Source organism: Nicotiana tabacum, chromosome 24 (assembly GCF_000715075.1).
Source record: "Nicotiana tabacum cultivar K326 chromosome 24, ASM71507v2, whole genome shotgun sequence".
In the NCBI taxonomy this organism is placed as follows: domain Eukaryota; kingdom Viridiplantae; phylum Streptophyta; class Magnoliopsida; order Solanales; family Solanaceae; genus Nicotiana; species Nicotiana tabacum.
Window position 1 is genome coordinate 72,460,061 of NC_134103.1, and position 68,346 is coordinate 72,528,406.

The 68,346-nt window shown below is 39.4% G+C and overlaps 3 protein-coding genes across 9 annotated transcripts; 1 reads left to right on the forward strand and 2 right to left on the reverse strand.

Annotated features, from left to right (window-relative positions):
* Positions 1 to 39,934: 39,934 nt before the first annotated feature.
* LOC142178216 (putative mitochondrial protein AtMg00240) lies at positions 39,935 to 40,402 on the reverse strand. Its single transcript, XM_075247541.1, has one exon. It carries the CDS (start codon positions 40,400 to 40,402, stop codon positions 39,935 to 39,937), a length of 468 nt encoding a protein of 155 aa, XP_075103642.1.
* Positions 40,403 to 44,141: 3,739 nt separating this feature from the next.
* Positions 44,142 to 44,864, reverse strand: LOC142178217 (uncharacterized). Its single transcript, XM_075247542.1, has 2 exons — positions 44,607 to 44,864; positions 44,142 to 44,429 (listed from the first exon to the last, which is right to left on the reverse strand). Exons 1-2 carry the CDS (start codon positions 44,862 to 44,864, stop codon positions 44,142 to 44,144), a joined length of 546 nt encoding a protein of 181 aa, XP_075103643.1.
* Positions 44,865 to 64,254: 19,390 nt separating this feature from the next.
* Positions 64,255 to 67,477, forward strand: LOC107788995 (reticulon-like protein B11). Of its 7 annotated transcripts, none has more exons than XR_001648743.2 (7): positions 64,261 to 64,490; positions 64,751 to 64,931; positions 65,279 to 65,420; positions 65,505 to 65,574; positions 65,655 to 65,938; positions 66,982 to 67,033; positions 67,180 to 67,477. XR_001648743.2 is itself a non-coding variant. In XM_016610751.2 (6 exons), the coding sequence occupies exons 1-5, from the start codon at positions 64,439 to 64,441 to the stop codon at positions 65,822 to 65,824; spliced, it is 615 nt and encodes a 204-aa protein (XP_016466237.1). In that variant the 5' UTR covers positions 64,261 to 64,438; the 3' UTR covers positions 65,825 to 65,827; positions 66,982 to 67,477. The 7 variants fall into 7 exon arrangements, 3 of the variants coding, with proteins under 3 accessions (XP_016466238.1, XP_016466237.1, XP_016466236.1); XR_001648744.2 differs by having other exon boundaries at positions 65,655 to 65,827; XR_001648742.2 differs by having other exon boundaries at positions 65,655 to 67,033.
* The last annotated feature ends 869 nt before the right edge of the window (positions 67,478 to 68,346 follow it).

Genomic DNA, 68,346 nt, shown 5'->3' on the forward strand with positions numbered 1-68,346 from the left:
GGATGTGTATGGGTTATGTCGCGCTCTAATTTGATGTTTCAGCGTCGTTTTCTTGGGTATAAAAGATAGTATATTGAGTAAACAACCTTTGATTTGTGATTTGATTGAATCATTAGATCCGTATAGTAAGTACTAAGTCATAGCAACAAGAATCATAGAATTCTGATGCCGTATAAGAGAGTTATGCACATTTTCCTATCGGGAAAGATTGTTGGTGCTCAAGTATCTTACCAGCCTGTAGATTCTTGTATGCTCAAGTATGCCCATTTGTTCACAATTGCGAAGCCTATAGATTTTTGACTTGGTTCGTAATTGCGAAGCCTGTAGATATTTGCCTTGGTTCGCAATTGCGAGGTTCCGCAAATGCGAACCCTGTGTCGCAAATGCGACATTTGCACCTGGTAAAAGGGCTGGGATACGGGATTTTGGAGACATTCTCTCATTTTTGGAACCTTAGGATCGGTAGGATGCGATTTTAAAGAGGGATTTTCATCTACTATCTTTGGGTAAGCAATTTTGTTCAATTTTCAACTATTTTACATGGATTATATACAGATTTTAACATGGAATTGGTGGAAATTGTGAGATTTTTGAAGAAAAACCTAGAAATCATACTTTTGGATTTTGAACACGAAATTGGATATGGAATTAGAAATAAATTATATATTTGAGTTCGGGATGTTGTGGGTAAAGTTTATCTTTGAAAGTTTTCGGAATCCGGGCACGTGGGCCCGAGGGTTGACTTTTCGAGCGGAGTTGATAATTGTTATAAATTGATTAATTATAAGCATTAGAGTATATTTTGATTGATTTACACATTGTTTGACTAGTTTCGGATCGTTTGGCTTTGAGTCGTGGTGTTAAAGAGGTATTGGAACCGGTTATGGAACTTTGGAGCGAGGTAAGCCTCATGTCTAACCCTGCGAGAGGGAATTTACCCCGTAGGTGTTATATTCTTATGTTCTACATGTTGTGGGAGGTATGCACGTATGAGGTGACGAGTGTCCATGCGTATGCTAGGATTCCTTATTTATCCGGGTAGACTTAGGCTTACGCCATGCTTTAATTGTACTATTTGAGTTATCATTGCCTTCTTAATTCCTTTATTTTGCGTTACGACTTGAGACTAGGCTTGCGTAGAGTGATAGACTCGCTATTGTAAGAGATTTGACGAGTTGCTCGATTAGCTGCGAAATAATTGTGCTTCCCTTACGAATTTCTCTCGCGTTGTGCGCTTTCATCGAAAAGCTTCTTTAAATTTCATAAATCACACGTATATTCGTGAGTGGGGTCAAGGACCCGTTAAAGCTTCTTATTCTTATGGGATCGGATTGTTCTCCTCGGCAGGATTATGTACCACACTCTTATGGGATCGGATCGTTCGCCTCGGTAGGATTATGTACCACACTCTTATGGGATCGGGTCGTTCGCCTCGGCAGGATTACGTACCAAACTCTTATGGGATCGGATCGTTTGCCTCGGTAGTATCATATTCTTATGGGATTGGGTTGTTCGCCTCGGCAGCATTAAATTATAATGGGATCAGGTCGTTCGCCTTGGCATTTCTATAAATACTCTTATGGGATCGAGTCGTTCGCCTCGGCAGCTTCATGAAACACTCTTATGGGATCGGGTCGTTTGCCTCGGCAGCGTCGTGTGTAATATTTGATAAGAAGCCATCTTGTCCTTGAGTTTTCCTGATTTGAGTTGTGACGACCTACCTGGTGGGAACCATTTTACATATATACTCTGGTTGAGGAGGTGACCGATAATTGAGAGCTTGAGTTTACTGTTCAAGGGGAGGATTGTACCACGTACCTATATTTGTTTATACAGTTTATTTACCCTGCCTCATATTTGCTTTCTTCCCACTGTATTTGATTTATTTTACCACTAGTAAGTGTTGATGTCGACCCCTCGTCACTACTTCTCCGGGATTAGGCTAAATACTTACTAGGTACGCGTTGATTTACGTACTCATGCTACACTTGCTGCACTTATTGTGCATGTATATATATATGTCTCGTGGATCTTTGGGGCGCAAAGGAGCATCTATTGCGGGGACTTCATGGTTAGCTGTATTCCATCTTACGACCCGCAACATACGGAGTCTCCATCTTAATTAGTTACATTATCCTCTCTATTTTGTACTCCAGACAGATGTTGTATTGTTATTGTATATTCTAGATCTGCTCATGCACTTGTGACACCGGGTTTTGAGGGGTTCCTAGTGGATGTTCATTATTGTAGTTCATGTTAATATTATCATTTCACCTTGTAATTTATATTTTATACGGGATTTGGTAAAGAAAATAATAGGTTTCTACGAGTACCAGATTTCACTCTATTTATTTAATGGGATTTATGATTTTAAAAATAATGAAATGAGTAATTAAGTTGATAATTAACTGTTGATTTGCCTGACAGCGACGTTGGGTGCCATCATGGTCTATAGTGGATTTTAGCTCGTGATACCTAGGTTCTTCACAAATCTCACAATTTTTCCATGTTTAATCTACCTAAAATCCGCATAATTAACTTGACAATGGGTGGGAGTTACTTACCTTAGGATATTGATGAGAATCCACCCTCAAATGTGCTCTCAAAAATCGCCCAAGACCAAATGAAATATGAGGGAAAAGGGCCTAAGTCTCAGATTAAACTGCCCAGCGACTTCCGCACCTGCGGCCACTTGATTGCATCTGCGGAATCGCAGGTGCGATCAAAAGGTCTCACGTGTGATCCCTCACTACCTTCAGCTTCCTCACTTCTGCGGACTTCTTCCGCTTCTGCGGATTCCTTCCGATTCTGCGACCCACAGCCGGCCAACCCAAGTCCGCATCTGCGGAGCCTCGATCGCTTCTGCGGTCACGCAGATGCGGAAAAATCCTCGCACCTGCGACCACCCAGATCCAGCCTCCAATATTCTTCTGTGACCACTGGGCCGCTTCTGCGAGTTCGCACCTGCGGCCCTTTCCACGCAGGTGCGATTGCACCACATCTGAAGCACCAGCAGATCCCCAATGCCCAATTCCAAGTCCAATTCCAATCCTTTTTGCATCTGGGGCCCCCAGGACCCCATCCAATTACACTCACACATCCAACAACATAATACAGACCCGCTCGCGCAATCGAAACACCAAAATAACATCTAGAATTACGAATCGGACGCCACAACGCATGAATTCAACATGAAACTCAAAACTTATAAAAACACTTCCACGCGTCTGATTCCGATCAAATCAACTCGGAATAACGCCAAACTTTGTGTGCAAGTCATAAATCACCATATGAACTATCCCAAGCTCGGAATCCCAAGCGGACCTCGATAACACCATAACCTACTCTAAACCAAACTTAAAGAACTTGAAAAACCTTTAATGTACCAATTTCCAATATTAAGCGTCGAAATGCTCACGGTTCATACGAAACCTGATCCGAACACACGCCCAAGTCCAAAATCATCATATGAATCTATTGGAACTGTCAAATCCCAGTTCCGAGATCGTGTACTCAAAAACATTGTCTCAAGTCAAACTTAACCATTATAGGCTACTATTGAGGAACTAAGTATTCTGATATTAACCCGAACCAACCATTCCCCCAGGTCATAAAATAGTAAAAATACATACGAGAAGTCTTAATTTGGAGAACAGGGATCTAGAAAGCAAAACAACATGTCGGGTCGTTACAGAAATATTTTAAGAAAAATTAAATTAATTTTTTTTATGTTTCTGACTGAAATGGTCGAAAACTTCCGACTACGTTTTTCCTTCAAAATTTAGCATTTTTCTAGTAGTGTGTGATTTCATCCTGTTTTTCATCAGGATTCAACTTCGTCGGAGTTTCGTGGTTTGAGTGATTTTCCAGCGAAAACTCAATGTTTCTTTGTGTTGCTTCTGTTTTGCGGTGTGGCTTGGTTTTGAATCCCTTTGGTGTTGATTGGAGATTGAGTTTTATGATTTCGTCGGAGTCGGGGTTTCCTCGATTTCTCTCTAAGCTAGGATTTCCTCGATTTTCATTGCTTCATTGGAGTTTTCTAATATATCAAGGCCTTAGTTCTTAGGTTGCGAAGAATGATAGTATTTGCATTTCTTTTTTGCATATGTTGTGTTGTGATTTCAGGGTAAAGTGTTTGTTGGTGAATTAATTGTTGTAATCATGACTAGTTCTACTTCATCCTTTGTGTACACTCCTGACCCTGCATCTCCTCTATTTCTTTTGTTATCTGATGTTTTTGGTGTGTCTCCGGTTCCTGTGCCATTTTCGGGGAGTGGTTTGGAGGTTAGAAATGCAGTATGATAGTGTTGTTGTTTGCTAGGAACGAAATTACTTTTGTTGGTGGTTCGTGTCCCAAACCTATGGTAACTTCCCCTGATTATAAAAAATGGGACTGTTGTAATAATATGGTAATATCATGTTTAACAAGCTCGTTATCACCAAATACAGCTGAAAGTGTCCAATACTCCGAGAAAGCCAAAAGCATATGAAAACAATTGAATAATAGATATAGTAGTGTAAATGGGACGAGTGAGTTTGGAGGTAATGTGCAGTAGTGATGCAAATTCTTATAATTGTGTTGCTAAAGAGGGTCTCCAGAAGGAGAAAGAGGAGGACAAAGTCCATCAGTTCCTCATGGGATTGAATGAGGTTTATGTTGGTGTGAAAAGCAATCTGTTGATGATGCAACATCTACCATCCCTTGATAATGTATATAATATTCCTCTTCAAGATGAAAAGCAAAGACAAGTCAATCAACCTCCTCAATTTACCTCTGAAGCAGCCTCCTTCAATGTGAATTCTCTTAACAAACCTAATCAACCCCAACTGAATATGCAATTCCAGGGGCAACAGAGACAATTCACTCAAAGAGTAAACTTTGATAATCAGTCCAGGGCCTCTAATCGCTTCTGCAAGTATTTCAAGAAGCATGGACACTTAAATGATAAGTGTTACAAGCTTCATGGCTTTCCTACTAACTTCAAGTTTACTAAGGGCAGAAAGGCAACTGCTAATATGGTGACAGACTCTGACTTCTCTTCTTCTGAATGAACTTCTTCCAATCAAACCTCTATTGTGCATGGTACTGATCAGGCTTCTGTGGTGCCTAGACTGACAAAACATCAATATTCTCAACTACTTTCCTTATTGCAGTAATCTCATATCTCTGATCCTGAACCTCAACTCAATATCATGAGTTCTTCCAACTTTGCTTGTACACTATTGCCTAAGAATGTAGTGTATAGTTTTAATTCTACTTTGCTAAACCAATCTGATTCCTTAACCTGGATAATTGACTCTGGTGCTTCTGACCATATAACTTCTAATAAAGAATATCTGATTAATATCACACCCTTGCATATTCCTTTCCTAGTGTCTCTCCCAAATGGATATAAAATGAAATTTACCTGAACGGGTTCTTTATTTTGACTGATTCTATAGTTCTTCAAAATATCCTTTATCTACCTTCTTTTAAGCACAATCTTATCTCTGTACACAAACTCACAAATCAGTTTGATTGAATAGTTCAGTTTACCAGACTTTCATGTCTCATATAGGGTCCTTCTCTGAAGAAGCCTCCAGAGCCATGCTTTTTCAATCCAAAGTGCCAATCAGATTGTGGGGAGAGTCTTTCCTCACAGCCACATACATCATTAACAGACTTTCCTCTAGGTTACTACAAAATAAATCACCTTATGATTTGTTATTTGGCAAAAACCTAGTTATTCACACTTGAGGACTTTTGGCTGCCTCTACTTTGCTACTGTTCCAATTTCTCAAAGAGACAAACTGAAGTCTAGAGCCACTCCATGTGTATTTCTTTGCTATCCTTTTGCAAAGAAAGAATATAAATTGTATAACCTCCCGTCCAAGAAGTGTTTTATCTCTAGAGATGTCATTTTTCATGAACAACTTTTTCCTTTCTCTTCAGATTTTTCCCTACTAGTTGTGTTAGGGTCCCTATTGTCAACCACTTCATCTTCTATTCCAGCTTATTGTCATGAACCTATTCTTCCTCTTGCTACTACCACCCATTCTCTTACACCTTTAGCTTCTTTGCCTTCTGTCGCTCTATCTTTTTCTAATGTTACTGACAACTACCTTTCACCTTCTGATGCTTCACCTTCTCCCAATATTACTGATACTTTTTTTGATTCTATTCTTTCTACCTCTTCTCCTGCCACTGTCAATCCTGCCACCTCTATTTTACCACTTAGAAAATCTGATAGGACATGCACTCATCCCTCTTATCTAAAGGATTACATCTACAAACTGCGTATTTCTCTTTCTTATTCTTCTGTCCAACCTGTAGAGTTTGAACCATATACTTATTCTCAGGCAGCCCCTATTCCATCTTGGCAGGATACTAAGAAAAAAGAGTTTGAAGCTCTAGAAGCTAATAACACTTGGGACATTGTTAAACTACCCTTAGGTAAAAAGTTTATTGGTTGCAACTGGGTCTATTAAATTAAATACAAAGCTAATGGTGAAGTATAAAGATACAAGGCTAGGCCTTTTATTAGAGTGGACACACGGGTTGAGGGGGTGGATTTCAATGAGACATTTTCCCCTGTAGTGAAAATGCCTATTGTCAAGTGTTTGACTGTTGTTGCTATTAAGAAAAATTGGCCCTTGTTTCAACTTGATGTTAACAATGCTTTTCTTCATGGTGACTTGGAAGATGAGGTCTATATGAAATTACCTCCCGGGCTTTCCTTTTTCATCTTCTTCTTCTGTCCCTTTGGATTGCAAATTGAAGAAATCTTTTTATGGGCTTAGACAAACTTCAAGGCAATGGTATGCCAAGTTGTCTCAAGCCCTTTATTCTAGAGGTTTTCACTATTCACTCAATGATTACTCTCTCTTTATCAAAGATTCTCCTAGTCATTTTGGTCATTCTGGATGTTTATGTTGATGACATCATCCTCACTGGTGTTGATTTGCATGAGATTTCAGCTTTAAAACAGTTTCTAGATTCTGAATTTAAGATCAAAGTCTTGGGATTTCTACACTATTTTTTGGATATTGAGGTCAATGTGTTACTTGATGGTGTTATCTCGAATCAGAAGAAGTTCACTTTTGATTTACTCAAAGAATATGCTTTCTTGGATGTTCATTCTATTGTTAGCCCATTGGAATTGAATCATAAACTTAAAGCTGATGTTGGGGATCTCTTACCTAATCCTGAGAATTACAGAAGCCTTCTGGGGAAGTTATTATTTTTTGAATCACACCTTGATATTTGCTTTAGTGTTCAGCATATGAGCCAATTTATGCAGGCTCTCCGGCTTCCTCGCATGATTGCTGCTCTTCGTTTGCTTAGGTATATCAAGGGTACTCCTGAACTTCGTCTCTTTTACTCTAACTCTGCTGATTTTTCTATCAACGCTTACTCTGACAGTGATTGGGCAGCTTGCCTCAACACTCGTAAATCTGTTTCTGACTTTTCAATCTTCTTGGGTGATAGTCTTGTTGGCTGGAAGTCGAAGAAACAACCTATGATTTCTCTTTCTATAGCTGAAGCTGAGTATAGAGCTATTAGTAAGGTTGTTGCTGAATTGGTTTGGCTATCCAGATTATTGCATGATCTTACTATATCTGTTTCATTTCCTATCTCTGTCTTCTGTGACAATATGGCAGCTATTCACATTGCTAAAAGTCATGTGTTTCATGAGCGCACTAAACATATTAAAGTGGATTGTCATTTCATCAGGAGCAAATTAAAAGAAGGATTCATCTAGCTGTCGCATGTTTCCACTCCTGACCAGTTGGCAGATATGTTCACCAAACCACTTCTTGGTGTACTCCATCATTCCTTTCTTGGCAAGTTGAAGGTTATTTCCCCTCCAACTTGAAGGGGGTGTTGGGCCACCAGTTTGCACCAGTTCAAGCCCAAAGCAGCACACTTGAGTTAGCCCGACTATTTATTTTGTAATTAGCCTTTTGTACTAGTTATCCATTCTTTATTAATATAATATAGAGGTTATTCATTTGGTAGTTAGCCAATTTTACATTGTAAGAACAAAGTATAAATAGAAGGGGACCCAACTATTAATAGTTAGCCGGTTATTTTCCAATTCTCTCTCTGTAATGACCCAATCGGTCATTTTGACTTTTAGAACCCCGTTCAATTAAATAAAACCCACCGGATGTACTTTTACTAATTTATGACTTATGGGGATGGTTGGTTCGGGATTTGAAAGTGTTTGGGTTAAAAACGGAACACTTAGTTCTTTAAATTGGCTTTAAAATGCCAAGTTTGACTTCGGTCAATATTTTTAGAAATCGACCCCGAAATTGGGATTTGATGGTTCCAATAGGTTCGTATGATAATTTTGGACTTGGGCGTATGTTCGGATCGGGGTTTGGACAACCCGGGAGCGTTTCAGCGCTTAATAGTAAAAATTAACTATTTGAAGGTTTAATATTCTTTAAATTTGGTTTGGAGTAGGTTTTGGAGTAATTGAGGTCCGTTTGGAATTCTGAGTCTGGGAATAGCTTCGTATAGTGATTTAAGACTTGCACGCAAAATTTGGTATAATTCTGGGTAGTATAAGTATGATTCGGCGCATTCGGAGGAAGTTAGAAACTTGAAGATCATATTTTGATCCAATTCGATTTTGGGGTGCGATTCTTAGTTTCGTTGTTGATTTACGTATTTTGAGAGTTCAAGCAAGTCCGTGTTATGTTTTCAGACTTGTTGGTGCATTTGAACAGGGTCCCGGGGGGCTCGGGTGAGTTTTGAACCACCCGGAGCTAAGTTGGAAAAACCAAACATTTCCAGTTCTGGTTTCCTTCTTCGCGAATGCGGAAGGACCCTCGCGTTCGCGAAGAAGGAAAATGGGATTTGGGCTATTGCCCTTCGCATTCGCGTGGAGGGTGATGCGTTCGCGAAGCTCGGGAGTTCTGGCCTACGCGTTCACGATGGTAGACTCGCGTTCGCGAAAGAGGAATGGGACCGGCGTGGATGTTTCCCTACGCGTTCGCGAGCGAGATCACGCGTTCGCGAAGGGCAGGCCAGTAAGCCTTCGCGTTCGCGAGACCCTTGCAGCGTTCGCGAAGGGTAATTTTAAGGTTGTGGAATTATGCCTTCGTGAACGCGAGTCACTGACCGTGTTCGCGAAGAAGGGATTCATTGTACCAGACAGAATGTCTTAAACACGGGCTTTCACCATTTTTAACCTCATTTCTTCCATTTTTGGGCGATTTTGAAGCTTTTGGAGAGGGGATTTCAACTAGCAATTTGGAGGTAAGTTAATTCTACACACTTTGAGTTAAATACATAGATTATGGGTAGATTATAACTTGTAAATCTTGGAAATCAAGGGTTAGAGGAAAAACCTAGATTTGTATAAAAATGAGATTTTAACCACGAAAATGGTTATGGAATTGGATGGAAAATATATATTTGAGTTCTTGAGATTATGGGTAATGATTTCCTCCGAAAATTTCCGAAATCCGGGCAAATGGGCCCAGGATAAATCTTAGGAATTTTACCATTTTGGGTTGGGTAATTAATTTAATAGCCTAAATTTGAATTATTGATCATGTATTAATTATTTTGTATATCAATTGGATAGTTTCGAATTTTTCGGCATCGAATTGAGAATTTAATGCGACGTGGTGATCGAAAAATGGACTTTGAGACAAGGTAAATCTCTTGTCTAATCTTGTGAGGGAGAAATTACCCCATAGGTGATTAAACTAATAATTGTTGCTAATTGTGGGGGGCTACGTACGCACGAGGTGACGAGAGTCCGTACATAGCTACTATCTATGCTAAAGTCCAGGTGATTTAGGACTCAAAGCATGAATTATGTGTGTAAATTGTATCCTTTATTTAATTAAATTATTTGAAATATATTGTGAATTGTTAGGGAAAGATAGTAAACGATGAAAATCTTATATACTTAATTTTCTTCTTAAATTAATTAATTGTTAAAAGAAATTATTCATCCTCTCGAATTAATCTATAATAAATACACGATACCTTGGTATTTCAATTGCAGTTTGTGAATTTAATTAATAGATTGGAAATTGTTGCGTTTGAAGGAATTTAATTATTTCTGCTGGTTAAATAAAATTGTTGTTAACTCTGTAAATCATGTTGATTTAAATATTTCTATTTTTATTTTATTTATTATTATTGACCCTTAGTGAGTGTCAAAGTCGGCCATCTCATCTTTACTTCTTCGAGATTAGGCTTGATACTTACTGGGTACACGTTGTTTACGTACTCATGCTACACTTGCTGCACTTTTTATGCAGGACCTGAGACATGTGCTATCGTTGGACCTATTGGCGCGCACCCGCATTATCCGGAGGCTTAGTGGTAAGCTGCTTTCTGAGCCGTTCTGCAGCAACTAGTGCCTCTTCTAGAATTTTATTCTGTCTATTTCATTTCAGACGGTCTTTATAATTTTTGTATAATCTACTAGATGCCCATACACTTGTGACACCAGGTCTTGGCACACACACTAGTAGAATGTTTGTATTTAAATTTTGTTCTTGGTTATTTTAATTTACTAAATCTTTTCATATTGTCTAAATTCTTGCAAGTAAGAAGAGTTTAATTACTCGGTTAATTTTTAAAGAATTGAATATGGGTTTAAATTACTAGTTGGCTTGCCTAGCTGTTGTGTTAGGCGCCATCATGACCTATAGGTAAAATTGGGTCGTGACAACATAGTATCAGAGCACTAGGTTCACGTAAGTTTCACAAGTGATGAGCAGGCCTAATAGAGTCTTGCAGATCGGTATGGAGACCTCTGTGCTTATCTTCGAGAGGCTATAGGGTGTTAGGAAACTACCTTTCTTCATCTTCCATCGTGCAATTGATGTAGTACTAAATATCTTTCTCTCATTCTCTCACAGATGGTGAAAATGCGCTCTAATAAGGTTCAAGACCAGGGAAGAGCTACCCCCCCCCCCCAAGTTGCTAGAGGCCGAGGGAGGGCTCCAGCTCGTGGTAGGGGGCGAGGATGTCCCAGGACTATTCCAGTTATGCCGCCAGTGGGTCCAGCAGAGAATCCCATTACTGAGGGACAAGGTGAGGTGCCTGTGGCAGAGCCAGCTCCGGTGGATTTCACATCTGTACCGGGATTTCAGGATGTCATGGGTCGTATGTTGCGGTTCATGGACACTATAACTCAGGCTGGTTTATTTTCGGCAGACCCAGCCACATCTCAGGCAGGCGGGGGAGCACAGACCCCTACCATACAGGCTCATGGGCAGGTAGCTAATGTATATCAGACCCAGGGTGCACTACCCATGGGTGGAGCCCAGCCAGTGGCAGAAGCTACACCTGAGCCCAGGCCAGCTGCAGCCGCTGATCTGCAGAAACTATTGGACAGATGGACTAGACTACATCCTCCTGTCTTTGGGGGTGAGCGACATGAGGATCCCCAGGATTTTATTGATCGGTGCAGAGACAGACTGGATACAACATGAGGATATTAGAGTCCCATGGGGTTGACTTTGCTACTTTTCAACTAGAGGGCAGAGCCCGTAGATAGTGGAAATCTTATCTTCTTGGTAGACTGGTAGATTCTCCTCCCATGACTTAGGACAGGTTCACCCGTATCTTCCTGGACAGGTATATTCCACCCTCCCAGAGGGAAGAGTTGCGATTTCAGTTTGAGCAGCTCCAGCGGGGTCAGATGTCAGTGACCGATGATAAGGCGAGGTTCTCTGAGCTATCTCGCCATGCACTTATGATACTCCCTACTGAGGCGGAGAGAGTGCGGAGGTTTGTTGCGGGTTTACATACTGGCAATCAGGCTACTATGGCTCGAGAGGTTGAGATGGATACTTCTTATGAGCTAGTCGTGGAGATAGCCCGGAGGATTGAGGGTGTGTGTCAGCATAGCCGAGAGCAGGTTATGAGAGATAAGCGGTTTAGGTATTCTGGAGAGTTCAGAGGTGCTCCGTCTGGGGGCAGAGGTTAGTTCGTGAGAGGGCAGTCCAGCAGGCCCCCATATCCAGCACCACCGCCTCCTCGGGGTCCTCCAGTATGACCTTATTTTAGTGCTATACCAGAGAGTTCTTATCGCCCACCAGCTATTCAGGGTTCTTCCGGTGGGTATTCAAGTTCCCACGGTCAGACTTCTAGTCAGCAGCCCATCGCACCGAGAATTTGTTATGAGTGCGGGGATCCCAGTCACATATGGAGATTTTGCCCCAGGCTTTGGGGTAGACCAGTGCCGCAGGGTCAGCAGCCTATGATTACTGCACCAGTTGCTCCACCAGTCGCTTGACCACCAAGAGGTGGAGGACAGGTGGGTAAGGGATGTCCTAGAGGTGGAGATCAGCCAGTTGGCGCTCAGGCTCGGTTCTATGCTTTTCTGGCCAGACCAGATGCAGAGACATCAGATGTCGTGATTACAGATATTATTTCTGTTTGTGTCAAAGATGCCTCCGTATTATTTGATCCAGGATCTATATATTCCTATGTGTCATCTCTATTTGCTCATTTCCTGGGTGTTTCCCGTGAGTCCTTGAGTACTCCCATTTGTGTGTCCACTCATGTTGGTGATTCTGTTATTGTGAATCAGATCTACCGGTCCTGTATTATTACATTTTGTGGTTATGAAACTAGAGCAGATCTCCTATTGCTTGAGATGACTGATTTTGAAATTATCCTGGGCATGGACTGGTTATCTCCATATCATGCCATCCTAGATTGCCATGCCAAGACTGTTACCTTGGCTATTCCAGAATTACCTAGGTTGGAGTGGAAGGGTTCGTCTGTTAGTGCATCTAATCGGGTTATTTCTTTTATGAAGGCTCAACACATGGTTAAGAAGGGTTGTTTAGCTTATCTAGCCTATGTTCGAGATACTACTGCAGAGACTCCGACTATTGATTCAGTGCCTATAGTTCGGGAGTTCTCCGATGTATTTCCTTCAGATCTTCCAGGTATGCCACCTGATCGTGATATTGATTTTTGTATTGATTTGGCTCCAGATACCCAGCCTATATCTATCCCACCGTATCGCATGGCTCTGAAAGAATTGAAATATTTGAAAGAACAGCTTGAGGAATTACTATCCAAAGGGTTCGTTAGACCGAATGTATCACTTAGGGGTGCATCGGTGTTATTTGTGAAGAAGAAGGATGGGACGATGCGAATGTGTATTAATTATCGCCAATTTAACAAAGTCACTATTAAGAACAAGTACCCGTTGCCACGTATTGATGATCTATTTGACCAGTTACAGGGTGCTAGGGTGTTCTCTAAGATCGACTTGAGGTCGGGGTATCATCAGTTGAAGATTCAGGATTCGGGATTCGGATGTTCCGAAGATTGCTTTACAGACTAGATATGGTCATTATGAGTTTCTGGTGATGTCCTTCGGTTTGACTAACGCTCCAACAGCATTTATGGATTTGATGAACAGGGTATTCAGGCCATATACTGATTCGTTTGTCATTGTCTTCATTGATGATATTTTGATTTACTCGCGCAATAAGGAAGAGCACGAGCAGCATATGAGAGTGGTGCTTCAGACGTTGCAGGAACAAAAGCTATATGCTAAGTTCTCTAAATGTGAGTTCTGGCTAGAGTCTGTAGCATTTTGGGGGCATATTTTATCGGGCGAGGGCATTAAGGTTGATCCCAAAAGATTGAGGCAGTTCAGAATTGGCATTGTCCCACTTCGGCGACTGAGATTGGGAGTTTTCTAGGTTTAGCAGGTTAGTATCGTCGGTTCGTGGAAGGTTTTTCATCTATTACAGCACCTTTGACCAAATTAACCCAGAAGGGTACTCCGTTCCGATGGTCCGATGATTATGAGATGAGCTTTCAGAAGCTCAAGACAGCATTGACTACAACACTAGTGTTAGTGTTTCCTTCTTGTTCGGGAATGTATACAGTATATTATGACGCTTCACGCGTTGGCTTGGGTTGTGTATTGATGCAGGAAGGGCAAGTTATTGCATATACTTCACGTCAGCTGAAGCCCCACAAGAAGAATTATCCGGTGCATGATTTGGAGTTAGCTGCGATTGTTCATGCTCTTAAGATTTGGAGGCATTACCTTTATGGGGTGTCTTGTGAGGTTTACACTGATCATTGCAGTTTGCAGCATTTGTTCAAGCAGAGGGACCTAAATTTGAGGTTGCGCAGATGGCAGGAGTTACTGAAAGATTATGATATCATTATCCTATATCATCCGGGCAAAGCAAATATGGTTACAGATGCCTTGAGTAGAAAGGCGGAGAGTATGGGTAGTTTGGCTTTTATTTCAGCAGAGGAGAGGCCATTAGCTTTGGATATTCAGTCCTTGGCCAACAGACTTGTGCGGCTGGATATTTCAGAGCCCAGCCGAGTTCTTGCATGTGTTGTAGCTCAGTCTTCACTATTTGAACAGATCAGGGCTCGCCAGTATGATGATCCACACTTATTGGCTCTTCTAGAAACGATACTACGTGGTGGTGCCAAGGAGGGTACTATAGGCGGAGATGGTGTTCTACGACTCCAGGATCGACTATGTGTTCCTAATATGGATGGACTGAGGAAAAAGGTCCTATAAGAGGCACACAGTTTTCAGTATTCTATTTATCCAGGTGCTACGAAGATGTATCACGACTTGAGGCAGCATTATTGGTGGCGACGAATGAAAAAGGACATAGTTGAGTATGTAGCTAGGTGTCTAAATTGCCAGGAAGTTAAATAAGAGCACCAAAGGCCATGTGGCCTACTTCAGCAGATGACTATACCAGGGTGAAAATGGGAACGCATCATGATGGACTTTGTAATTGGGTTGCCGCGGACCTTGTGGAAGTTTGATGTAGTTTGGGTCATTATCGACCGGTTGACCAAGTCGGCACACTTTATTCCGGTTATGACTATGTATACTTCATAGAGGTTGGCCCAGATTTATATTTAGGAGATAGTTCGGTTACACGGTGTGCCAATTTCTATCATATCAGATAGAGGCCCTCAATTTACTTCACATTTATGGAGAGCAGTACAGAGTGAATTGGGGACCCATGTAGAGCTCAGCACAGCCTTTCATCCGTAGACCGATGGGCAATCAGAGCGGACAATTTAGATTTTGGAGGATATGCTCAGGGCATGTGTGATTGACTTTGGAGGCCAGTGGGATCGTTTCTTCCCTTTGGCCGAGTTTTCTTATAATAATAGTTACCAATTCAGCATCGAGATGGCTCCATTTGAGGCTTTATATGGTCGGTGATGTCGTTCGCCCATCAGATGGTTTGAGCCCGGTGAGTCTAAGTTATATGGTATTGATTTGGTGAAATATGCCTTGGAAAAGGTAAAGTTGATTCAGGAGCGACTTCGTACAGCACAATCCAGACAGAAGAGTTACGCGGATCAGAAAGTGTGTGATTTATCATTTATGGTGGGTAAAAAAGTTCTCTATAAAGTTTCGCCGATAAAGGGAATCATGAGATTTGGGAAAAAAGGCAAGTTGAGCCCAAGGTTTATAGGCCCATTTGAGGTGTTGAGACGAGTTGGGGAGTTTGCTTACGAGCTTGCTTTGCCTCCCAGTCTATCGGGAGTACATCCGATTTTCCATGTATCTATGCTCCGGAAGTATCATGCCGACCTGTCATATGTGTTAGACTTCAGCACAATTCAGCTAGATAATAGCTTGGGTTATGAAGAGGAGCCAGTTGCCATTGTTGATAAACAGGTTCGCCAATTGAGGTCCAAGAAGATTTCTACAGTAAAAGTCTAGTGGAGGGGCCAACCAGTTGAGGAAGCAACTTGGGAAGCCGAGGAGGACATGCGGAGCAAAATATCCACACTTATTTAGCACTCCACATATTATTCTAAACCCGTTCGAGGACGAACGTTTATTTAAGAGGTGGAGAATGTAATGACCCAACCGGTTATTTTGACTTTTAGAACTCCATTCCCTTAAATAAAACTCACCGAATGTTCTTTTACTGATTTATAATTTGCGGGGATGGTTGGCTCGGAATTTGGAAGTGTTCGGGTTGAAAACGAAATACTTAGTTCTTTAAATTAGCTTTAAAATGCCAAGTTTGACTTCTGTCAACATTTTTAGAAAACGACCCCGGAATCTGAATTTGACGGTTCCAATAGGTTCGTATGATGATTGTGGACTTGGGCATATGTTCGGATCGGTTTTTGGACAACCCGGGAGCATTTCGACGCTTAATAGTAAAAATCAACTATTTGAAGGTTTAATGTTCTTTAAATTTGGTTTGGAGCAGGTTTTGGAGTAATTGAGGTCCGTTTGGAATTCCGAGACTGGGAATAGCTCCGAATAGTTATTTAATACTTGCACGCAAAATTTGGTGTCATTCCGGGTAGTATAAGTATGATTCGACGCGTTAAGAGAAAGCTAGAAACTTGAAGTTCATATTTTGATCCAATTCGGTTTTGGGGTGCGATTCTTAGTTTCGTTGTTGATTTGTGTATTTTGAGAGTTCGAGCAAGTCCATGTTATATTTTTAGACTTGGTGGTGCATTTGAACAGGGTCCCGGGGGGCTCGGGTGAGTTTTGAACCACCCGGAGCTAAGCTGGAAAAACCAGAAATTTCCAGTTCTGGTTTCCTTCTTTGCGAACGCGGAAGGACCCTCGCGTTCACGAAGAAGGAAAATGGGAGCTAGGCTATTGCCCTTCGCTTTCGCGTGGAGGGTGATGCATTTGCGAAGCCCAGGAGTTTTGGCCTACGCGTTCGCGATGGTAGACTCGCGTTCGCGAAAGAGAAATGGGACCGGCGTGGATTTTTCCCTACGCGTGCGCGAGCGAGATCACACGTTCGCGAAGGGTAGGCCAGTAAGCCTTCGCGTTCGCGAAACCCCTGTCGTGTTCGTGAAGGGTAATTTAAAGGTTGTGAAATTTTGCCTTCGCAAACGCGAGGCACTGACTGCGTTCGCGAAGAATGGATTCACTGTACCGGACAGAATGTCTTAAAACGGGATTTCACCATTTTTAACCCCATTTCTTCCATTTTTGGGCGTTTTGGAGCTTTTTGAGAGGGGATTTCAACTAGCAATTTGGAGGTAAGTTAATTCTACACACTTTGAGTTAAATACATAGACTATGGGTAGATTATAACTTGTAAATCTTGAAAATCAAGGGTTAGAGGAAAAATCTAGATTTGTATAAAAATGCGATTTTAACCACGAAAATGGTTATGGAATTGGATGGAAAATATATATTTGAGTTTTTGAGATTATGGGTAACGATTTTCTCCAAACATTTTCGGAATCCGGGCACGTGGGCCCGGGGTGAATTTTAGGAATTTTACCATTTTGGGTTGGGTAATTAATTTAATAACCTAAATTCGAATTATTGATCATATATTAATTATTTTGTATATCATTTGGATAGTTTCGGATTTTTCTGCATCAAATTGAGAATTTAACGTGACGTGGTGATCGGAAAGTGGACTTTGAGACAAGGTAAGTCTCTTGACTAATCTTGTGAGGGAGAAATTACCCCATAGGTGATTAAACTAATAATTATTGCTAATTGTGGGGGCTACGTATGCACGAGGTGACGAGAGTCCGTACGTAGCTACTATTTATGCTAAAGTCTGGGTAGTTTAGGACTCAAAGCATGAATTATGTGCATAAATTATATCCTTTATTTAATTAAATTATTTGAAATATATTATGAATTGTTAGGGAAAGATAATAAAAGATGAAAATCTTATATACTTAATTTTCTGCTTAATTAATTAATTGTTAAAAGAAATGGTTCATCCTCTCGAATTAATCTATAATAAATATACTCTCCTTCCGGAGGTACTTAAGAAAATGTCTTCCTTCTTGTGGAGCGGGCCGAATGCCTCGGCAGTATAGATGCATCTATGGATCACGCCGCACGTCCCTCGGTAGTGTATACGACACTCTGGATCGGGCCGTACGACCTCGGCAGAAATCGTACCTAATAATAATAATAAATACACGATACCTTGGTATTTCAATTGCAGTTTGTGAATTTAATTAATAGATTGGAAATTATTGCGTTTGAAGGAATTTAATTATTTCTGTTGGTTAAATAAAATTGTTCTTAACTCTGTGAATCATGTTGATTTAAATATTTCTATTTTTATTTTATTTATTATTATTGACCCTTAGTGAGTGTAAAAGTCGGCCATCTCATCTCTACTTCTGCGAGATTAGTCTTGATACTTACTGGGTACACGTTGTTTACGTACTCATGCTACACTTGCTGCACTTTTTGTGCAGGACCTGAGACAGGTGCTATCGTTGGACTGATCGGCGCGCCCCCGCGTTATCCAGAGGCTTAGTGGTGAGCTGCTTTCTAAGCCGTTCTGCAGCAACTAGTGCCTCTTCTAGAATTTTATTCTGTCTATTTCATTTCAGACAGTCTTTATAATTTTTGTATAATCTACTAGATGCCCATACACTTGTGACACCAGGTCTTAGCACACACACTAGTAGAATGTTTGGATTTAAATTTTGTTCTTGGTTATTTTAATTTACTAAATCTTTTTATATTGTCTAAATTCTTGCAAGTAAAAAGAGTTTAATTACTCGATTAATTTTTAAAGAATTAAATATGGGTTTAAATTACTAGTTGGCTTGCCTAGCTATAGTGTTGGGCGCCATCACGACCTATAGGTGGAATTGGATCGTGACACTCTCCTCGTCTATTCTCTCTAATGAAGAAAACTCTAGAAAATCCTAACCTCCATTAACAATTTTCCTTCTTTCGATCCATTTTCACTAGTTTAATAATTTCTTGTGATGACCCAAAAGGTCATCTTATGTTTTAGAATTTGATTCTGTGTTCCGAGTCATTTAAAACCTTATTTTATTCCTCCTCGATTTGCGTGCGCAGTCCAGTGCGTTTCCGAAAAGGTTTTATGTTGAAAGTTGATAAAAATAAGAAATATTTCTTAAAACCCTCATTTGAGTTGACTTCGGTCAACATATTTGGTAAACGGACTCGGGACTTATGTTTTGATAGTCCCGGTGGGTCCGTATCGAAATAAGAGACCTGGGCGTATGTCCAGAATCGAATTCTGAGGGCCCTAGCTCGAGATATGAATTTTTGATGAAAATCTAATGGTTTTAAGAATTTGGTTAATGTTTGATCTTGTTGGTATCGGGCCCGTATTTTGGTTCCGGAGCCCAGTACAGGTTCATTATGATATTTAAGACTTGTTTGTGAAATTTGGTGAGAAACGAAATTGGTTTGACGTAATTCGGACGTCCGGTTGTGAAAATAGAGGTTTTAAAGCTTTCTTGAAAATTCCATTCGATTTGGTGCTACATTCGTAGTTCTAGGTGTTATTTTGGCGATTTGATCGCGTGAGCAAGTTCGTATGATGTTTTAGAACTTGTGTGCATGTTTTGTTTGGATCCCTGAGGGATCGGGTGAGTTTCGGATAGGCTACGGGGTGATTTGAACTTAGAAACAAATCTGGTTTTTCTTCAGCTTCAGTGTTTTCTGGTTTCCTTATTCGCGTTCGTGAAGGTACTCTCGCTAACGCGAAGAGTGAACTGGAGCTGTGTGGATTTTATTCTTCACGAAAGCGTAAGCTTGGTAGCGAATGCGGAGCAGTGGGGGTTTTACCCTTCGCGAAAGCGACTGGCATCTCGCGAACACATAGCGTTAGGGACCTGGGGGGCGCAGCCGTTCTTCTATGCGAACGCGAAGGCCAGGGGGAGCAGCCTTCGCGAACGCGTAGTAGGACTCACGAACGCGTAGGCCTTTTGGACTCCCTAATTTGTTGGTAAGTGATTCCAAACTACTTTCTTTCAATTACCCATTGCATTTCATAAATTTTCAACCTAAAATCTAGAGTGTTCATGGTACAATTGGGGGGTTTTGGGTAGAAACTAGGGATTTCGAAATTTGGGAATTTAGACCTCAAATTGAGGTCGGATTCCAAAACCAATTATATATCCGGGCTCGGGGGTGAATAGGTAAATGGATTTTGGTCGGAACCTCGGATTTTGACTACGCGGGCCCGGGGTCGGTTTTTGACTTTTTGGGGGGAGTTTGGGGAATCTAAATTTATGCATTGTAGTTGATTTCTTTAGCAATATTTGATATTATTGAGTCATTTGTGGATAGATACGAGTGGTTCGGAATGAATTCTAGAGGAAAAGCAGTAATTGAGCATTGAGTGGCCTTTGGAGCGAGGTAAGTGTTGTGTCTAATCCTGACATGAGGGAATATGACTTGTTTTGTCTATTTGCTACATGTTTAGATGCTGTGGAATAACGTATATGTGAGGTGACGAGTACTTATGTGTTATAGTCGGGTTAAATCATGCGGGTGGGGGCTTGGTTTCTTGCAATTATAGCTCCCTTTGTTCATGTTATCCATGTTTAGACTAGTATTGTTAAATTGAACGTTCTTATCATGTTTACGAGTTTTTTGTTGATAATTGAGTATTGATCTCGAAGTTGAGGTTGGTATTGTGGAACCAAATGTTGAAGTAAGGCTTGTACTTGTTATTCTATCTCCCTGTTGTTATTTGTTCATTGCATTATGGTAAGGGAGAGTGTTAACGCACGAAGGGTGATGTTGTGCCATATTGTGAGTGTTAATGCACGAAGGGTGATGACGTGCCATATTATGAGTGTTAATGCACGAAGGGTGATGTCGTGTCATATTATGAGTGTTAATGCACGAAGGTTGATGTCGTGCCACGTTATGAGAGTTAACGCACGAAGGGTGATATCGTACCGTATCTATTGATTTATATTGTGAGGCTGAGAGTAAAAGCACGAAGAATGCCGTGCAATGTTTGTGTTTAGTTGTTTTCACTGGTTAAAAGCATGTCGACTGTTCTTGTTATCATTTCCGTTGTATCTCCTATATCATGTGCCCCTTTAGCATATTCCCCCTCCCAATAGTACATGTTTAGCTATTACTGTTGTTTTCTTGTACATATACTGTTATTTGCATAAGTTTATTATGTGGGTGTCTTGTCATAGCCTCGTCACTACTTCATCGAGGTTAGGCTCGACACTTACCAGTACATGGGGTCGGTTGTACTAATACTGCACTCTGCACTTCTTGTGCAAATTTTGATACTGATCCTAGCTGATCGTGAGGCTTAGCAGCTTAGATTTGCTGTCAGGAGACCCAAGGTAGATCTGCTGGCATCCGCAGACCCTGGAGCCTCTTCCTAGTTTTATCATTTATTGTTTCCTTACTCCAAAACATTATATTTTTCCTTTTCAGACTCTGTTTGTAGTAAAGCATAGTAGCTCGTGAGTTGTGACTCCAGATCTGGGTGGTAGTAATTAATACAGTTTTTATATTATTCCGTACTCACTACATTTCATCTTAGCTAATTTGCTGTTATTTACTGAATGGAAAAAGGATTGGTTTAATGATTCTCTAACGTTAGCTTGCCTAGCAAGTGAAATGTTAGGCGCCATCACGGTCCTGACAGAGGGAATTCTAGGTCGTGACAAGTTGGTATCAGTGCACTAGGTTTCCTAGGTCTCACAATTCACGAGCGAGCTTAGTTGAGTCTGGGGGGTCGGTACGGAGACGTTTGTACTTATCTCCCAGAGGCTATGAAGTTTAGGAACAAATTTCACTTCTATTCTTCTCTGCCATGTGATTTTGTTCTCACAATGCTAATTGAACTCTTTTACTCTTATTCTCTCGCAGATGGCGAGAACACGTACCGCATCTTCAGCCGAGTAGCAGCCAGAGCCTCTAGTGGCAGCTCTTACGAGGGGCAGAGGTCAAGGCCGAGGCAGGGGCAGGGCTGAGTCCAGAGCCCGAGTTGCAGCACCAGCGGTGGAGCCTTAGGTAGAGTTTTATGAGGAGGTTCCAGCCCAGGCTGTGCCTGTCAGACCAGCTCAGGTTCCAGAGGGGTTCATTGCCACCCTAGTGCTTCAGGACGCTTTGGTCCGTTTGGTGGGCCTTATGGAGAGTGTGGCCCAGAGTGGCGCATTTCCTATGGCACCAGCTGTCTCTCAGGCTGGAGGAGAAGCCCAGACTCCAGCTACTCACACTCCGGAGCAGATGGCTCCCCAGTATCAGACTCTAGCCGCTCATCCAATCGGAGTAGTTTAGCCGGTTGTTGCGACACAGACCGGTGATGGATCAGTTATGTCTTCTGAGGATTTAAGGAGATTGGACAGGTTTACCAAGCTCTTCCCGGTTCACTTCAGTGGTGCTCCTTCAGAGGATCCCCGGGAGTATCTTGACAGCTGTCATGAGGTGCTACGAAACATGGGTATAGTAGAGACCAATAGGGTCGATTTTGCTGCATTTCAGATGACTAGTTCCGCCAAGAAATGGTGGAGAGATTATTTGTTGACCAGACCAGCGGGGTCGCCTGCTCTTACTTGGGACCAGTTCTCTCAGCTCTTTCTAGAGAAGTTTCTCCCTATCACACTGAGAGAGGAGCATCGTCGTCAGTTCGAGCGTCTCCAGCAGGGCAGTATGACCGTCACTCAGTATGAGACCCGTTTTGTGGATTTGGCCCATCATGCTCTTCTTCTGCTTCCTACCGAGAGAGAGAGAGAGAGAGAGAGAGAGAGAGAGAGAGGGTGAGTAGGTTTATTGATGGTCTTGCTCAACCTATCAGATTGCAGATGGCTAAGGAGACTAGGAGTGAGATTTCTTTTCAGGAGGCTGCCAATGTTGCCAGGCGAGTCGAGATAGTTTTAGCTTAGGGGAGTGGTCAGGGGTCTGGAGGCCGGGGTACTTATGGCATAGGCCATCCTCCCAGGCCATTTCATTCAACACTCCAGGCATCCCACGGTGCCTCAGGTGGTCGTGGCTCTCAGATGCATTATTCCGACCAGCAAGCCTACAGTGCACCACCAGCCCTATTAGTGCACCTCCGCTCCAGAGTTTTCAGGGTGGTTACTCAGGTCGACAAGGTAAGTTTCATGGCCAGCAGTCACAGTAGCCGAGGTCTTGCTATACTTGTGGTCATCTGAGGCACATTGCTAGATTTTGCCCTCGTACATCGGGCAATTCACAGCATCAGGGTTTTCATGCCATGGTTCCGGTAGCAGTCGCTGCACCACCTACTCAGCCAGCCAGAGGCAAGGGTCAGGCAGCTAGAGGTAGGGGCCAGACTGTTAGAGGTGGAGGTCAGGCCTTTAGAGGTGGAGACCAGCCAGCTAGAGGTCGTCCCAGGAACGTAGTTCAGGGTGGTGGGGCCCAGCCCCGGTGTTATGCTTTTCCAGCCATGCCTGAGGCTGAGTCATCTGACGTTGTTATCACATGTACTATTTCAGTTTACAGTAGAGATGCTTTAGTTCTATTTTATCCGAGTTCTACTTATTCCTACGTGTCATCCTATTTTGCTTCATATTTGGTTGTGTCTCGTGATTTTTTGAGTGTGCTCCTGTGTATGTGTCCACCTGTGGGAGATGTTATTATTGTAGATCGTATTTATCGTTCATGTGTGGTCACTATTGGGAGTCTTGAGATAGTGTAGATCTTCTACTTCTCGATATGGTCGATTTTGATGTTATCTTGGGTATGAATTGGTTGTCACCTTATCACGCTATATTGGATTATCACGCCAAGACTGTCACCTTAGCCTTGTCGGGGTTGCCTCGATTAGAGTGGAGAAGGACTCCTGGTCATTCTACCAGCAAGGTTATCTCTTGTATGAAGGCTCAGCGTATGGTCGAGAAAGGGTGTCTAGCTTATTTGGCTTATGTCCGCGATTCTAGTGTGTAGATTCCTGCCATGGATTCAGTACCCGTCGTTCGTGAGTTTCCAGAGGTGTTTCCTGCATACTTGCGAAGGATGCCACCCGACAGGGATACTGATTTTTATATTGATTTGGCTCCGGGCACTCAACCCATCTCTATTCCGCCATACCGTATGGCCCCGCCAGAGTTGAAAGAATCGAAAGAATTGAAAGAACAGGTGCAAAGTTTGCTTGATAAGGGCTTTATTAGACCTAGTGTCTCTCCCTAGGGTGCACCTATGTTGTTTGTGAAGATGAAGGATGGATCGATGAGGATGTGCATAGATTATCGGCAGTTGAACAAAGTCACCATTAAGAACAAGTATCCATTGCCGAGGATTGACGATTTATTTGATCAACTTTAGGGTGCCAAGGTATATTCAAAATTTTATTTGAGATCTGGCTACCATCAGTTGAGGATTAGGGCATCTGATGTCCCTAAGACAGATTTTTGGACTCGTTATGGACATTATGAGTTTCTGGTGATGTCCTTTGGTTTGACAAATGCCCCAGCAGCATTCATGGATTTGATGAACCGAGTGTTCAAGCCTTATTTGGACTCCTTTGTGATCGTGTTTATTGATGATATCTTGATCTACTCCCGCAGTCAAGAGGAGCATGAGCAGCATCTCAGGATTGTACTTCAGACTCTGAGAGCCAGCCAGTTGTATGCTAAATTTTCAAAGTGCGAGTTTTGGTTGGATTCAGTCGCTTTATTGGGGCACGTTGAATCAGCAGAGGGCATTGAGGTAGATCCTAAGAAGATTGAGGTAGTTCAGAACTGGCCTAGACCCACTTCAACTATGGAAATCAGGAGTTTCTTGGGTTTGGCGGGCTATTACCGTCGATTTGTGGAGGGGTTTTTATCTATAGCAGCCCCGTTGACCAGGTTGACCCAGAAGGGTGCCCCGTTCAGATGGTCAGACGAGAGTGAGGCGAGCTTTCAGAAGCTCAAGACTGCTTTAACTACAGCGCCGGTGTTGGTGTTGCCCACAGGTTCAGGATCTTATACAGTATATTGTGATGCGTCCCATGTAGGGCTCGGTACGGTATTGATGCAGGAGGGTAGGGTGATCTCATATGCGTCACGGTAGTTGAAGGTTCATGAGAAGAATTACCCTGTCCATGACTTAGAGTTGGCAGCCATTGTTCATGCACTGAAGATTTGGAAGCACTATCTTTACGGTGTGTCGTGTGAGATTTTCACGGATCATCGGAGCCTTCAGTATTTGTTCAAGCAAAAGGATCTCAATTTGAGGAAGAGGAGGTAGTTGGAGCTATTGAAAGACTACGATATCACTATTTTGTACCACCCCGGGAAGGCCAATGTGGTGGCCGACGCATTGAGTAGAAAGGCAGCGAGTATGGGCAGCATTGCATTCATCCCAGTCGGTGAGAGGTCTCTTGCCTCAAATGTTCGGACTTTAGCCAACCAGTTTGTGAGGTTGGATATTTTAGAGCTCAGTCGTGTTCTAGCTTGTACGGTCGCTCGATCTTCTTTGTTTGAGCATATCAAAGATCGGCAGTATGATGACCCTCATTTCCCTGTCCTTAGGGACACGATGCGACACGGTGATAACAAGCAGGTTACGGTTGGAGATGATGGAGTTTTAAGGATGCAGGTCGTGTTTGTGTGCCTAATGTGGATGGACTTCGTGAGCTGATTCTAGAGGAGGCCCACAGTTCCCGGTATTCTATTCATCCGGGTGCCGCCAAGATGTATCAGGACTTGCGGCAGCATTATTGGTGGAGGAGGATGAAGAAGGATATAGTTACATATGTAGCTCGGTGTCTAAATTGTCAGCAAGTCAAGTACGAGCATCAGAGACCTGGTGGTTTGCTTCAGAAGATAGAGATTCCTGAGTGGAAGTGGGAGCGTATCACTATAGATTTCGTTGTTGGACTCCACGGACTCAGAAGAAGTTCAACGCCGTTTGGGTCATTGTGGACAGGCTGACTAAGTCAGTGCATTTCATTCCTGTGGCAGTTACCTATTCTTCGGAGAGGTTGGCAGAGATTTACATTCGTGAGATCGTCCATCTTCATGGTGTACCCGTGTCTATCATTTTTTATCGAGGTACGCAATTCACCTCGCATTTCTGGAGAGCAGTACAGCATGAGTTGGGAACGCGGGTTGAGTTGAGCACAGCGTTTCATCCTCAGACAGACAGACAGTCCGAGCACACTATTCAGATCTTGGAGGATATGCTTCGCGCATGTGTTATAGACTTCGGAGGATCGTGGGATCAGTTCTTTCCCTTTGTAGAATTCACCTACAACAACAGCTACCAGTCGAGCATTCAGATAGCTCCTTATGAAGAGTTATACGGCAGGCGGTACCGGTCGCCAGTTGGGTGGTTCGAGCCGGGGGAGGCTCAGTTGTTAGGCATAGATCTAGTACAGGATGCCTTGGATAAGGTCAAGATTATTCAGGATCGACTTTGCACAGCTCAGTCTAGGCAGAAGAGTTATGCCGACCGCATAGTTCATGATGTTGCATTCATGGTCGGGGAGAGAGTGTTGCTTCGGGTATCACCCATGAAGGGTGTAATGAGATTCGGAAAGAAAGGGAAAGTTAAGCCCTAGGTATATCGGGCCCTTTGAGATTCTGGAGAGAGTGGGAGAGGTGTCTTACAGACTCGAATTGCCACCTAGTTTAGCAGTTGTTCATCCGGTATTTTATGTGTCCATGCTCCAGAAGTATCACGGCGATCCATCCAATGTGTTAGATTTTAGCTCTGTCCAGTTTGACAAGGATTTGACTTACGAGGAGGAGCCAGTAGCTATTCTAGCCCGGCAGGTTCGACAACTGAGGTCTAAGAGTTATCCTTCAGTTCTAGTGCAGTGGAAAGGTCAGCTCGTTGAGGAAGCTACCTGGGAGTCCGAGTCAGATATGTTGAGTAGATATCTGCATCTTTTCACCAGCCCAAGTACTATTTTATGTCCGTTCGAGGATGAACGGTTGTTTTAAAGGTGGGGAATGTGATGACCCAAAATGCCATCTTATGTTTTAGAACTCGATTCTGTATTCCAAGGCCTTTAAAACCTCATTTTATTCCTCCTCGATTTGTGTCTGCATGTCGGGCGTGTTTCTGAAAAGCTTTTATTTTCAAAGTTGATGAAAATAAGGAATTTTGCTTAAAACCTCATTTGAGTTGACTTCTGTCAATATTTTTGGTAAACGAACCCAGACTCATATTTTTACAGTCCCGGTGGATCCGTATCGAAATATGGGACCTGGGCGTATGCCCGGAATTGAATTCTGAGGTCCCTAGCTCGAGATATGAATTTTTGTTGAAAATTTAAAGACTGAAAATCTAATGGTTTTAAGAATTTGGTTAATGTTTAATCTTATTGGTATCGGCCCGTATTTTGGTTCTGGAACCTGGTACATGTTCATTATGATATTTAAGACTTGTATGTGAAATTTGGTGAGAAACGTAATTGGTTTGATGTGATTCGGACATCCGGTTGTGAAAATAGAGGTTTTAAAGCTTTCTTGAAAATTTCATTCGATTTGGTGCTAAATTTGTAGTTCTATATGTTATTTTGGCGATTTGATCACGGACCAAGTTCGTATGATATTTTAGGACTTGTGTGCATGTTTGGTTTAGAGCCCCGAGGGCTAGGGTGAGTTTCGGATAGGCTACGGTGTGAATTGAACTTAGAAATAAATCTGGTTTTTCTTCAGCTTCAGTGTTTTTTGGTTTCCTTATTCGCGTTCGCGAAGGTACTCTCGCGAACGCGAAGAGTGAACTGGAGTTGTGTGGATTTTATTCTTCGTGAACACGTAAGCTTGGTCGCGAATGCGGAGCAGTGGGGGTTTTACCCTTCGCGAACGCGACTGGCATCTCGCGAACGCGTAGCATTAGGGACCTGGGGGAGGGGACAGTTGTTCTTCTACGCGAACGCGAGCACTGGCTCACGAACGCGAAGGCCCGGGGGAGCAGCCTTCGCGAACGCGTAGTAGGACTCGCGAATGCATAGGCCTTTTGGGCCGCTGCCTTTCGTGAATGAAGCAGGCCCTTCGCGAACGCGAAGAAGGCCCAACGCTTGTGACTTAAAACAGAATCAAACACGTGAATTTGCCATTCTTTCAAAAAAATTCAAAACTAGAAGACTTAGAGGCAATTCTCAATAGACATTTTCTTCCCTAATTTGTTGGTAAGTAATTCCAAACTACTTTCTTTCAATTACCCATTGCATTTCATGAATTTTCAACCTAAAATCTAGAGTGTTCATGGTATAATTGGGGTTTTTGGTTAGAAACTAGGGATTTCGAAATTTAGGGATTTAGACCTCAAATTGAGGTCGGATTCCAAAACCAATTATATATCCGGGCTAGGGGTGAATGGGTAAATGGATTTTGGTTCGAACCTCGGGTTTTAACCAAGCAGGCCCGGGTCGGTTTTTGACTTTTGGGGGGAAAGTTTGGGGAATATAAATTTATGCATTGTAGTTAATTTCTTTAGCAATATTTGATATTATTGAGTCGTTTGTGGACAGATACTAGTGGTTCGGAGGTGAATTCTTGAGAAAAAGCGGTAATTGAGCATTGAGTGGCCTTTGGAGCGAGGTATGTATTGTGTCTAATCCTGACTTGAGGGAATGGGACTTGTTTTGTCTATTTGCTACATGTTTAGATGCTGGGGAACAACATATATGTGAGGTGACGAGTACTTATGCATTATAGTCGGGTTAAAGCATGCGGGTGGGGGCTTGGTTTCTTGCAATTATAGCTCCCTTTGTTCATGTTATCCATGTTTAGACTAGTATTGTTAAATTGATCGTTCTTATCATGTTTACGGATTTTTTGGTGATAATTGAGTATTGATTTCGAAGTTGAGGTTGGTATTGTGAAACCAAATATTCAAGTAAGGCTTGTACTTGTTATTCTATCTCCCTGTTGTTATTTGTTCATTGCATTATGGTAGGGAGAGTGTTAATGAACGAAGGGTGATGCCGTACCATATTGTGAGTGTTAATGCACGGTGATGTCGTGCCATATTATGAGTATTAATGCACGAAGGGTGATATCGTACCATATTATGAGTGTTAATGCACGAAGGGTGATGCCGTGCCACGTTATGAGAATTAACGCATGAATGGTGATGTCGTGTCGTATCTATTGATTTATATTGTGAGGCTGAGAGTAAAAGCACAAAGGGTGATGCCGTGCAATTTTCTTCATTATGTTTAGTTGTTTTCACTGGTTAAAAGCATGTTGACTGTTCTGGTTATCATTTTCGTTGTATTTCCTATTTTTTGTGCCCCTTTAGCATGTTCCCCCTCCCAATAGTACATGTTTAGATGTTACTGTTGTTTTCTTATACATATACTGTTATCTGCACAGGTTTATTATGTAGGTGTCTCGTCATAGCTTCGTCACTACTTCGTCGAGGTTAGGTTCGACACTTACCAGTACATGAGGTCGGTTATACTGATACTGCACTTTGCACTTCTTGTGCAAATTTTGGTACCGGTCCTAGCTGATCGTGAGGCTTAGCAGCTTGGATTTGCTGTCAGGAGACCCAAGGTAGATCTGCTGGCGTCCGCAGACCCTGGAGTCTCTTCCTAGTTTTATCATTTACTGTTTCCTTACTCCAAAACAGTGTATTTTTCCTTTTCAGACTCTATTTGTAGTAAATCATAGTAGTTCGTGAGTTGTGACTCCAGATCCGGGTGGTACTAATTAATGCAGTTTTTATATTATTCCGCACTCACTACATTTCATCTTAGCTAATTTGCTATTATTTACTGAATGGAAAAAGGATTGGTTTAATGATTCTCTAACGTTGGCTTGCCTAGCACGTGAAATGTTAGGCGGTATCACGATCCATGCGGTGGAAATTCCGGGTCGTGACATTTTCACTCGTGAAAGTTTTGCAAACGGCCCTCTTTGGGATAGCTATTCAGGTTATAAACACTCCTAAAACTTATATCAAATCCTAATACAACCGTTAAGACGAAAACTGCTATAAAAGATAAGAAAAAGAAAATAATAGAATCTACAGTTTCACAATAGTTAGGGAAATTATCATTATATGAAGATGTGTATTTTATTCATTAGCTTTTGTTCTGCACTAAGGATTAAAGTCCTTCGATATTTAACTTTTGAGATTTATTATCGAGATTATGAATCTCCAATTTAATTCAGAGCTAACTATATATATTGATAATTGGCTTAATGTATGCATATTTTGATATATATCACCTCACATTTTGCTCATGTCTCGACGATTTGAGATGTTTAATACGATTATTTGTGCTAAATTTTGGTATTTCTATGTGTAGGGATCATTCGGATGCAATTTGGGACGAAAGGGCGCGAATTGGAGCGAAATCGGGACAAAAACGCAAAAAGTGAAATTTGAGGTCCACAGCGAGTGTGGGGCACTCGCTGTGGCGCAATTTACAGCAGCCAAAATATTTGAGCGCCATGGCCAGCGCCCCACGCTCACCTGGACGCTCAAGACAGGAAAGTGTCCTTTTTCGACTAGGACTCGGTTATTTTGACTCCTAGACGCCCCAACTCATATAAAAGCCAACCTAAACCTATTTTAAAAGGGGGAGGACGTTTTTGAGAGGAAAACACAAGCACAGAGCCGCCGTGGAGGCCGGAATTCATCAAGTTCCATCTTTCTCCCACCAAACTTAGTAAATTTTATGTTTCTTTGTATGATTTGTTGTTTGGCTACCATGTCTATGTGGAGCTAAACTTCACGTTCTAGAGTTGTGATTTTTTCATGACTATTGTTATTCGGATATTGATTTTTCCTTCTTGATTTATCATATAGGTTTATTTATTCAATCTTACACTTAATTATTTAATTGCTTGATCACCAATTGAATACTATCTACGAATCTAGAATTGAACTCGAAAGTGGGAATTATAGATTGCATATAGGATTAAGTAGAGCAAGTTCTTGAACTCGGGCATCGGGGAACGGATTCGTGGTTAGGATAGACATATACCTAATTGCCTTGCTTAGTTGATTTACAGGAATTATAAATGCGTTCTTGTTGATTCTAACTCCATAGACATATAGGCGTTAGGTTAGCTTGAATAGGCGAGTAAGAACTCGACAGATTCTTATGAGCAATATTAACCCTGTCAACCAATAAGCTAGATAAATTAGTCGGTCGATTCAATTGAAGAATACAATAGGATTGTTAGATATCCCATAACCCTAGATCGTTTTCATTATATTGATATCATAAAAATCTGCTCTTTCTCTGTTCAAAGTTCATTATTTATATTTTTTTATTTAATTAGGTTAGAATCAAATATTTTTAGGTTTAATTCTTGTTTAGATAATTAGGATAGTCTAATTTAGTTTATAGTTAATCACAAGTCCTCGTGGGTTCGACATCCGACTTTTAGTCACTTTATTACCTGACGACCACGTATACTTGCGTGTGCGTTTGGCTGCATCAAGTTTTTGGCGCCGTTGCCGGGGACTTAGAAATTAGCTATTTTTCTAGATTAGACATTTATTTTTCTATTCTTTCTTTAGTTTAGTTAGTATTTTTTTTTTATTTTAGCATGGCATCTTGGAATGAGAATTATTCGAATGATGGTTATTCTTATTTTGATGATCCCTGTCCATATTGTGGAGGACCCCACTGGTGGAAAAATTGTCAGAATGTTCCCGGGAGCGAGTTGTGCGCACAATCTCAATCCTTCAAGTGGAATATTTGTAATATGTGTGGTGGTCAAGATAGCCATTGGGATGGTTGTCCTAATTCTTTTCATCCTTCTCAGAGCCCTTATTATGATCTTTCTAACAATGTTTGTGAGTTTGATAGGGGCAATGAAGTGCAGGATATGGAACATGATGCATATATTAGGTATATTATGAGGCAAGTAGCAGAGCAACATGATGAACTCAAAAAAGATATGAAAAGAATGACGGCAACAATCACAAGAATGAAGGCTAATATGGAAGAATTGAATGAAGAGAGCGAGTTTCAAGAAAAGGAAAATTTTGAAAAAGTGGAGATTTTGATCCAAACATGGCTAGTGGAACAAGCTGAAAAGTTAGAAATATATGAGGCTCAACGTGAGGAAATTACTGATAGGACGAGACACTTTATAGAAGGAAGAGCTGAACTGGGACAGGAGATTGAAAATTTTGGCACTGATATTCACGACTTGGGAGCTAAATTAATTGCAAAGGTTGATGCGTCTAACGCCCAACAAAATAGTTCTGAGTTGTGTGAAGCTGAAAAGGAGCTTATACGCCAAATTGAGGAGCTAAAAGGGGAGAGTAAATCATTCGTCCATACTTGTATTGATGATGTCCATGTCGAGGAAAGCACTCTAGAGTCATGTGAGGAAGTAAATAATATTATATGTGAAGACTCTAGTGTGTGTACATATGAGGATGTAAAGAGTAATACAATTCTAAAGTTAGGGTGTATTGGTCCTCATTCCATACATTTTTCAAAATTGTGTTTGGATGATGACATGGAAATCGAGTCATCTGAGCCTTTGGAGGAGCCAATGGATGAGGAACGGGGTGCTTACATTCTTGAATTCGTCGTGCCAGAGAGACAAAATTACATACCTCATCCGAAGGCCAAGAAGTGTAAAACGCGATATTGGTTGCTTGGCCCAATTAAATTTGTCTCACCGCCTTGGGAGCATAATAGAAAGCTTGAAGCCAAATTAGGGGCGCAATTCATAAGTTCGAGGTGGAGGCAAAAAGTAGTTCACGTCGTGCTGCGACGTTAAATTAGGCGCTTGTTGGGAGGCAACCCAGCTTTACTACCTTCTTTTATTTTTGTTTTTATTATATTATTTTTGTAGTGTCTGTTTTTATTTTGTAGGATTATGAGCATAGGAAGAAAGTCATTGGAAGAGTGCAAAAACAAGCTAGATGGTGAGAACTAAGTGTGTGATGCCCGCACAAAGGACCATCCATGGGAGAAATCTGAGTACCCCGTGAGCTGCTATTGCTTCGGCCTTTGGTCTTTCAGGGAGTTTCTTGTCCACCCTTGTTGTTATTTTTACTTTATTTGTGCATTGAGGACACTGCACTCTTTTAAGTGGGGGGTGGAAGATTCTCTATTCTTTCTATAGTATTATATTAGTATATTGTTAGTTTCTTATCTTTTTATTGTTAGCTAGCTTCTTATTTTTAATAGCATAGTTAGTAGAATTAATGATGTAGTATAGTAGTAGTAGTAGTAATTAAAAAAAGATTAAAAAAAAAACAGAAAACAATTGAGAAAAAAATTGAAAATTTATTTTTTGGACTTTTCCCGACGATGGATCTCCTAGACAATTTTCTTGAGGGATTAAAGTCTAAACAAAAAAAAAATCCAAAAATATGTTTTTTTTTGTAGCAATAATCCCTTGTGGTTTTTCTTTGTGCCTCGGTTCTTTTCCATGGGATATAGTTTGAACCGGGTAATTTTTTTCTTTGAGAATAGATTAGAGTTTAGAAAATAAATGGAGGAAGAAATATGAGATTCCTAGGGGCTCTTGACTTGTTTGATAGTAGCGTATTCAGGCTTTGGCATGTGTAGTGCATTTCCTATGTTTTAAAATTGATCATGAAGCCTTTATAAATTGGATAGCATGTTTTGTGACACCTATTTCTCGTTTTCTTAACTTGTGTTCACTTTGCGCTTAATGCTCAATATCTCGTGGCTCCGTGAATACTTGCATTGTTTGAGAGTCGGAATGGGGTCGTCCTTAGTGAGTCATGTGCCATGTGTGGTGAGATTTTTGTGTAGTCCATGTATTGTACTTGTGTCTAGAACTTGCCCGGTATGTGAGTTGAAGCGAAATTTTAGGTGATGCTTGGTTTGAAAAATGATTTTAGGCTTTCTTTGATCTTTTTAAACTTAATTGCTTATCACAAATAAAAATTGATCCTTAGTTAACCCTTTTGAGCCTATAGACTTTTATTTGGCACCCACATTACAACTATATACCCTTTTTGTTCTTAATTAATATTTTTTTATCCTTTTATCTCTTAAAGCACTTTAATTGTGAAATGAGCGCTAAAAGAAGTAAGAAGGGACTAAGTGTGGGGTAACTTTTGAGTGGAACCAATGAAAGAAAGAAGGGTGCACTTATTTTGTAAAATAATACACCACTAGCGGAAATTGAAAAAAAAAAAAAAGAAGAGAAAAATCGGGAAAAAGAAAGAAAGAAAAATATAGATGAATAAATTATTGTTTTGTTCTTGCTAGTGGGTATGAATTAAAGTAGTGCTTAAAGAAAGAGAAAATATTGTTGGGGGTGATATTATTTGTGAAATTGAAGTGGTGTTGAAGAATTTGCGCTTAAGTTATTTGGTGATGTGTTAAAGTGCTTAGGAGGTTGAGTCACTATTCCTAAAATATATCTTACCCGTCTCTTAGCCCACATTACAACCATAAAAAAGTCCTAATTGATTTTAGATCGAGCGAGCTTACATTAGTAGAGATTTACATTAAGGGCAAGCCTACGATACCAATTGCATGCATGTGACTTCATTTGCGAGAGTGAGCGATTTTCGTTGATATATGTGAGCATGAGATTCGAATGTGTGGATTGATTTTACTCTCTTTGCTTTTGTTGTGAGGGCACATGGTTTCAAGAGGGATAGGTAACATTATTAGACTCCTTTAGGATGTTGGGTGTTCAAGCCATGAGTACATTGTGACATTGTGTCGATTTTTGAGGCTAGGATTGTTATGAGCATGTTGTCTTTGTTTGAATATTTTTGAAGTATGGCATAAGTTAAAAGGAAGTGTATGTGATTGCATATGCTAGAGTTTAATTGTTGCTATCAACCATGGTCATTGGTGGAGAGTGCTCAAAGATAGAGTTATTTGTTGGTTGACTCGAGGACGAGCAACGTTTAAGTGTGGGGTGTTGATAATTGGCTTAATGTATGCATATTTTGATATATATCACCTCACATTTTGCTCATGTCTCGACGACTTGAGATGTTTAATATGATTATTTGTGCTAAATTTTGGTATTTCTATGTGTAGGGATCATTCGGATGCAATTTGGGACGAAAGGGCGCGAATTGGAGCGAAATCGGGACAAAAACGCAAAAAGTGAAATTTAAGGGCCACAGCGAGCGTGGGGCGCTCGCTGTGGCGCAATTTACAGCAGCCAAAATATTTGAGCGCCATGGCCAGCGCCCCACGCTCACCTGGACGCTCAAGATGGGAAAATGTCCTTTTTCGACTAGGACTCGGTTATTTTGACCCCTAGACGCCCCCAACTCATATAAAAGCCAACCTAAACCTATTTTAAAAGGGGGAAGGACGTTTTTGAGAGGAAAACACAAGCACAGAGCCGCCGTGGAGGCCGGAATTCATCAAGTTCCATCTTTCTCCCACTAAACTTAGTAAATTTTATGTTTCTTTGTATGGTTTGTTGTTTGGCTACCATGTCTATGTGGAGCTAAACTTCACGTTCTAGAGTTGTGGTTCTTTCATGACTATTGTTATTCGGATATTGATTTTGCCTTCTTGATTTATCATATGGGTTTATTTATTCAATCTTGCACTTAATTATTTAATTGCTTGATCACTAATTGAATACTATCTACGAATCTAGAATTGAACTCGAAAGTGAGAATTCTAGATTGCATATAGGATTGAGTAGAGCAAGTTCTTGAACTCGGGCATCGGGAAACGAATTCGTGGTTAGGATAGACATATACCTAATTGCCTTGCTTGGTTGATTTACAGAAATTATAAATGCGTTCTTGATGATTCTAACTCCATAGACATATAGGCGTTAGGTTAGCTTGAATAGGCGAGTAAGAACTCGACAGATTCTTATGAGCAATATTAACCATGTCAACCAATAAGCTAGATAAATTAGTCAGTCGATTCAATTAAAGAATACAATAGGATTGTTAGATATCCCATAACCCTAGATCGTTTTCATTATATTGATATCATAAAAATCTGCTCTTTCTCTGTTCAAAGTTCATTATTTATATTTTTTTATTTAATTAGTTTAGAATCAAATATTTTTAGGTTTAATTCTTGTTTAGATAATTAGGATAGTCTAATTTAGTTAATAGTTAATCACAAGTCCTCGTGGGTTCGACATCCGACTTTTAGTCACTTTATTATTTGACGACCATGTATACTTGCGTGTGCGTTTGGCTGCAACATATATTAACATAAGTCAACCAATATACTGAACATTAAGCCATCAACTGTTTCTTAACTTCTAATGTAGTAATTGATTTTGGATCGATATGGTTGCCTCCTACTAATTTTATTTGAGCACTTAGTCCCTGTGGATCTATTAGTTGCTTTCCAAAATTGTTATCTATACATTAAAGTTTTTAAGAAATCGAGTGTCCTTTAAAGTCGATAATTTATACAAATGTAAAGTATATATGAGATGCAACATATATATCATCATTAAAATATGAAACAATTGTTAGAGATATACGTCGTCTCTCATTGATAATTATGTAGGAATTCATAGTATTCTTGAGTTACTTTACTCAATTTACTTAAAGGTTCTAAATTAGATGATGAAATTTTCTTTTCATAATAATGATATGAATTCACTTTACATTTAAGGTATATAAACAGAGCTGCTAGTACATGGGTGCACTATTAAAAAAAAAAGGAAAAATACATTAAGTGGGAATTAATCCTTCTTCCTCTTGGTAAATAATTCAACCTTCAATCAAGTGCACAATTCAACCTTCTTAAAAGTTAAAACATAGGTGCCACCAATTAATTCCACACCCCTTTTTATCCCCAAAAAGGTATATATGTGTTATGGATTATTGTGGGTTAAAGAATTTTTTTAATTAAAGTGACAATTTGAAATATGAATTATTTTATTGTTCAGAGTCGCCACTTGGAATTGATTTTTCGGTGTTCCAAGTCACCTTTTATTTGAATCTCCAATCGAAGGAAGATTTGACTCTATTATTATTGGTTCGCGAAAATAAAGTCTGGGTAAGGAATTATGTTGACGGGAAGAAGGTGTAAGGCATTTTTCGAGTCCTGTGGTTCTAGCACGGTGGCTTTATTGACTACATTTGGCTTATATTATTTTTGTATAAACTGTATTTTATTGGATTTCCATATTTTGCCTATCTGCTTTTAATTATTAAAATTATTAAAGAAAGATTTAAAAAATATTAAATAATTGTAACCGCACCACGCAAGTGAATGCGTGATCGAGAAGAATTTTATTAATTTTATCATAATCGCGCTACGCAAGAGAATCCGCAGTCATGACAAGGATTATTAGTACGTTATTACTTTTTGGATAAATTACTACATTCGAAAAAATTAATTTTGAAATTTATTTAATGTCAACATCGCACTACGCAAGCGAATTCGCGATTATGGGGATTAATTAAATTAAAAATTAATTAAAAACTATTGGATATGGGATGAGATTGTTGAATTAATTTTAAAAAATAAACATTACGCTACGTAAGCGAGTCCGTAAAGTTAAAACATGCCCACTAATTTCCTAGTGTTTAAATTAATGACTAAAGAGTCTAAGTTGTAAAGTTATTTTAATATATAAAAAAAGCTAATTTTTATTGAGGTTATTTGACTAAATAAAAATATAAAAAGTTGGGCCGAGTTGTTATTTTAAAGAGTGGGCAGCCTTGTTATCAAAATAATATGGGCCTACTCTCATTGATATTGGCCAAATTAAAAGGAAATGGGCCAGCTATTTACAACAGAGCTGCTGGCCCATCTTGGTTATTTTGAGCCAAGACTTTGTCATCCATTTGATATTAAATGGCCATTGGGCCAGTTGATTAATTATGTTGGGCTGCTGAATTTGTTTTATTTTGGCCCACATTTTATTGTTTAGCTTTCGAAGTCCATTTATTAATTTTCTACTTCAAATCTACTGCCTTCTTTATTTGCTTATGTAACTAACAAATGCCAAAATGATCAAAACTAAGCTTAAAACAATCAGTAATTAGTGAAACCTGCTAACATCATGTAATGAATAAACAAAATTCTATGAACAACAATATGAATATGTAACTGAGAAGAGATGAAATAAAACGCATATTAGCTTGCTTATGGAATCTGGACACAAATGAGCAACAACCTATTGGTTAATGACCTAAATGTACTTCAAACATAATTATTTAAACATTTATCCAAACTACAGTCAAATCAATATAAACCAATGATAATAAATTCATAAAATAGTATTCAGAGACTACGATGAAATATGCACACATTATCGAGCTTGATATACAATCATAACATCTAAAAGTTTTATTCTTGCCCAACAGAATCTGATCAAAGCATACTCCACAATGAAACAAGTTCAAAAATACCTTCTCATTATCTTCATGAATCTGTAATACAAAGGTTTAAGAGTTACCTGATTTGCAACAAAATAAAATTCAGCCGTGAACGAGCAGAAAATCAGTAACAAAGACAACAGAAATAACAACGAAACATCAGTAAATCCGTGCTAAAATAGCCCAGAAATCTCATTAGAACTAGTAATTCTTCAAGAGAAGGAATTCAGAATCAAACTCTAAGACTCTTATATGTTTCTGAAAGATTTTGCACTCTAAAACTCAACCAAAAACTCACAATTTTCTGCTTACTCTTTATGTGTTCAGCTCTGTTTTTTTTAAGTTTTTGTGTGTTCAAGCAATTCTAAAGATATATGGAAGTATGATAGAATGTGTAAAATGATGTAAAAATAGCAGCCCTTAAGTAGGCAAAGAAAGCACTTTTTGGACAGCTTTTGGTTCACCAATAATCTGTCCAAAAGGACTAACTTTTGTGTGCCAAAATCAGTCATCATTTCACCAAATTCTGAAATAAAACAGGGCAATTGTATTTTTCAGCATGCTTAAATCAGTAAAAGTAAATAACTATATACTAAAGCTTTTTTAATTTCAACTTTTATCAACACAACACTCAAATACTCAAACTTAATCCAATCATGAAATTGACAAAGCAACAAAAAAACTTCAATTAGAACTAAACTAAATATCCAATGAACTAGATTAAATAAGTTTGATTTATGCAACTAATAGAAACAACGATTGAAATTAGGAAACACTGCCTAAAACATAACTTAAATGAACATTGCTAAGCTATCGAACAATAATTAATATCAACTTAAACAAACGACTAACTAAATGACGATTCAACGATACTAAGATCAATTTGGTCGATAACAAATTAATAAACAACTAGGCTAAATAGAGAGCCTAATCATCACTCATACTATCGATCAAAACAAACAAACAAAAACCAGAAACTAAAAGCAAAATTCAGAAACTAAAAAAAAAGAGTTAGGGATTGTACCAAATGAACCAAGTCGACTGTCTCAAGGGCGATGCAAACCACAACAAATCAACCGCCCAAGCACTATTTTCTCAATGGCATGTGTTAGAAAAAATAAATTCTGGCATTATCGGAGGTTAATTCCAAATCAAGCCAAAGAGAAAATGGTGGTGTGGGGTCATGTTTATGCATAGAAGAAGAGTTACAGGGGTTGTTTGGGTGGTGGAGCATGGTGTGGTCGCGGCAGTGGGGGTGGTCACGGCAGTAGGGTGGTCGGCCGGAGTTCGGTCGGATTTTGGAGGGGTTTGAAGGTTTTTGGGGCGTGGAATGGAGAAAAGGAGAATAAGCGGAGACCGGTGGTGTGATTTTTATGGGGTTTGGAAGTGATAGACAGTAGCTAAGGTTTCGGACAAGGTTAGATCTACTGATGAAATCTGAGCATTGATGAGGATTTTAGTTGTTCTACAATAGAGGAATATTTTGGAGATGAGAGGGAACGAGAGAGATGAATTGGGGAAATGAAATTGTGTTGTATTATTGAGTACCTTCTCCTATTTATACATGTAACTAACAAGACCTTTTCTAACTAACAACTAATTATGCCAGCTCACTAACTGCCTCACGTGACTAGCATATGCTATATCTCAATACGCCCCCTCAAGATAGAGGGTGCAAGACGTTGAACACTCCAAGCTTGCCAAGTAAATGCATATGTTGAGTAGTCCCCAAGCTCTTAATCAATAGATCTGCATGTTTCTCTTTAGTGTTAACATGAATTGCATTCACTATACCATCTTTAATTTTGTCCCGAATGAAATGACAATCGATCTCTATATGTTTTGTCCTCTCATGAAGGATGAGATTTTCTGCAATTTGGATCGCAGATTTACTATCACTAAGAACTGTAACTGGTTGTACTATCTGCACTCCCAACTCTCTAAACAATCCAAGCAACCATGTAACCTCAGCGACAGACATAACTATACTTCTATACTCGGCTTCGGCTGAGCTCCTTGACACGGTTTACTATTTTTTTTGTTTTCCAAGACACTAGGGAGTCACCAAATTTGATAACATAACCGGTGACTGATCTCCTAGTATTAGGACATGCAGCCCAGTCTGAGTCGCACCAGCATGTAAGATTCTCTATATATCCAGATGACATCAATATCCCTTGGCCTGGTGCAGCCTTCAAATACCTTACCAATCTTATAGCAGCCTCACAGTGAGATTTCTTGGGCCTTTGCATGAATTGACTTCGGGCCTGCACAACATAGTTTATGTCAAGCCCGGTTATTTTCACATACAGTAGCTTACCAACCAGCCTTTGATATGCAGTGATGTCCTTCAACAAATTATCACATACGACTGCATTTGCTTGATCATACTCTACTGAGGTCAATTTTATATTTGCCTCTAATGGTGTAGCAGCAGGCTTGGCTCCACTCAACCCCATTTATGAGATAAGTTCTAACACATATTTCCTTTGGTTCAGTAATATTCCAGCATTAGACCTTAACACTTCAATGCCTAAGAAGTACTTGAGCTCTCCCAAGTCCTTGACCTTGAATCTTTAGTGTAGTATACTCTTAGCCTTTTCAATCAATTTCGGACAACTTTCTATGATGGGAAGATCATCCACATAGACTAGAATGATCACTATATCCTTTTGCCTTCTTTGTGTAAACAATGAATAATCATGGTTACTCTGAGTGAAGCTTGCATCCAATAATGCTTCTGTTAACTTGATATTCCACCGTCGCAAAGCTTGTTTGAGTCCATATAAGGACTTCAACAACTTGTACACTTTCTTCTCACCTTGCTTCCTAAAACCTTCTGGTAATTCTATGTACACTTCCTCATATAAATCATTTTGTAAAAAGGCATTATATACATCCATCTAGAATAGGTTCCACCCCCTTGATGCAGCAAGTGCTATGATAGATCTTACTGTCACCATTTTTTCCACAAGTGAGAAGGTATCATGGTAGTCTAGAACTTCTCTTTGACTATACCCTTTAGCAACTAGTCTGGCCTTAAAATTTTTCAACATCTCCATTTGCTCTATACTTAATCTTGTACACCCATTTTGACCCAACAATATTCTTGCCTTCTGGTAGATCAACTATTTTCCATGTATTGTTGCTTCTAAGGCTTTCACCTCTTGCTTCATGGCTTCAATCCATCTATTGTCTTTCACAGGTTCCTTGAAGGTCTTTGGCTCCACCGACTGAGAGAATTTGGCTAAGTAACATTGGTAACTTGGGGTTGTGTTGTCATAAGTCAGATAGTTTGAGATAGGATAATTGCAATGAGAATTCTTCTTGACTGTTATATAGTCTTTCATCTAGATTGGTTCTTTAGTTTGTCCATTGGATCTTTTGTCACACCCTGATTGTTCAGTGCATATATTCTGTATTTCAACTGGTTCAGGGGTGTTTGTGTGCTCACAATCTTCCCTATCTAGCTCTAAACACCTGTTCTGAACTTCTGCTGGTGCAGGAGTATTTCTATGATCATCATGCTGCTCAACTAGCTCAGAAAAAATTCTCTGTACATCATCATGCTCAACTTGTTCATGCTCTTCATTACCTTGGGTTGCTGTATGAATTGTTTGTCTCTCTGATGAACCTGAAGGGTCTGTGCTGTTTTTGAGTTCCAATGTCCCCATATGCATCGGAGAATGCATTTGAAATATTGGCTCTCCACTGTCTTGAGGTTGAATAATCTCCTTGACAAAAGGGAATTCAAATTCTTTAAAAACAACATCTCTGCTAGTGAAGAATTGTCTTGTGTGCAAGTCTAGAAGAATGTACCCCTTTTGCGACTCTGAGTATCCCATATGAACTGCCGCTCTTTCCCTTTCAGCAAACTTATCTCCCTTGATCAGATTGGTTTCATAACATAGACAACCTAAGACCCTCAAGTGATCAATTGAAGCCCCTTTATGGTATAGCAACTCATATGGTGTGCTGCCTCTTAGAACAGTCGATGGTAGTCTGTTGATTAGGTATACTGCTATATTCACACACAGACCCCAATACCTGATGGGAATGGATCCTTGGAATTTCAAAGCCCTCAAAGTATCTAGGATGTGTCGATGTTTTCTTTCCACTATGTCATTCTGATGTGGAGTATAGGGACAGCAACTTTGGTGAACTATCCCAAAGTTGGTTAACAAACTTGTACATTGTGAGTTGAAGAACTCAGTTCCATTGTCCGGTCTTAATATCTTTATCATAACTCTAAATTAATTTTGAATCATGGACATAAATTGTTTCAGCACTACTATTACTTCAGATTTGAGTTGCAAAAGATAAATCTATGAATATCTAGAATGATCATCCACAATTATAAGAAAATACTGCTTTCTATCAAATATAGGAATTTTATAAGGCCCCCAAAAATCCATGTGTACAATATGAAATAAAGTCTCAGCTCTAGATGTACTAAGTGGAAATTTTAATCTGGTTTGCTTTGCCAACAGGCATATATGACAATTATTTTGTAATGCACTCCTAACAGTACTATGTAATTGCACTATACTCTGCATAATTGAAGATGAAGCCAGCCTCATATGTCACAGTATCTTCCAACTGCATTTGCAACTCTTATTCTACTAGCTAGCTTCTTACCACATGCATCACCTTTAAGTACATACAGTCCTCCTCTCTCTTTACCAATCCCCTTCACCTTGTCATTGTAAAGATTTTGAAACACATAGAAATCAGGGAAGAAGTTGACCGAACAAGATAGCTCTCTAGTGAGTTTCGACACTGATAATAGATTAAATCTAAAATCAGGTACATAAAGTATATTCTTCACTGTCTACTTATCAAACAAACTCGCACTACCAGTATGGGTAATATCAGCTTTTTCCCCAGTAGGTAAGTGCACTTTATCTCAGTCAGATTTGTCTATAACTTTTGTGTCCTTTAACAAATCTAGACTAGAAGTAATATGATGGGTCGCTCCTGAATCGACAATCCATTCCTTTGGTTTAAAATTAGTCATCAGACAAGTGGCTAGACAAGTAGCTATACCTGCCAAGTTAGCATGATGATCTCCAGGTTCCTTGTTGTTCAGCAAGTTCAGGATCTGATTGCATTGTGCATCAGTGAAGTAGTGTGCTTTGTTTTCAATCATTTCGGATCCATCTGCATTTCTCTGAGAAGGTGAAGGTGCATTTGCATAGTTTGCAGCTGCTAGAGGTTCTCTTCTCCAACCATCTGGCCTCCTAGTACCATAATTTTGATTCCCAGTACCAGAGTTCCTCCAGCCATCACTGTTTGGAGTACAATATCTCCTCTTTGGAGCCACTACTAAAAAATGGGGAAATCCGACCGCCAAAACCGACCGATGTTAGTCGGTAATTGACAAAAATCGACCGAAAATTGACCGATTCGTGACGGCCGATAATCGTAATGTCGATAGAGCTAACTGACCGACTTTGGTCGGTATTTTCAACCAATTTCGATCGGTCAATTAAATTCAAAAACAATAATTTTCCAAAAAAATCGACCGAAGTTGGTCGATTTTTTCCGACCAAAGTCGGTCGGTACTTTAATTATGTAATTAAAAAATGCACCATCTGAAAATCGAACCGGGGTATGTACTGTGGCAGGATACTATTCTACCACTAGACCATTAGTGCATTTTATTTTAAGACTGTTTTTTATTTTATTTATACTCTTTAATTATATTTTCGCACGAAAATAACCGACAGATGTCGGTCGGTTTTATTTAAAAATAAAATTAACGACCGAAGATGGTCGATTTTTTAAAATGATCGGCCGAATTAACCGATCGATTTCGGTCGGTTTTTTTAATATTAATTTTAATTTATTTTAAATAAAAAAATAACCAAAGTTGGTCGATTTCTTGAAAAATAAATTTTACGGGACTCAAAAATAGCTTCCCGCATTTTTGCGCCAAAGAAAACCGACCAAAGTTGGTCGATTTCGTAAAAATAAATTAAAAAATAAAATATTTTGAAAAACCGATCGACTTCGGTCGGTTTTTTGGCCGGTTTTTTGACTGACCAAAATCGGTCGGTCGACCACGGTCGATTTTTGTCGAATTTCTAGTAGTAGAGCAAAATTAGACGGATATCCAATAATTTGGTAACAGTTTTCTTTAGTATGTCCCTTCATGTAACAGTGCTCACACTGAAGAAACGGTTTCTTGCCTTTTGATCATTGTCCCCTTCCTACTTGCATAGCTATAGGATCTGTTTTGTCAGTCACGACATTAACTCTAAATGTTTGTTGGCTTTCATCTTGAACAATCATAGCATATGTTTGATCGAGTGTGGGTGCAGTAGTCTTCATAAGAATTTGCCTTCTTGCCTGATCGTAAGAGTCATTTAAACCACTGAGAAATTGCATCACCCGTTGTTGATGTAATTGTTCTACTTGGTCCTTTGATTTTGGACAGCCACTGCTCGCAAAGGGCACCAATACATCATATTCATGCCAAAGCTCCTTTAGGTTTGAAAAGTATGCCAAAACACAGGATGTACTTTGAGAGAGAGCTGCGATTTGACGGTGCAATTGAAAAATTCGCACGCGATTCACTTTGTCAAACCTTTCACGCAAGTCTTCCCAAAGAGCGTGAGCATCTGACGCATATACAATTCCACCAAGAAGTTATGGGGATACATTGTTCATAATCCATGAGAGAACAATTGCATTGCATGTTTCCCATTGTTCCAGTAGATCGTCCTTATATGCGTCCTTTTTACGTTTCCCAGTCACCAACCATAACTTCTTTTTCCCCAAGAGTGCGATCCCCATTGACCTGCTCCATAGACTATAATTTTCTGATCCTGTAAGCTTAACAGGAATCACAATAGAGCCAGGAGTGTCAGACGGACCCACATACAGAGGATGAGTATGGTCAATTGTGACTTCCGTCATTACTGGTTCGAAAAAACAGACGAGCTTCAATTAACAGGGACGAGAGAAGAGAACGAAAATCAGAGATCAATAACAAGAGATCCTAGCTTCGATTGCCCTGATACCATGATGAAATCTGAGCATTGACGAGGATTTTAACTGTTTTACAATGGAGGACTGTTCTGGAGATGAGAGGGAACGAGAGAGATGAATTGGGAAAATGAAATTGTGTTGTATTATTGAGTACCTTCTCCTATTTATACATGTAACTAATAAGACCTTTTCTAACTAACAATACAATCAGATAATTTAATCTACAACTAATTATGCCAGCTCACTAACTGCCTCACGTGACTAGCATATGCTATATCTCAATACAAACTGAACCCAAAAATATTCTTAACATAGTGTGATATTATCCGCGTTGAGCCAAGCCCGCACGATTTTTCATTAAAAAACTTATACCATTAAAAGATTCATACACCTTATATGTAAGCTCCTACATTTTTCAGTTACTAACGTGTGATTTTATTTGCACCCCAACAATAAGCAAACAGAGGTGTTGGGTTAGAGACCAAATATATAGTTCAAATGTTTGGCCTACAGAAAAGTCAATGGCCGTATGGTAAGGACGCGCTGCAGAGCTAAAAAATAATTATAAGTACCTTACAACTAAAATTTTAATTAGACGAGACATTCCAACTCGAACCCCAAATGAAAGAAAATTTGCTGAGGGTCCTCTTTTTGGGAAAGTGAATAATATATGTTAGTAAATCTGTTTGCTTAAGTTTGCTATGATTGGTAAATCAAGAGATACGAACAGCCAGACGAAGTGGGTCAGAGTTTTTCATGTTTAAACAGGGATAATTAGTTGGCCTTCCATTTATCAATCTCCTTTTCTTAAGACTTTTTTATTGTTACTTATGGCCGGATACATTTGATTTCGTAGAGCATTTCCTCTTTGTTAGTCAATCATTCGCTACTAGTTTATTTTTTCATATATTGATAGTGAAATTGAATTTTTATGCAAATTGTATTTTTATAGAACTTGTTTTATTTGATTAAATTAAACATTTATCCTTCAACTAGTAGAATTGTGCTCTTTGGTCCCTCCATTAATAAACGTTTACAAATTTATTGAAATTTTAATTATTAATACTACGATTGCTCATCTTTTATATAAGAAGATGTTATCATGACTTTTAACATGTTAAGAATTTCTCAATTTTATGGAAATTATCTAGTATAAGCCCCATAAGCACACGATTTACTAATTATAGGTAAAACATAATTAGTTTAAGATTCGAATACTACGAGAACTGAAATCATTTACAATCAGCTTAATGACCAAAATGCAATTATCCGTATCTTATTAATCATCTAATTTTATTCCAGTAGAAAATGACATGCATGCTAAATATAGAAGCCTTGGTTCCACGTAGAGTTGAAACTTGAACGGTTGACAAATGAAGTGGAAATTATTCCATCATATCTTTTTATCTTTACCTTACTGATAGAGTCATCTTCCAAACTCAGAATCTTTTACTTAACATCCTTAAATTCTTGCCCTTTAGGTAATGTACCAAGTCTTCTTTTACTTGTATTTCGAAGAGTTAGCTACAAATCAAGATCCAAGCACCCCAAATCTTTTCTGAAGTCAAACTTGAAGTCCCAAATCATATTTTTTGTCAAACAACTGTGGGGTTAGAGCCAACTTCTGAATATCTTCTATTCCATCGAATTGCTCACTAAGACTTAGGTAAATATAATGAAAAGAAATCACTTAATATTTTTTATCGCAAGTGGGATTATTTGAATTCCCGTCTCCATAATTTTCACTCATTTTATTAATCGCTTGGCTATGCTCTTGAGTAGGGTGACAGACGGACGGGTCGGATCGGATATGGATGGGTCGAAAATGAGTAATGCAGAAAACGGATAAATTATTCGACCCGATCCATATTTAATACGGATAGAAAATGAGTTAACCGACGGATAATATGAATATCCATATTATCCATAGCTTCTTGAGTTTGATCACTTTTTGGGAGAATTTCTAATCTCCCAAACTTGAGGAACTTTCAATTTGAGTCTTTACAAATATAAAAGTTAAACTCACTAGTTATCCATTGGTTATCTGTTTTCTAAATGGATAATATGGTTCTTATCTATATTTGATCCGTTTTTAAAAAGTTTATTATTTAATCTATTTTTAGTGGATAATATGGATGAATAACTATTTTTTTAATCCATTTTGCCATCACTACTCTTGAGTTGAGTGTAAAGTACCAACTCACTGTATCCATGCATGCATGCACCCGTTCCCTTCATTTCCTATATAAATATGCGTGTATCACTCCTCATGTAACCCTCGTAGCATAACCTCAAACAACTAGGAAAACCTATAGAGTTCTCTTCAAAAAAGAAATTACCACGTACTCAGCTCTATTTGTTTATCCTTATGGCTAGAACACTTCAATATTTTGCCATATTTTTCCTTCTCCATCTTTTTATTTGCTCCATTAATTTGCTTCATATAACAGAAGCAAGGCCAGTAATGGTGAAAAATTCAGGAAATCCTTTCGGAGTAGTGAAGAACTCGGGCCCTAGCCCTGGTATTGGCCATAAATCTGAAAATTCTGGGATATCTGTTCAAGATGTTCATGTCGTACATTCTGGCCCTAGTCCTGGTGAGGGACACAAGTAAATTACATTAAAGTTAGCGAACGTCGTTTGAAGGAATTTGGTATTGGTTCTTCTTCAATGTTGTATTAAAAAAAAAATGTTGCTACTATTGTCAATAAGAATTAGCAGTTCTTAATAACATACTTTCTTATAGTTCCTCATTTGTTTGTCTTAGAGGTTTTGGAGATAGACAGATTAGGAACTGTGTATACTCAAAGACTATATGGCATGTAAAATTACTAGAGTATCTGATATAAAAGTTACTAATAGTTAAATCCTTACTAACTATAGTTAGTGGAGGGAGTGAAAGTGCACTACTTTCTAATTTAAAAGTTAAATGTGCTCGGTCAAATATCACGAGAAAAATAGAATTCATTTTATTAATAGTTGAAGGACCAAAATCTCAATTTTCCTTTGCTTCTCAAGATAGAAAAGCTGGCAGCCTAGCAAAGTGCCAAAGTGAGTCGTATTTAACGGCCATTTCAAATTAACACGCAGGGGAAATGAAAATTAGCATTTCTAGATGCTATTTCATTATATAGAAAACATTAAACTTTCCAGTTATAGTATTGTTTATTGGCATTTCTAGTTGCTATTTCATATAGAAAATCATTAAATTTTCTAGTTATAGAATAGTTTGATATATAATAGCTTAATCAAAACAAAAGAATGAAATGTGTCAAATGAAATTCTTTTACTCAATTTGGAGTAAGATGATAGAATCGCATTACTGGTAAGGGGAAAACGAAGCCTTATACCAACATTTTAAGTACCAATAAAAGTAACTTCAATTTCATTTTTGCAGGATTTGGGGAGAGAAAGTGACGTTTGAAGCACTTTGAGGAGTATTGCTATAGTTGCATTAGAAGAAGTGACTATTCTTTCTCTTGAGTCGCAGGAAACACAAGATTGGTTCTCTCTTCCCTCATATATGTGGAGTACTAGTTTTTAGACACGTGCGTTGCACGTATATCCTATACTAATTAGTACAAACATTTTAAAATGACATATATAATTTTATCCTATATATGCTAATTAGTACAAACATTTTAAAATGACATATATAATTTTAGAATAGGCGTACAATGAGTTACATGAAATTTGAAGGAGGAAAATATAAGCCCAAACTAATGAATGATGAGCCTATCATATTTCAAAAAACACGTCGTTTATACATGAATATGAGCAATGACTATGACTGCAAGTGCTTCATGTCTTAATACATGTACCTCGTGTTCAAGAAATTATAGCCTCTCTCTTTTACAAACACATACATATCAAGAGGCTGTTGCCTAATGAAAGTTAGTATTTTGTAGAAGCTATATAGAAATTCGATCAAGATATGTCTTCTTTAGGAATGATGTACACCTGCATAGAAGTAGTAGTTAATTATGATAAAAATACACAAGCAACTATTAAAATCAGTAAATTTGATTTGTGTACATAAATTATAATTGCATGTACACATACCCTTTATCTGATACAAAGTTATGAACTCTTTTATCAGTGAATTTGATAGAAGAATATTAGTTGAATTGTGTAAATATATCTTATCACAAAATATAAACACGGCAATCGCATGTTAGATGTTGGTAGTTTGATGTTTTGTGGTACTTCATGAAAAATTAACACTATTATAAACTAGAGAATGATTGACGCAAACTAATTTTGTGACAAGAAATTGAATATGAATATCTTAAGCTTTAAATAAAAAAATTCATATAATAAAAGTGGTAAAATTTACAAATAAAATATTTAACAATATTTATAAAACCAAATTGTAAATCATGCTTATTATCTTTGACTCATCCATAATTTTTCCTAATATTCCTACAATTAGTTCCAAAAGCTTGAGCTACTTTAGTTTACTTTGCTTTAAAATTCATTAAATTGGCTCAATTGTGTTTTTAAAAAAATGATAAATAAATTAAGACAAACATAGGAAGAACAAGCATACTTGAACAAAAAAGGTACATGTTTACCCGAAAAATCGGATAACGTTAAATTTATGTATGGTTCTAAGGGTACGTAATATCCTTTGATACAAAAATAACAATACAAGTATTCTGACTGTGAGGATAGAAAATGATAAACAAAGAAATTGAATAAGATCAAATAAAACAACCACAAAGAGATGTTTTTTTGTATGAGAGAAGATTTGTCTATTGCAATCTTATTTTCCCCATAGCTTACAAGGACCCTCCCTTTTATAATAGAGGGTCATTGCTTTATCTATAATAAAATAATAAAATAATGCATGTAGTGGAGGACCCATGATGATTTGTCTCTTCCTTGATTTCTATCAAGATTCTCCCCCATAGTGTGATTGCAACGGCTCTTGTCCGCGAGCTCGATTCTGGCTCGAGCTCGGTATTGGATCGAGCCCCCGGTCTTGGTTCGAGCTCGATTCTGCCTTGGAGGATCGATATTCGGGGTGAGCGTTGGTCGATCTAGGCATCTTCGATAATCTGCGCCTTGCCTCGTAGTTCAATTTGGATACGAGCTCGATAATGATACCGGGCTTGTCATTGGTCGGTCTTATAGCTCGAAACTCGATGCCCTTACTTCGGACCTCGACCGAGCTTGTCATATAGTTACCCTTTGATCGAAACATCATTGTCTCGACCAGTCCGTATAACTGAGTCAACCGATTTTGACCGTACACAGATAGTTCCATCGTTTCTCGGAAAAGGATGTGGCGAGAAATAATATGATTTCTCAACAGCTCGATCAGATATATGGTGACGTTTACATCGGTCTCGACCATGACGTATACGATAACTGTCCCATCGGCTCGGTTTTATCGAGGCATTTAATGTGTGTCAGAAGGTGGTCGGCCACCGCAATATTGAACCGTCATTGCTCCAATCTATAAATAGCCTTTCCTTCCACCATTCATCACTTTTGTGTCTTCAATCCTCCAAATTCTCTTTATTTTTCCTCTCTATTTCGTTACTTTAGAGCCATCCACACTAGAGTTTTTGGTACCGTCAAATTTTCACTTTCTTTTGTATTCCTTCTTCTCGTATCTATGGCGAAAACTTCAAAAACTGTACCTCAGAAGGAGAAAGCTTCTTCTTCACGGCCGTCCGGCGATAAGACGCCGGTGGAGCCGTCCATTCACGATTATGTTCCCGGCCCGTGCACTCTAAAGATCGATTTTAAGGTAGAGAATCCTTCATCCGTTCCAGGTCGATGTGAGCATGTGTCGACGTATATGTGCTCTATAATGGAGGGTCACCTCGAGGCCGTCAGAAAAGACTGTAACTGGGGTCCCGAGGTCGTGTTGCAAATTCCATCCCCCGATGAGAGTGTCATCACACATTTGGAGGGGTTTTTAAGTATTTACACTTATCCCTTCACGTTGGGACCTGTCGACCCGGTGATTATTGAATTCTGCAAAAGGTACCAGGTCACCCTCGGTCAAATTCATCCCTTTTTTTGGCATATGGAGATCTCACTTTGCTTCTTTTCTATCAAAGTTGGGGGCTGGATTTTTCTTTGAATCACCTCATACGATTGTATCGGCCTCAGATCTTTCGAGGACTAATCAGACTTCATCATCGGGCATCGAAGGCTTTGATGTCGAGCATTGATAAAGACAAGGATCGGGGTTGGATGGGTCGTTACATTCGAGTGAGGACCCGTGACCTTATTCCGGAAGAGAAGATGCCGTTTCCCGAAGAATGGAATTTCGACCGTAAGTGATTCTTGTTTGTTTTTTGTGTCTTTTCCCAATTTATTTTTATGTCTTTCCCTGATATTCAGCTGCCCCTTGGATGCCACAAGCGGTACCTGACCTCGAGGATTGGGTTCAGAAGTTAGCCTCGACTTCATCTTACGCCGAACGCGCTTGGCGTGATTTGGCTAAAGGTAGATGGGAGGCCAAGAACCATGGTAAGGTTTTGCTTCTTGTTTCTTTCGAAGTATTCTTTGTGTTCTATTTGTTACCGATTTTCTCTCATGTAAGCGTAACCAAGGATGCCGCTTTGAGGCCTTCGAGTGGTGAAGAAGGGACCAAGTCCCCGGTCCCGCAATCGGGGAAAGATAAGAAGCGAAAAGCTTCCTCTCGGTCAGAGGACCCCAAGCCCAAAACTCGGAGGGTGAGGAAAAAAGAAATTGCCCTTTCGATTGACTCGGTCCAACGATTGAGAGAAGAAGAAGAAGAAGAAGAAGAAGAGGAAGAAGAAGATAACGCCTCGGCTTTGGTGATCCGATCTGCGAAAGCTATCGAGGTTGCTAGAGCTCCTGAGCCAATGGCGGTTGTGCCAGTCGGGGTCAGTCCTGAAGTCCCGAGTCTTGATCGGAGCACCCCGAATGATTTTCTCGGGGCTATGACGATGGGTCACTCACCTTCTCTTCCAACTTTTTCTGAGGAGGCGTTAAAGGAAGCTCGAGAATTGAAGACCCCCAATATGGGCGGAGGCTCTAGTGTAAGAGACCCTTTTAGGGATTGCTTTACCGGAGTCGATGATGCTTCCGATATCGGTGACGCTTCTCTTCTACTAGAGGAGGCCCAACGTTTCATTACTCGGGTAATCGATTCTTCTACACTTGGTTCCTTTGTTCTTTTCCATACTTGACTTGTATTTTTTCCTTACTATGCAGGCCATTAATAGGTTTCGAGTCGATCTTAGCAATTGTGACCGTCGAGCTTCGGAAGGTCTCGGGGTGAGAGAGATGCCCTGTGGCTTCTTTGCAGCCAAAAGGACGAGGCTATAAAGGACCTCCAAGCGGATTTGGCTAAGGTTCGTGAAGAAGGGGCTGAACTTGATAAGCAGGTGAGCCTCATTTTGTTAAAGTATGGGTCTGACTCGACTGTGGAAGTTAACCCTTCGTTGTCTCAGCTACAGCAAAAGGTTGAAAAGATCGGGCTGCTTCGAGAAGAAGTTGATCTAATCAAAGCTGAATGCAATCGGTGGAAGGAGACTCTCGACCGCCTGGCTGCGGAAAAAGAAACCATTTTGACCAAACTATTATCGGCCGATGTTCAACTTCGAAGTGTCAAGCAAAAAGGGTTGGCTCAAGCTAAGAAGATCGAGGAACTTGAAATACGGCTTGCTGAGGCTAAGGCGGAGGTTAAATCGTCGAAAGTCTTGGCGGATAAGTCTATTGCTGTATATCGGGTTGATACCGAGGCTGCTCAAATGGAGGCCCGGGAGGCGGTGGATACTGCCGATGCTCGAGCTCATTGAGTTGCCGAGCTTGCTAAGTGTAGGTCTCGGAAGGAGACCCTCGAGGAGATACATGCTCGAGGTTTTGACCTTACCGAAGAGATAAAAAGGGTTAAAGAGCTCGAAGTTGAAGCTGAAGCCTTGGCTTCCGATGATGATGATGATGGCGGCAGCAAGAGTAGATCTGAGGATGGGGAAGAGCTCGACAGTGGAGCGAATGCCCCAGAGGGTGACCAGGAAGCTTTTTAATTTTTTACGTTTGTAATCAATCACGTAGGCAATCTTGTATATATAACAAGGTCGATTTGTTTTTGTGAAGACTTTAATCAAATGTTGACTTTGTGGTCTCTATGATCGATCGATTGTTTTTTCAGACTTGAAGTGATGTAGCCTTTAGGCTTGCTAGTTGAGCCAATGATTCAATCTTTGAAGAAATATAGCCCGTAGGTGTAATGGTTGAGTGAGTGTTTTCTCAAACCCAAAGTAAAAGTAGCTTATAGGCTGATTAGCCGTTGAATGAATGTTTCGAACTTGAAGCGATGTAGCCCGTAGGCGCAATGGTCGAGCGGGTGCTTGCTCGAACTCGGAATAAAAGTAGCCCGTAGGCCTAATAGTCGAGTAAATGTTTCGAACTCGAAATAATGTAGCCCGTAGGCGTAATGGTCGAGTGAGTGCTTGCTCGAACTAGAAATTAAAGTAACCCGTAGGCTTAATAGTCGAGTGAATGTTTCGAACTCAAAATAACGTGGCCCGTAGGCGTAATGGTCGAGTGAGTGATTGCTCGAACTCGAAATAAAAGAAGCCCGTGGGCTTAATAGTCGAGTGAATGTTTCGAACTCAAAATAATGTGGCCCGTAGGCGTAATGGTCGAGTGAGTGCTCGCTCGAACTCGAAATGAAAGTAGCCCGTATGCCTAATAGTCGAGTGAATGTTTCGAACTGGAAATAATGTAGCCCGTAGGCCTAATAGTCGAGTGAATGTTTCAAACTCGAAATAATGTGACCCATAGGCGTAATGGTCGAGTGAGTGTTTCGAACTCGAGATAAAGTAGCCCATAGGCCTAATAGTCGAGTGAATGTTTCGAACTCAAAATAATGTGGCCCGTAGGCATAATGGTCGAGTGAGTGCTCGCTCGAACTCGAAATGAAAGTAGCCCGTAGGCCTAATAGTCGAGTGAATGTTTCGAACTCGAAATAATGTGGCCCGTAGGCTTAATGGTTGAGTTTTTCTTAACTCTGATTGTACAATAAATCTCAAGTCATTATACATGTGTTCATGTTTTGCGCCTGGGTTCGGGCCAGTCTACATGAGCATGGTTCGTTTTGACCATTTGGCTCTTTACAATTTTTCCTATTGGAACCCTGTTGTTGTGAAATAACTTTCTTGCATCTGAATTTGATATATTTGAGGGCCTAATGGCCCCCCAGTATTCGAGGTCGATTGAAAGAAGGCCTCGGATATTGTTGAAAGTGCAGCACGATCAATGGTTGCCTCATTAAAAACCTTGCCAAAAAAACCCATTTGGGATAAAACCGGTCTTAGGGAAAAAGAGCGCAACACATGCTTCCAAGCGAAAGATCCATCTTAGCTTTTGTTTAGACTTCTGTAGGGGTCAGTTAAATGAATATGGAAGGGTCGTACCTTAGCAGTAGTACCGTTTTAGATGTGATACATTCTAACTGCTTGATAGCTGTTTGCCGTTTATAATGCCGAGCATGTACGATCCCTTTCCGACGTTCTCGAGCACCTGATATAGTCCTTCCCAATTTGGTCCTAGTTTTTCTTCATTCGGATTCCGGGTATTGACGGTGACTTTTCTTAACACTAAGTCCCCGGGCTTGAAATGGCGGAGTATCGATTATAATATCTTTCGATTCATTGCTTTTGGGCAGCCAATTGGACGAGAGCAGCTTCTCGTCCTTTGTCTGATAATTCAAGGCTGGTATTCATAGCCTCGTTATTTGATTCTTCCGTCGTGAATCGAAATCTGGGACTAGGTTCACCGACTTTGACTGGTATCAATGCTTCGGAACCATATACTAAGGAGAATGGGGTCGCCCCCGTACTGGATTTTGACGTTGTCCGGTATGCCCAAAGGATTTCGGGCAGGATTTCTCTCCATTTTTCTTTAGCATCGTTCAACCTCTTTTTCAGGTTTTGAAGAATAGTTTTGTTCGTTGATTCGGCATGTCTGTTCCCACTGGGGTGGTATGGTGTTGATAGTATCCTTCTTATTTTGTGATCTTCGAAGAACTTTGTTACTTTGCTACCAACAAATTGCTTCCCATTGTCACATACTATTTCGGCAGATATCCCGAACCGGCATATGATATGATCCCAAATAAAGTCTATAACTTCTTTCTCTTTTATTTTCTCGAATGCCTGTGCTTCAACCTATTTAGAAAAATAGTCAGTCATAAATAAAATAAATTTGGATTTACCTGGGGTCGATGGCAGAGGGCCGACGATGTCCATTCCCCATTTCATGAACGGCCATAGGGATAGGACTGAGTGAAGTTGCTCTCCGGGTCGATGGATCATTGGCGCGAACCTTTGACATTTGTCACATTTACGAACAAATTCTTTCGCATCTTTGCCCATATCGATCCAATAATACCCTGCTCTGATTACTTTTCGAACTAATGTGTCAGCACCGGAGTGATTCCCACAAGTGCCCTCGTGTACTTCCCGTAGGATGTAATTGGTATCTCCCGGTCCCAAGCATACTGCCAACGGTCCATCGAATGTCCTTCGATATAGTGTTCCGTCCGTAGCCAACATAAATCGAGCAGCTTTAGTCCGTAGGGTCCTGGAATCTTTATGGTCTGATGGGAGCTTTCCGTTCTTTAAGTATTAATATACTTGTTTCTTCAATCCCAGGTTAATCTAGTAGAATTTATCTCGGCGTGCCCATCTTCGATTATCGATCTCGAAAGTTGAACGACAGTCCCCGAGCTCAAATCATCTACCTCGACCGACGATCCCAAATTCACAAGCACATCGGCCTCATTATTTTGCTCTCGTGGAACATGCCGTAGAGTCCATTGTTTGAAATGGTGCAAAGTGACAAGCAGTTTGTCTAAATACCTTTGCATTCTACCTTCTCGGACTTCGAAGGTTTTATTTACTTGACTCACCACCAGCAAAGAGTAACAATTAGCCTCAATGCTTTCTGCTCCCAAGTTTCTAGCTAGCTCGAGACCTGCAATCATGGCTTCATACTCAACCTCGTTGTTAGTTAACCTGATAGTATTAATAGCTTGCCTAATAATGTTACCCTGGGTGGTTTCAAAACTATGCCTAGCCTGGACCCCTTCACGTTCGAATCCCCATCCGTAAAAAGGATCCATACCCCCGACGATGTACCCGATTTCAACAGGAGTTCTTTTTCAACTTCGGGTACGAGGGTTGGCGTGAAGTCGGCCACGAAGTCTGCTAAAATTTGAGACTTGATGGCCGTACGGGGTTGATATTCGATATCGTACCCACTGAGTTCGACGGCCCATTTGGCCAATCGGCCTGATAGTTCGGGCCTATGCAAAATATTACGAAGTATGTAGGTGGTTAATACGCCTATGGGGTGACATTGAAAGTACGGTCTCAACTTTCTAGAGGCGCTTATCAGCGCAAGTGCCAATTTTTCTAAGTGCGGATACCTAGTTTCCGCTTCTCCTAAGGTCCGACTTATATAATAAATGGGAAATTGCGTACCTTGCTCTTCTCGAACTAGGACACTGCTTACGGCGACTTCCGATACCGCCAAGTACAAGTAAAGTTTTTCGTCTATTTTTGGAGTGTGAAGTAGTGGTGGGCTTGATAGATATTGTTTCAATCCCTGTAACGCTCATTGGCATTCCGGAGTCCAAGCGAAGTCATTCTTCTTTTTGAGTAGAGAGAAAAATTTGTGACTTCGATGTGATGATCTCGAAATGAATCGGCATAAGGCTGCAATCCTTCCTGTTAACCTTTGTACAGCTTTCACGCTGTCCACGATGATGATATCTTCAATGGCCTTGATTTTGTCGGGGTTAATCTCGATTCCCCGATTTGATACCATGAAGCCGAGGAACTTGCCCTAACCGACCCCGAAAGCACATTTTTCGGGGTTGAGCTTCATGTTGTATTTTCTCAAAATCTCGAACGTTTCCTACAAATGGGCCAAATGGTCCTCTGCACGCAGGGACTTAACTAGCATGTCATCAATATAGACTTCCATTGATTTACCTATTTGTTCTTCGAACATTTTATTTACTAGGCGTTAATAAGTAGCCCCTGCATTTTTTAGCCCGAAGGGCATAGGCATTACATTATAACAATATGTTCCATATTTGGTCACAAATGAAGTCTTTTCCTGGTCCTCCGGGTTCATCTGAATTTGATTATACCCGGAATAGGCATCGATAAAGGTGAGGATCTCGTGGCCGGCCGTGGCATCGATCATGCGATCGATGTTGGGCAGCGGAAAGGAATCTTTGGGGCATGCTTTGTTCAAGTCCTTATAGTCCACACACATTCTAAGTTTGTTCCCTTTTTTAGGCACTACAACCACATTGGCTAACTATTCGGGGTATTTCACCTCCCGAATGGACCCTATTTTGAGAAGTTTGGTTACCTCATCCTTTATGAATGCGTGCTTTACCTCCGATTGGGGTCTTCTTTTTTGCTTCACCGGTCTAAACCTAGGGTCCAAGCTTAGCCGATGCGCCGTTATATCCGGTGGAATCCTTATTATATCTAAATGGAACCAGGCAAAACAGTCGATGTTATCGATAAGAAATTGAATAAGTTTCTTCCTGAGTTCGGGGCTCAAACCCGTTCCCAGGTATACCTTTCATTCGGGCCAGTGTTCGATTAGTATGATTTGCTCCAGTTCCTCAATTGTTGATTTGGTGGCGTCGGAATCATCGGGGGTCACGAAGGATCGAGGGATCCATTGATCATCATCTTCTTCGATGTTCTGTCTATCTGGCTGGGTCGAAGCCGATGTCTATGATTGCTATTTGGTGTTCTGTTCTCCTTCTGAACCCGATCCTTTTATCGGCAAAGACGAAGATATTGATTTTGCTTCCTCGACGGCGAACATTTTCTTTGCGGCCGGTTGTTCCCCGTACACTATTTTGATACCTCTCGATGTTGGGAATTTGAGGATCTGGTGTAGGGTCGAAGGTACAGCTCTCATGTTGTGGATCCATGGCCTTCCGAAAAGGGCGTTATATCTCATATCGCCTTCCATCACGTGAAACTTTGTTTCCTGGATGGTTCCGGCCACGTTTATCGGTAGGATTATCTCGCCTTTGGTGGTTTCACATGCCATATAGAATCCGTTTAGAACCAGAGTTGCGGGTACGACTTGGTTCTACAGGCCGAGCTGTTCTATGACCCTCGATCTGATGATATTGGCCAAGCTACCTAGATCAATTAACACATGCTTAATTTTAGTTTTATTCATGAGTACGGATATTACCAGTGCATCGTTATGGGGTTGGATGACTCCCTCTGCATCTTCATCATTGAAAGACAAAGTCCCTATGGGTGTGTAATCTTGAGTCCGAGGTCATTTTTCCCTCACAATCTATGTTTTAGTGCGTTTAAGCACCGGTCCCTGAGGGGTATCGACTCCGCCGATGATCATGTGAATGACATGTTGCGGTTCTTCTAGCTCGTTTTGCTTGCCAAAATCCTTGTTCTTAAAATGATTCTTCGCCCTATCACTCAGAAATTTCCGAAGGTGCCCTTTGTTAAATAAGCGGGCCACTTCCTCTTTTAATTGCCTGCAATCTTCCGTTCTGTGGCCATGGGTGCCATGATATTCGCACATTTGATTGGGATTCCTTTGGGCAGGATCGGTCTGCATGGGTCGAGGCTATCTGGTGTCTTTGATGCGTCCGATAGCCGACACGATGGCCGATGCATCAATGTTGAAGTTATACTCTGATAATCGAGGAGCTTCTATAGGATCGACATATTTATCAAAGTCGCTTTTGCTCATAAGTCCCCGAGAATTTTGCCCTCGATCAGTCCGATTGTTCCGAACTGTATTACGTGTTGAACCATTGTTCATCCGATCTGTGACGTACGGTTGATATTGGTCTCTGTTCGACCTTTGTTCTCTGCTGATCTCCCTCTGGTTTTTAGTGGTTATCTGGTTCTGATGCACGGGTCCATACGGAGCTCCCAATTGATCGTCCTCGACCCTGATTTTCGATTGATACCGGTTGTGTACATCTGCCCAAGTTATTGCTAGATACTCGATCAAATTTTGTTTCAGCCGACGTGATACTGTCGAACATAGCTCGTTCAACCCTTGGGTGAAAGCTTGTACGGCCCAATCGTCTGTGACCGATGGCAAATCCATACGTTCCATTTGAAATCGGGATACGAATTCCCTCAGCATTTCGTTACCCCTTTGTTTTATTTTGAAGAGGTCTGATTTCCTTGTTGCAACCTTTATGGCACCAGCATGTGCTTTTACGAACGAATTTGCTAACATGGCAAAAGAATCGATGGAATTTAGTGGTAAGTTGTGATACCAGATCATTGCTCCCTTCGCGAGGGTCTCCCCGAACTTTTTCAACAACACGGATTCGATTTCATTGTCCTCTAAATCGTTGCCTTTGATAGCATATGTGTAGGAGGTGACATGTTCGTTAGGATCGGTCGTACCGTTATATTTGGGAATTTCGGGCATACGAAATATTTTGGGGATTGGTTTTGGGGCCGCGCTCGAGGGAAAAAGCTTTTGTATGAATTTTTTCGAATCCAGCCCTTTTATCATTGGCGGAGCCCCGGGGATTTGATCGACCCTGGAATTATATGTTTCTACTTTCTTGTCGTTGGCTTCTACTCGTTTTGTAAGTTCCTCGAGCAATTTAGCAATTTCAGGAGTGGTCCCCGATTCTTGCTCATTTGATTTTACTATGGCGGGCTCCGTTATGGGGGTGACTTCTCGAAGAAGTGGATTGGAGTCCGGCCTGCTTTGCATATGAGTTTGGCTCTACAACTGAGCTATCGCTACTTGTTGGGCTTGTAGCATTTCGAAGATTATACGCAAGTTGATCCCGATTTTCTCCGTGTTGTGGGTGTCTCGGGCTATGGGTCGAGCACCGCCCTGAATGCTTCTTTCCGGTTCGGAACGCTGATTCGCCTCCAGAGCTATTTGTGAATTGATATCTAATGGTACTTCAGCTCGAATTTCGGGTTCTTCGACTCGAGCCTCGTTGCCATCGTCAGGTAGCCTTCCGACCCTGGGTGCCAAGTTGTTGGTTTCATCTTGAAGGTCGGCTTCGAGGTCGATAGGTAAAGCCATTGCTGACTTGAAGTTGTAAGCTGGAGTGTACTGTAGATTTATATCAAACAATCACTGTTACCCTTAGCCCCACGGTGGGCGCCAAACTGTTTACCCGAAAAATTAGATAACGTTAAATTTATATATGGTTCTAAGGATACGTAATATCCTTTGATACAAAAATAACAATACAACTATTTTGACTGTGAGGATAGAAAATGATGAACAGAGAAATTGAATAAGATCAAATAAAACAAGCACAAAGAGATGTCTTTTTTGTATGAGAGAAGATCTGTCTATTGCAATCTTATTTTTCCCATAGCTTACAAGGACCCTCCCTTTTATAATAGAGGGTCATTGCTTTATCTATAACAAAATAATAAAATAATGCATGTAGTGGAGGACCCATGATGATTTGTCTCTTCCTTGATTTCTGCCAAGATTCTCCCCCATAGTGTGGTTGCAATGACTCTTGTCCGCGAGCTCGATTCTGGCTCGAGCTCGGTATTGGATTGAGCCCCCGGTCTTGGTTCGAGCTCGATTCTGCCTTGGAGGATCGATATTCGGGGTGAGCGTTGGTCGGTCTAGGCATCTTCGATAATCTGCGCCTTGCCTCGTAGTTCAATTTGGATACGAGTTCGATAATGATACCGGGCTTGTCATTGGTCGGTCTTATAGCTCGAAACTCGATGCCCTTACTTCGGACCTCGACCGAGCTTGTCATGCAGATATCCTTTGAATAGTCATGTAGATATTAACAGTAACCAATCAATTTGTGTAGTCAACCCAATGTTCTGCTTTCTTGAAATGCCATAATTAAAAACGTACACCGCAACTTCTTGGGTAATAACTTCTAAATATAACGTGATTGGTGGAATAAATATTCATTTTCTCAAGCCTGTATCATACAATATTCTTTTATTTTTCTATTCAGAGATTTTTCTTTCCTTCCTACTTCTCGGCAACAATTCTACAGTTTGTCACTCAAAATTATGAGAACATCATTATAGAAAGGAAAAGAAAAGAAATAGAAATAGCAATGCATTAAAATTACTACCTCTATTTCTTTTTTTAAATTGAGTGATATTGTTCATTGTTCATTATACATGAAATATTCAGACGCTGCACTGTTAGAAATCTTTCCTTGTCAACATGGAAGTTTCATGTTCATCAGTATGGGAATTAACATTGTGATAACTTAGAATAATAAAATTAAAAATCACCAATTATCTAAGCTAATTAAAGGAAAGAATAGATCAGAAGCTTACTTGTAGTTGAAAAAGTATCGTTTCTGCTCTAAAGCATGAACCACAGATGTTTCATATGTGCAGAAGTTTACCACCATAGACACTTTATTGTGAATCTTTATAGAATGTAATGAAGAATGTCAAAAGGCTGCAATGCAAAAATATTATAAGCATTAAAGATGAAAGAAATTGAAGAAACAATCAAAGCTGAATAATTAAGAAAATTAAACTTAAAAAACTGACAAGCTATAATAATTACGGGTGAAAACCTAACATTCAAAACCTCTATGGTTAAGTCTCTTAAAAATTCAAGAAAAAAAAATAAAAGAGGAGAAACGTTTTCCATGATAATCATAGGAAACGTTTATGGAAAGTAAATGAAAGAGACATAGAATACCCTCAACTCTCATTGGATTCATTGAATTGAGTGTGTTAAGTAGTAAATTACCATTCCTTCCCTTCTAATTCACCCGCTTCACTTTTAATGTAATAAATAAAAATTATTTAATGGAAATGCTTTTTTCTTGGGGACAAAATGGTCCCTTAGATTTAAAAGGATAGTATTGCAAATCAATTTTGAAGGTATGATCATCCTATATATATATATAGAGAGAGTTATATATATATATAGTTATATACTAGTTTCTGGATACGCGCGTTATGCGTGTATCCAATACAAGTGAGTACAAACTTTTTAAAATTACAAATATTATTAAAAGATATACTTTAATTTAAAAAAATTAAACAAGGTATTTCAAGTCTTAAAAAATAATTATTAATATTATTTAGCTAACCCAGTAAACATAAAACTGTACTCCAAAAAAAATTCTTAGATGCCTTAATGAGTTAACCACATGCTACCTTATAAATTTCAGTTTAAAAAAAAGGCGCGAATACCACCTTCTTAATTAGTTGACTTGCAATTTTCTAGCCAAATGAAATATCACGAAAATACGTGAATATTAACGCTAGCCTACTAAGAAATCATCTCCTTACTAAGATAATAATAAAAGGCAAAAAATAAAAATAGGTTCAAATATCATAGTAAGAGTTTACCATTTGGATCTTTTGCTGGAAATATCTATACTATTGATGAGTTAAAAATAAAGTAAAAGCAAACAATTAAATATAGTTCTCCTAAAGAAGATTAAAAATTTTAATTAATCTACAAAATATATCTAAGAAAATAAAGAGTTGGACGTACTTCCAGTTCCATTACCATGCAAAAGACCTTATTAGAACTTCAGGAAAATTGAAGTACCACATAGATACAAAAATGAAACATACCACATAAAAATTTCAAGGTAAAACGTGCTAAAGAACATAAAATTTAACAACAAAATTAAAACTTGGAGAAACATGCATCAAGAGCATAAAGTACCAAATAACCTCACAAAATTTAAGAAAATCTAAAAAAATCTAGTCAAATTAATAGCATATTTCAAGGCTAAACAAATAAATAACATAAAATTTAACCAAAATTTGGAAGAAAACAAATCAACACAAAGGGGCATGACTTAACTTTGGTCCACAGAGCTCGCCAAATTTTTGTTGTGTTTTCCCATGTAATTCAGTTTTGAAAATTAATAGAAACAACCTCATTTATACTTGAAAACTTCTAAAAGACAATTAAAAAACACTTAGAATTCGTTAGATAATTTATTTTGTCTTATTTTTCTTGATCTTTAATAAAATGCAAGCTATATATGCATAAACATGTGTAAACTTTCTTTGAGAAAGGAGAAAGGAACAAATCAAAGATGATTGAAATCTAAGGTATAGATAAGTGATCTTTAATTTCTAAAACTAATATCTGAAATGATGGAAATAAAAATTGTAAAATATTTTTGTCCCTTGGTAGCTATTTTTAAACAAAAAGAAAGATTAGAAGAATGGTAGAGATGTCCAGTGGCACAACCCACAACCAAAAAAGCAAAATCGTACAATCGGAGACATATACAAATCCAGCTGCAGTGTACGTACCTCAATCCACCATCTTAGTCCTTCGTCAGTCTCTTCATTTGCTCACAACTCAAATTGCTTGAGCATTCCCAAAGATTATATTGATTTGAAGAGCATAAACCCATAATAATTGTAGGGAATTGAAGAGACCATGCATCATTATCCAATAAATATTATTTATTATATTGAATTATTCATTTTCTTGATTGCTAGCTTAACGTTATGAGAGAAAAGAAGAAATTTGTTGTTAGTGCACTGGATTTTGACGGAATAATGGAGTAGAAATTAACTTTGTATAAACTCAATATCTTAGATATATGTATCTACAAAAGTTTAATAATTCCATGACTAACCTTGTAACTTACGTATGTTGTGTACTAAATTGAAGGGACTATTTAGTTTAATAAGGATATAAACGTCTATTAGTTTTTAATAGGTAATTCAAGTTTTTACTTTGGATCTTCCCACTTTTAGTATAAATGATTTTAGTATAATATGATGTATATATCTTTTGCTTAGTTGATTGTTATTTATTTTCTTTCAATCTATTACTAGAGTCCATTACTCAAATACTCATTCAATTATTTAAAATTAACTAAGAAAAATTATATTTTCTTTGTTTATAATAGAAATATCACTTGATTATGCTAAAAAAGTCACGCAACCAGATTTTAGATTTATCAAAATTCCGATGGTCAAATAACTATATTACATTTTAAATTATCAACTTTTATCTTTTCTACTACACAGATTGAGTTCCGGTGGGCGGTAACCAACAAATACCTATTAGGTTTTACCCGATGTACAATACGTTTATTCCCTCTAGATTGAGTTATCTTATCGGGTAATCAAATCGATAAAAATTAATAACCAACTAATCCATACCCGATAATAGATATTTTACCGATTTAATGTTATTGATTTAACATATTTATAAACCTATAATGGATACTTGGAACGGATAAAACCAACTATACACACGCCTAATATGGACGAATTCCATCGCATTCTAAACATGATTTTGACCAATAGGCAGCCCTTATAAAATTTGATTTATACATTTTTAAATGAAAATAGCCTGCCAATGCTAACTGTTAATCTTGTTTATGATAATGTCGGACTCTAATAAGCAGCTTAACAATTTGCTTATCAAAGTCAAAGCTAACGCCAAATTACAATCGTTTCTCCCTCCCCTTTCCTCTCCTTCTTCAATTGCAGAGTACACAAAAAACCCAAATCGCCATGGGAGATCCTCGACAGTCTTTCGTCAATCATGCTCTCGGTGGTGGCACAGGTTTTTTTCCCTATCTAATACTAAATGATTACTATATTTTATTCACAATTTGCCTCTCCATCAATTCGGATTTGACATTAATCCTCCATTTTTTCTCGAATTTCTTCATGCTAGCATGTTAGCATCGATTAGAATGCACTTAATTCCCAACTAAGTGGTATTAATCACAAGGAAATGAAAGAATCATAGAAATGAAGAAAATAGGGATACTATTTTGATAGGGAGAATATTATTCATGAGGTTAATAATTGTTATTGCAGTTGCTGACGTGTTGTTGTGGAGGAGACAATGCGCTAGTGTTACTCTGCTTGTTAGTTCTACTGTCCTTTGGTTTCTATTTGAGCGAGCTGGCTACAATCTCTTATCCTTTATTGCCAATGTGATGTTGCTTTTAGTTGTGATTCTCTTCTTTTGGGGTAAATCTGCTTCACTTCTCAACAGGTATTGATTGATGCATTTATTTTTCACATTTTCTTCCTCTGTCAAAACTCACAAGTTATACATTTAATGTAGGTTAATATTTATTGTAAGACTTAGTTGTGTGGTGCTTTGTGAACTGTCTCATCTAAGAACTTAAGTTGTTAGAGAGTAGATATAGTTATGTATTTTACTTTTGCAACACACCCTTTGCATATAACTTGATTCTTTTTCATAGTCAAGCATGTGAAAATGTGAAAATATTGTTATGTGAATTGCCTCATCTACAAGTTTAAACCAAAAAGACACATCTGAATTATTTATTTTACGTCTGCAACAAACTGAACGAATTGTTGTATCTATAATTCCAGATCTTTACCTCCAATTCCCGATATGGAAGTTCCCGAGGAATTTGTCGTGAAGGCTGCTGATATGATGCGTGTTTGGGTAAACCATATACTGCTGACTGCACATGATATTGCTATTAGTGGGAATTTGAAACTTTTTGGTTGGGTCTGTTCTCATGTTATCCTTCTTTTTTCGTTAGTCCAATCATTTTCGTATTTGTTTCTACTTAATGTGGATTTTGTTCATCAGGTTGCTCTTGGCTTGTGGTTGATATCTTATGTTGGTAGCTTTTTCACTCTCCTTACTTTGCTCTATATAGGTGAGTAGGCTTTTCTGTTGTGTTATTGATGTTTTTATGCGCATTTAATCATTGATCTAGTCCCTTCTTTTTGGCTTCAGGGACCCTTTTTAGCTTGTCTGTGCCTCTGCTATACGAGAAGTACCAAAATCAAATAGATGACAAGCTTATTACAGCACAGAAAGTCATTCAGAAACAGTACAGAAAAATTGACGAGAATGTATTGAGAAAGATTTTGAAGTCCTCGAACAAGGAAAAGAAGACTCAGTAAACTGTAATCTCTCTGTGTGTGTGTGTGTGTGTGAGAGAGAGAGAGAGAGAGAGAGAGAGAGAGAGAGAGAGAGAGAGAGATGCAGATACATGCGATCATCCATTCCTATGTGTGGTATGCATAACTTCCGGAATGTCTAAATTTTGTTATCTCGAAGAATCTCAAAGTACTACCCTCAAAACCAAAGTACTCTCTGCTGCCATATGCTTCTGAACATGCTAATAATGAGAGGATGCTAATGGAGGCTCATTCGATGTTTCCTTGATTTCTCTCAACTCTGTACAATATCAACATGTTGAGTACCTTATATAGATTATTAGGTGGTATAACCAATTAAAAAAACATTATTAGGTGGTATTATCTATTGGTCTTAGAAGCCCGTTTGTTCCAACTCGTATTCAGCCGTAGAATGCATCTGCTCTTATATATTCACAAATATATCTCTTTGACAATCTTATCTTAGAAGTAGTGTCTACTTGACATTGTCTGCTAGTTTGGATTTGAAGACTTACACTCGAGTGAAAGTAATCTAGTGGGCTAACTTAAATGCTTGATAATAGTATCTTAGGACACAAGTCTGAAGATATTTTATAGGAACTGTAGCTTCACAGAAGTAGTCTTGATTACAACAACAACAAACTCAGTGTAATCCCATAAGTGGGGTCTGGGGAGGGTAGTGTGTACGCAAACCTTACCCTAGAGAGGCTGTTTCCAATCTCGACACAGAAGTAGTCTTGATTCAGGAAAGAAAATCCACAGTCAGTAGCTGATACAAAATTGAATTGTCATGACAGCTTGAATGAGCTGACTGCTGAGAATCTTTTCTTTAGAAGATTCTGGAGGAATAAGTCTGTTGCTTCTATGGGCTTATATAAACAATGGAAAGTTGATTCATCATCATATTCTTGCAGGAATAAATCGAATTCAAATGCCTTCATAACCGGCTGTTTCATTTTTCTGTTTCCTTTTAACCTCTTTTGATTCAACAGTTTAAATATATTTTGTTAGTAGCATATCAAGTCTTTTATAGTATATTTTAGCTTTGTTGCAGCTTTACATATGTTTATTTCACCTTCTGTTGAATGTTATCAAGTGATGCATGCCAACTAGCTGCTAATTGTTTACTCTTTCTAACCGTCAATGTCTTCTTTTAACAGGACGGATTTTGCCTTCACGAGCAATCCAGACATAAATCAGGAAATTGTAGAGGTATGGTTTTGGCCCTAATTAGATTGTTCTATGAAGTCCATACTGAAATTCAAAATATTGTTTTTCCTTTCTTTCTTTTATCATTTTCCATTATCTTTGATACTGATTACAGAATAAAATGTTAGTCTTGCTACTCTTCTCTGTAGTTGAGATTACTGCAATTGGAACGACGTTCTAATAGAAAGGGTTGTGCAATAACTTTGACAAGCTACCCCGTGATTTTCTTTGACATGACACCTACAACTTTCAGGGATGGTTTAAATCTTCTAGTGCCTATAGTTAAATTTCGTTCTTATTGAGATCTGACATTCAATGTATAAACAGTGGCGGAGCCACTCATTGGCAAGGGGAGTCAACTGACAACCCTTCATCGAAAAATTAGATTGTGTAAATACGTTAAATTTTTAATTTTATGTGTATATACTATACGTTGATTCCCCTTGATTTCTTTGTGTGCTTACTTATTTATATTTTGACTACCCTTAATTAAAATATGGCTCTGCCACTGTGTATAAAGCGTTTTTACATAGTGTTTGCTGATGCTTGTAAAAGAGAACAAACGAATGAGCAGGAAGTCTGCTGGCATAGTGTTTACGAATATTGCTCTCTTCACCGCATACTCTATAACTGCATTGGAGATGCGATAAACTCACACATGCAATCAAGCCTATCCATGCAGGAATACCAAAGAGTTGGAGTGGGCCGGGGCGAACATGGTTCTACCTCTCTACGACCCATTCCCCTCTCAATTTGACACTGAAATTTATTTACATACTTTGTTTTGCTTACACAAATTGCACTGTGTATTGAGGAGTCTTTTCCTGGAAAGGAGAATATACTTGTATTGAGAACTTTATTATTCTTTTTGGGAAGGAGATACTAGATTGTAATATAGTTATGTACAATATCGGCATATTATGTTCCCCAAGATTGAGAAAGAGATGTAATCCACTTGCATCTGCTGCTGCAAGACAGGAAGAGGCCACCAAAACCTTCAGTTCTTACACCAACTAGATTTGCTAACTTAATCGACTGATGTATGATGTTAAGTGAAACATCAGAGAGATGCTCTCAGATTCAATTCAAACTTAGGGTACAAGTTAAAGATTGAGAAAGTGACATAATTTTTCTTGAAAGCTTTTCCTTTCATAAGCTCTGGATTCTGTAGAAGTCCAAAAAGATAAAAACAAAAGTAAATAAATAGTATTCCATCCATTTCAATTTATGTGAACATGTTTGACTGTGCACGGAGTTTAAGAAAAAGTAAAGACTTTTGGAATTTGTGGTCCTAAACAATTCAAAAAGGGCCCCAG

Excerpts from the sequence above, each read along its gene's own strand:
- LOC142178216 (XM_075247541.1), bottom strand. The coding sequence starts at position 40,402 with ATGGGGTTGAGTGGAGCCAAGCCTGCTGCTACACCATTAGAGGCAAAT.
- LOC142178217 (XM_075247542.1), bottom strand. The coding sequence starts at position 44,864 with ATGACGGAAGTCACAATTGACCATACTCATCCTCTGTATGTGGGTCCG. Across the intron at positions 44,430-44,606 it reads TCTCATGGATTATGAACAAT|GAGCTTTGGCATGAATATGA; the intron begins GTATCCCCATAA and ends TCAAACCTAAAG.
- LOC107788995 (XM_016610750.2), top strand. The coding sequence starts at position 64,439 with ATGGGAGATCCTCGACAGTCTTTCGTCAATCATGCTCTCGGTGGTGGC. Across the intron at positions 64,491-64,750 it reads TGCTCTCGGTGGTGGCACAG|TTGCTGACGTGTTGTTGTGG; the intron begins GTTTTTTTCCCT and ends TTGTTATTGCAG. Across the intron at positions 65,421-65,504 it reads ATTTGAAACTTTTTGGTTGG|GTTGCTCTTGGCTTGTGGTT; the intron begins GTCTGTTCTCAT and ends TTTGTTCATCAG.